This window comes from Zea mays, chromosome 2, assembly GCF_902167145.1.
Source record: "Zea mays cultivar B73 chromosome 2, Zm-B73-REFERENCE-NAM-5.0, whole genome shotgun sequence".
NCBI lineage: Eukaryota > Viridiplantae > Streptophyta > Magnoliopsida > Poales > Poaceae > Zea > Zea mays.
In genome coordinates this window covers 145,275,693-145,347,781 of record NC_050097.1, presented here as the reverse complement: position 1 = coordinate 145,347,781, position 72,089 = coordinate 145,275,693, and the positions used below count along the sequence as shown (strand labels likewise).

General features: G+C 43.4%; 1 protein-coding gene across 7 annotated transcripts; it reads left to right on the top strand.

Annotated features, from left to right (window-relative positions):
- Positions 1–27,778: 27,778 nt before the first annotated feature.
- Positions 27,779–66,492, top strand: LOC103647051 (uncharacterized). 7 transcript variants are annotated; one of them, XM_035965355.1, is made up of 18 exons: positions 27,779–27,902; positions 28,006–28,196; positions 29,353–29,507; positions 29,621–29,879; positions 29,996–30,221; positions 30,482–30,605; positions 39,158–39,364; positions 39,457–39,519; positions 43,569–43,694; positions 43,945–44,454; positions 44,701–44,762; positions 45,077–45,131; positions 45,380–45,416; positions 45,510–45,796; positions 53,261–53,377; positions 53,470–53,618; positions 65,915–65,986; positions 66,153–66,464. In XM_035965355.1, exons 3-18 carry the CDS (start codon positions 29,355–29,357, stop codon positions 66,217–66,219), a joined length of 2,514 nt encoding a protein of 837 aa, XP_035821248.1. In that variant the 5' UTR covers positions 27,779–27,902; positions 28,006–28,196; positions 29,353–29,354; the 3' UTR covers positions 66,220–66,464. The 7 variants fall into 7 exon arrangements, with proteins under 7 accessions (XP_035821248.1, XP_035821243.1, XP_035821245.1 ...); XM_035965350.1 differs by having other exon boundaries at positions 45,380–45,796; positions 66,153–66,470; XM_035965354.1 differs by lacking the exon at positions 27,779–27,902 and having other exon boundaries at positions 27,919–28,196.
- The last annotated feature ends 5,597 nt before the right edge of the window (positions 66,493–72,089 follow it).

The window sequence follows — 72,089 nt, the reverse complement described above, 5'->3', positions numbered from 1 at the left end:
TGGGTATTAAACTTTTTTGTTTATTAGTTGCTAGGAAAGTTGGGCTTATGTTTCTTTTGCCAAATTTTGTTCATTTTTCCTCCATTTTAGCCACATTTTGGATCTAGGGTTTCACCATGTGTTAGAGATAAAGTAGTTAGGTTGCCTAATCGATCCAACCGCCTATGCTTCATCCTTCCCGACAAAAACTGTGTAGCTCGCGCGCAGCCCAACTTTTATTGGAAGGCCAGATTTCACAAAATACAAGGGGAGGTTTTGATCTTTATTTTTTGGAAGAAGGTCGCTAAGAAAGGTTGTTCATGCTTCTTTTGCCAATTTTCTTTATCCATGATATATTTAGTTGTTACGAAATATTGGTATATGTTTCTCTTGCCAATTTGTGTGCCTTGTGTGTTTTATGTTACTTTTTTTACAGGTGGTGATGGAGAGGATATCCTGGATGTATAACTTATCAAGGCTAGATCCATCATACATATCTGAGGTCCATAAGTTTATTGTTGTCGCTACGAACCATGCTTGGAGAACAAAGACAAAGCACATATATTGTCCATGCATGGACTGCAAAAATGTTGTTGTATTTGATGACACAGAACAAATCATATCTCATCTGGTATGCCGAGGATTTGTGAAGGATTACATAATTTGGACAAAGCATGGAGAGGGTAGCTCTTCGCCTTATACAGCTGGAAACCCTGCGAACATCAACAACAACTTTCAGTTCGTTCACGAGACACAACAACCTCTTCCACAGAGCGAACATGTAGTGCCAAATGTTACTGATCATGGTTACGCCGGAGGAAATGAACGTGAAAGAACCCATGTTCTGCCAAATGTTATGGACGAGGAAGATGCAGAGTTGTTAGAGGCAATGTTGCGTCGTCATACAGATCCATCGATGTTCTTCATGAAAGGTATGGAGTCCCTGAAGAAGGCAGCAGAAGAGCCTTTGTACGACGAGTCTAAGGGCTATACCAAAGAGTTCACGACGCTCCGGTCTGTGTTAAAGTTGTTGATGTTAAAAGCTAGATATGGTCTGTCTGATGCTGGCTTCGATGCGTTCTTGAGTATTGTCGCAGACATGCTTCCAAAGGAGAACAAAGTGCCTGCTAACACGTACTATGCAAAGAAACTAATCAGTCCACTCACTATGGGCGTGGAGAAGATCCACGCGTGTAGAAATCACTGTATCCTTTATCGAGGTGATGATTATAAAGACTTGGAGAGTTGCCCAAAGTGTGGTGCAAGTAGGTACAAGACGAATAAAGACTATCGAGAGGAAGAGTGTGTTGCATCTGTGTCTAAAGGGAAGAAGCGAAAGAAAGCCAAAAAGAAGACATCAAAATCCACGAGCAAAGAAAAAGAAGAAGTAGACTATTATGCGCTCAAAAAGATTCATGCTTTGGTGATGTGGTACCTCCCCGTCGTCGATCGATTGAGGTGTTTGTTTGCTAACCCTGAGGATGCCAAACTTATGAGCTGGCATGCTTCTGATGAGCACAAAAACGATGGGAAGCTTCGACATCCAGCCGATGGGAAGCGGTGGCAAGATTTCAATGAGAACCACCGAGACTTTGCCGATGAACCAAGAAATGTTAGGTTCGCACTGAGTACTGATGGAATGAATCCATTTGCTGAAAGGAGCAGCAAGCATAGCACATGGCCAATGATCCTCACCATATACAACCTTCCTTCATGGTTGATGCAGAAACGGAAGTACATTTTGCTAACCATGCTTATTTCTGGACCTACACAACCTGGAGTTGATATGGATGTATTTTTAGAGCCCTTAATGGAGGATATGAAAATATTGTGGGTAACGGGTGTTCAAATGTTGGATGAGTATCGTAAAGATTCATTCACGCTGAGAGCAATTATTTTTGTTACGATCAACGATTACCCTGCACTCTTCACATTATCAGGCCAGTTTAAGGGAAAGGTTGGCTGCACAGTATGCATTGATGAAACTGCTTACGTGTCCCTTACTGCATCTAAGAAGATAGTGTACATGAGGCACAGACGCTTTTTATTGGAAGGACACAGGTACCGCATGCGAAAGATGGATAAGTACTTTGACAATAATGGTGAACTATATTCTACTGCTCCATCGGGTAACAATAAAGGTCATAGAGTTTTTTAAATAGTCAGGAATATCAAGTTTATTTTCGGGAAGAAGACAAAAGACAGAAAAACAAGGAAGGATGTCAAACCAGCTCCGGGGGCTATATTCAAGAAAAAGTCTATTTTCTTCGAGTACTTGCCTTACTGGAAAGAGTTAGATGTGCGGCATGCGATCGATGGTATGCACGTTCAGAAGAACGTGTTTGAAAGCATAATTGGCACCTTGCTAGACATAAAGGGCAAAACAAAAGAAGGGCTCAATTCACACATGGACTTGGTAAATTTAGGCATAAAAAAGGAACTACATCCTGTTCTTCAAGAAAATGGGAAGTATCATCTCCCAGCAGCAAGCTACAATCTCAATGTAGATGAGAAACATGCGATGTGTGTTTGGCTTAAGAATTTGAAAGTCCCATCCGGATTCTGCTCTAGCATACGAAGTATTGTGTCAATGAAAGACCTGATAGTCACCAACTACAACTCACATGATTGTCATATCATGCTGACTACATTCCTGTCTATTGCCATCAGGGCTATAAATCATTTGTTTTTTAAGATGGCAATCACACGGTTGTGCTACTTTTTCAACAGAATTTCACAAAAGGTAATTGACCGTGATGAGTTGGCATCTCTTCAGGAATTCGCAGTGGAGACAATATCACAGTTTGAGATGTGTTTCCCTCCATCGTTCTTTGATATTATGGTGCACCTTGTGGTGCACTTGGTGCCACAAATAGAGGCATTGGGTCCTATGTACTTGCATGAAATGTGGACATACGAGCGTTTCATGTCAATACTGAATGGCTATGTATCAACCTGTGCTCGTCCCGAGGCATCCATGATAGAGGGGTACTGTACCGAAGAGGCCATTGAGTCCGGAGGTCCATTCTGCAATAGTATCCTAAAAGACCAGGTTGCAATAGGTCTGCCTCCGTCACGACACGAGGTAGATTGTATGGAAGCGGGAGCATGGGACGGAAATCTTTCATCCCACCAGATTACAATACAGTACTTGAGGCACATCACAGCATCCTACATCAGCTAGCGATAATAGAGCCATTTATCCAACAACACATCAATGAGCTTCACGAGCAAAATCCTGGGCATACGGCTGATTGGGTAATGAAGCAACATAAGCAGCGGTTCAACACATGGCTAATGGTGAAGGACATTCCACGTGGATAAACAATAGAAGAAAAAACCATCAAGGGGTTGGCATCTGGACCATCACGCCAGGTCACAACATGGCAAACCTATGACATTAGTGGATTCACATTTTGTACAAAGTCCAAAGACAAAAAGAGCATGTCACAAAACAGTGGTGTTCGATGCGAGGCCATAGATGATGAAACTGGTGAGATTATTACATATTTTGGCTTTATTGAGGACATATGGGAACTAGACTATTGTACATTTCAGATCTCGGTTTTCCGATGTCAATGGGTTGAAGACAAACATGTCACGGTAGACAACTATGGGGTTAGAGTTCTTGATCTAAGTAAGGTAGGTTACAAAGATGACCCATGGATCCTTGCTAATCGTGTTGCACAGGTCTTCTATGCTGAATAGATCATTTCTAACAATGAGAAGAAAAGCACCGACAAACCGAAGCATGTAGTTTTTCCTGGAAAACAACAAGCTATAGGAGTTGATGGTGTATCTGATTTAGAGGATTTTAACTAGTTCAACGACATGTCTCTTTTCATAGACCATCCAACCAAGATAAGGAACATTGAGCGAAGCATCCCACGCAATTCGATGCCCTGGGTACGCCACGATGGACAAGGCAGAACAATAGCTCCCTAGATTATATAGTTGTCATGTAATTGATTATTGTTAGGACATGTCATGTAATTGATTATTGTTAGCGACAAACCGAAGCATGTAATTTTACATGACTTTCTAGTGACTTTCTAGAGAGGAGAGAGGGAGAGGGAGAGAGAGCTATTGTTGCCAATGCGCTCGGAGCAGGTCCAGCACTTACCGTCCGTGCGGATGCAGCACTTTGCACATCCAGAATGCCCGTTCTTGCACTGATTTTACACAGAGCAGAGCATCATGCTGGAGCCTACCGATCAATATGTACTGTATATATACATGCATGGTAATCTGACTTGCCATGAAAACTTCGGACTGGAAGGGTAGGCAGCAGATGTCGCACTCCAGCGCGTCCTTCTCCACGGATAGTGTCACAGTCGCCTCTTCCTCATCCTCCACCACCACCTTGGCTTTCTTTGGAGTGCCGTCGTCAGAGGAATCCGTGGTCTTTTTCCCGGTCATGGTTTATCACCTAGAACGCGAGGTAAAATAAAAGCAGGGAGGACTATTCGACTAATATATACATATCAGGCAGTAAGAAACAAGCATCTTCAAAGAACATGTTGTGAAAGAACTTGGAAAGATGTTTACCAGATCTGATACTTGTGAAAGAACTTCACACCAATGGTGATGAGAGACGCGAAGCCAGGAGACGACGTAGTATTTAAACTTGCAAGAACGGGCATTCTAGTGACTTTCTAGAGAGGAGAGAGAGAGGAGAGAGAGAGGGAGAGAGAGGAGAGAGAGATAGGAGAAAGAGAGAAGAGAGAAAGGAGAGAGAGGAGAGAGAGAGGAGAGAGAGAGAGAGAGGAGAGAGAGGTAGAGATAGAAGAGGGAGAGAGAGGGAAGAGAGAGGTAGGAGAGAGGAGAGAGAGAGGAGAGAGAAAGAGGAGAGAGAGAGATAGAGGAGAGAGAGGAGAGAGAGAGGATAGAGAGAGAGAGGAGAGAGAGATAGAGGAGAGAGAGGAGAGAGAGAGGAGAGAGAGAGGATAGAGAGAGAGGAGATAGAGAGAGGAGAGAGAGGAGCTAGGGAGAGGAGAGAGAGGAGAGAGAGAGAGGAGAGAGAGGAGAGAGAGAGGAGAGAGAGAGAGAGGAGAGAGAGAGGAGAGAGAGGGAGAGATAGAGGAGGGAGAGAGAAGAGGGAGAGGGGAGAGAGAGAGGAGAGAGAGAGAGGAGAGAGAGAGAGGGGAGAGAGAGAGGAGAGAGAGAGAGGAGGGAGAGAGAGAAGTAATATATAAATATATATATTATGTATACTAAATATATATTTATATATTTAATATGTATAAAAATTTATATACTTAATGTATGAATATACAATAAAAAATAATATACTAAAAACATTACTACCGGCGGTTCACAACGAAAACCGCCAGTATAAATGGCCTCCACAGTCCGTGGATGGCATTTCTACTGGCGGTTCTCGATTACAACCGCCAGTAGAAATGGCCTCCATAGTCTGTGGATGGCATTTCTACTGGCGGTTCTCTATGACAACCGCCAGTAGAAATCATTTCTACCGGCGGTTGTCATAGAGAACCGCCAGTAGAAATATCTCCTATATAAAGGAGCGCGCGCGGGGCCGAAAAATTCGCTAAGTCATTGGCGCCCTATCTTTCCATCTTCCCGCCGTCAGGCTGCCAAAATTTCGCCTGGCGATTTTCTCCGTCGTGTGCTGCCGTCGTCCCCGCGCCGTAGGTAAGTTCTCTCTCTCTCTCTCCCTTTCTTCGACTATGATCGCTCGGGCATGCACGCGCCGCCGCCGCGCGTAAACCCTAAGCCTAGGAAGAGTGAGAGAGTGAGAGGGAAGAGAGGGAGAGAGTTTAGGTTGTAAACCCCCTGCGCGCGTCTCTGCAGAGAGTGAGAGAGAGGGAGAGAAGAGAGAGGAGGGAGAGGGAAGAGAGAGGAGAGGAGAGAGGGAAAGGGAAAAGAGAGAGGAAAGAGAGTGGAGGGAGGGAGAGAGAGAAGAGAGAGGAGGGAGAGGGAGTGTATATATAGGAAAGAGAGTGGAGGGAGAGAGAGAGAGAGGAGAGAGAGGGAAAGGGAAGAGAGAGGAAAGAGAGGGAGAGGGAGGGAGGGAAGAGAGAGGAAAGGGAGGGAGATGGAGAGGAGAGAGGGAAAGGGAAGAGAGAGGAAAGAGAGTGGAGGGAGGGAGAGAGAGAAGAGAGAGGAGGGAGAGGGAGTGTATATATAGGAAAGAGAGTGGAGGGAGAGAGAGAGAGGAGAGAGAGGGAAAGGGAAGAGAGAGGAAAGAGAGGGAGAGGGAGGGAGGGAAGAGAGAGGAAAGGGAGGGAGATGGAGAGAGAGAGGAGAGAGCAACGGAAAGCATGTTTTTTCCATTGTATTCCATTGTAAACAACGTATTCTATTGTATTCTATTGTAAACAACGTATTCCATTGTATTCCATTGTAAACAACGTATTCCATTGTAAAATGTAGACTAGATTCACTAGTATAAAATGTTTTTTGGCTTCCACTCTCTAGTAAACAATGTATTCCATTGTAGTACTATTAGCTAGTGAAATTAGAAGACGACACACTTGCGTTGCTTCGATTAAGAGCAACTCATCAGAACCCCACTTGACCAGAGCGAGTTCTCATCACCTCTCTATACGTTCTATACGACTCCTCCATCTCTCTCTCTCTCTACGTCCTATACGACTCCTCCTCTCTCCCTCTCTCCCTCTCTATACGTTCTATACGACTCTCCATCTCTCCCTCTCTCTCCCTCTCTATACGTCCTATACGACTCCTCCTCTCTCCCTCTCTCTCTCTCTATACGTTCTATACGACTCCCTCTCTCCCTCTCTCCCTCTCTATACATCCTATACGACTCCTCCTCTCTCCCTCTCTCTCTCTCTATACGTTCTATACGACTCTCCATCTCCCTCTCTCTCCCTCTCTATATGTCCTATACGACTCCTCCTCTCTCCCTCTCTCTCTATACGTTCTATACGACTCTCCATCTCCTTCTCTCCCTCTCTCCCTCTCTATACGTCCTATACGACTCCTCCTCTCTCCCTCTCTCTCTCTCTATACGTTCTATACGACTCTCCATCTCTCTCTCTACGTCCTATACGACTCTCCCTCTCTATACGTAACTCGATAATATTCGTATCACAATATTAGGGGTTAGGGCTTAGGGTTAGTGTTAGTGGTTAAGGGTTAGGGTATTTGTTAATATGAATTTAATTATTGCTTATGTTAATATGTAGCTCAAGAAGAATCCAGCAGTGAAGGATATGAAACGCCTAGCGACCCTTTTCCTACCACTAGGATAGATAGGGCCGCTGCGCGTGAGTTGCAACGTGACCCTACTTATGATCCACAAGAACATGAGGTAAATTACACATCCTTAATTTCGTGTGTGTACCTAATTAATTAGCTGATTTCACAATGTCTATTACACATGTATCATTTCTTGTGCATTTTATTACATGAATAGGAGGTCTTGTCTCAATTTCGTGCGATGCTCGAAAAAGCTGCGGCACGATACCAAGACGCACCGGAACCGACCCAAAACGCACCGGAACCGATCCAAGGCGCACTGGAACCGACCCAAGGCGCACCGGAATCGACCGAGACAACCACCGAGAGGTCAAGGAAAATGAAGCAGAGCGATCGGAACAGAGGTGACAGGGGGCTAAACAAGTTTCCTGACAAGACATATAAAATCACAGACGTGAGCCCGAATGGTCAGCCCCTAGCTCCAGAAGAGGCACTGCCTAAGTTCCGGAATGCACTTGGGTTCTTAGTTAGAGATAATCTTGACATCACAATCCGACAATGGAGAGATGTATCAGATGATGTCAAGAATCAAATGTGGAATAAGCTAATAACGAGGTTCGTTTTGCCTGGTGGTTCAGAAGAACTCGTGAAAAAATACACGATGAAGCAGTTTGCAATCAATTTCCAAAACTGGAGGTCTGAGATGAATACAAAGTTTGCAAAGAAAGGCCTAGACCCGACAAAAAAATATAAAATCTCAGCAGGTCAGTGGGCAGTATTTCTAGAGCAGAGGAGCAGCCCTGATTTCATATCGCTAAGTGATGCAAATTCAGAACTGTCTAAGAAGAACAAATACCGCCACCACCTTGGCACAGGTGGTTACAAGCGTCAGGTTCCTAAATGGAGACAAGAAGACGCCGAGAAGAAGGCTGCAGGGTTGCCGACGCTGTCCGAGCAACTTGGTGAAAGGACAACTAATTGGATTCGTGCTAGAAAACCAAGGAAAACTGAGTCTGGTGTATCTTTTGATGATCCCACTGTCGAAGAAGCGGCAAAAAACATATATGCAATTGCAGCTAAGCAGAGTGAAGGAACATTTAAGCCGCAAAGGGAGAAAGACATTCTAACGGTTGGTCTCGGTAACCCTGAGCATCCTGGTCGTGTATGAGGAATCTCATCTAAGGAAGGATGGAAGGAAGGATTCGGACCACAATGGGAAGGTCTATACAAGAAACGTGATCGATACAAGGAAGAGATGGCGAATTATTTTAAGGAGGAGGTCAAGAAAGAGTTCAAAGGCCTGATGTCTGAAATGCTATCGAATCCTCCTCCAGAATTGATGCAGCAATTGGTGATGGCGAGTGCGATGTCTGTTCAACAGATGACCACTCCACAGATGCAAATAATTCCAGCAGCTCAAACGTCGGCTGCAACCGAGGGTACGACCATCCCAAGCTCTATCGCGTCAACGGGAAATAAGGTCCGCTATCCAGTTGATGACATCACAAGGCCTGTGTCATGCACACTAGTTATAAGATATGATATTAACAATCAGCGTACAAAGAAAGTAGCCACAGGCCTTGCGACCCCAGGATGCAAGTTCCATGGAAACGACATTCCAGAAGAATATTGCAGGGTAGAAGTGACGACAGTCGTCCAAGGATACGAGGACGACATGCTAGACATCCCTGGGCCCGAAGGTATCGAGACACTTGGACAAGCTATCAAGAATTTTATCCTTTGGCCTCGAAGGGATGTCGAATTGGTTGATTGGTCGAATTCGTCGCAGGCCCAACTGTCTCCGCCTTCTCAAATTGTTGTTCCTATTGTACATCCATCATCACCTCCTCAAACTTCACATGCTGCTCCTCATCCTCTTTCTGACCCTCCTTCTCCTCATCCTCATGGTGGCCCACCGTCTCCGCCACATACATTGCCCTTCAGGGATCCACCTTCTCCACATCCATCTCCACGACCATCAAAGAAATCTAAAGTTTCTATACCAAAATTAGTGTCCCTGTTCGATAAGAAAAAGAAGAGTAAATCCACTGCTGGCACTGTTCGTTTTTTTAAAGGGATTGGACGGAGCCTCACGTCAGACACTGTTGATTTGGCCGATCTCGAGGAGTCCGCAAAAAAGGCTGAGGCAATGGCCGCAAAGATAAAGAAGCCAACTAAGGCAGATTATAAAAACGTGCCTAAAAAATATGTGCCGAGCAGACCACTACTCACTTTTGAGAAACTAAGGAAGGTCCCGACTAATATTAAAAGGTTGCATGATTGGTACATGCGGGCATCTTCAGTTGGCATCGACACCATCAGTGTTAATATACCAGCCCATGCTTTTATTGGTTCAAATCAAAAAGCTGTTGTTACATTCGAGGACATGTGGTTAATGATGAACCTTCAGAGACTCGACGTGCAACTTGTAACCATATTTGCATTATAAGTGTCACTCATACTCCACATATATGTGTTATTATTAGTGAGTTGTATAAATTTTCAATATCTGACATGCACGTGTGCGTTGCAGAATGCAACATGATCAGCAGGAGATCCTTTATGGTACCAATCCCAATGCTAGTGCCAGTAAAAGGGTTGGGTATCTCAACCCAATAAAGATATGCGAGGATAACCACACTTTTAGAATCGGAAAAGGCAACGAAGCATTACAGGGGCTAACAGACGAAGAAATTAAGGTGCGTATCTAGGATCTGAAGAAGGATTTTGAAGCAAGATACGCCACCTACATAGGACACGCAATACTTCAATTTCAAGACAGGGAATCCATAGTGGCCCCGTACAACTTTAAGTAAGTGTGATTTTGCATAAATAAAATTAATAATTTCAATACACATGTATCACAAGTTTGATTCGTACAGGGACCACTGGATATGCTTCTTCATTTATCCTAAGGTTGGAAAGGTGCTGGTGCTCGACTCCTTGCACACCGAGCCTTCGACCTATTCAAAATTCCTCAGCATCTTAGAGTTGTAAGCCTTTTCTATGCATGCATACTTATATCGATGAGAATTGTAGAATAACATGGTGATTCTATTTGAGATCACAGGGCATTTAGGTTTTATAAGCTACATGGTGGAAAGTACGACACGACCAAAAAAGGCGTGCCACTAGACATCCATTATAACTGGCCAGTAAGTATGTGAATTTATGAATACATATCATACATGTACGTACATAGGACAATGTTGCAACTAAATAACCAATCTCCCATTATGTAGTGCCACAAGCAACCACCCGGATCGGTCCTATGTGGGTTCTACGTGTGCGAGTTCATGAGAATGAACGGACGATACATCACGAACCCTGACAAGGTATTATTAGTAATAGTCACGTATGTATTTGTGTCATTAAAGATGCAAATGTGTTAGTATTGAGTATAAATAGATGATGTTTATAAACTTCCTTTACAACAATTTCAACAAGGAAGCCCGGAGAACTTGACTGAAGGTGCATTGTATGGCATAGTTGAGGACCTGTGCACATTCATATTGAAAGAGGTCATTCCCGCAGAAGGGAAATATCACGATGCTTCCGGAATTAGCTTTGCCAGAGTTTAGAATACTAACAGAAATTAGTAGACTATCTCTTAGCCGAGATAGTTATTAGAGCTTAAGTGAAAACTTTGATGTATATAATGTGTGATGCATACATGGTTGTAAACAAGACTTTGATGTATATAAATGTATGATAGAATTTAATTCCATGTTGCTTTTAATATCAATACTACATGTTTATCAATATTAATATATATATATATATGTTTGTGTGTGTAAATATATAAATTTCAGTACGAAAATTTTAAAAAAAGGCGGGAAACCTTTCCCCTGGCGGCTAAATAAAACAAACCGCCAGTGGAAATAGCATTTCCACTGGCGGTTTTATTAAGAAAACCGCCAGTGGAAATGGCGATTTCCACTAGCCCCTAGCACTGACGGCACTGAAAAACGCCAGTGAAAACGTCTCTAGAACCGCCACTATAGAGGCTCTGTGTACTAGTGAGGGTCTTGACCAGGAAGAGGGAGGCATTGCCCTGGCGGCTGAGCTAGGCACCAACGGCCAAGATCAGGACGAGTGCGTAACGTTTCGGGTACGATTCCGTGTCTTTAGATGCAATCTGGGCGGTCCCAGTTGGATCTCAGTTCATAAATATCTATTTGTCGAACTCTAATCTGGCGGTCACTGCGGCATGCTGGTTCATTTGAATCGGGGTCTAATATGTGCCGCTTATTTTGGATCCAGTGATCAGAAGAGAATGTGTGTAAGCCGCCGAGGCAAACTTCATAAAGAGCCACATTTTCATCAGATTCAACCCGTCGTCCTATCAAGTAGAAAGAAAATTAAACATAGGTCCTGAAACTTATGCAGAGCACCCTGAGTTTATTTAAAATAGAATTCACAGTTCATCTAGCTCAGGTATTTATAAAATTAAATATAGAAAATGCTTTTTTTATAAAAATAAATCTAGAAATCTTAGAAAAATTATATCTTCTCCATTTTAACTCTGATTTTAGTGATTCTTGAACCTACGGATTCATCTCGACACGTAGAATATTATTACATAGTTTGTTTATTTGTTTTGGTGTAATGTTATTTTTAATTATTATTTGTCTATCTGTTTATACGTCTACGATTAGATGAGCGAGTATATGTGGATCTGCATATCAAGACTTTTGAAGACCCTTATCAGCAGGTTATCGCAAGTAAAAGGCAAGTTGTGTCCTTGATCACATTATTTGACCTAATAATATTTATGATTTTGTTAATCACCGCTGCACAGTTTGGTTAAATTGTTGGGCAACCTAATAGGTTGCCTAATCTTGTTTATCCTACACCTTCCATACAAATGAATTATTGGGTAGTCTTGCTATTGTTCTACCTGGTTTTAGGATGAATTATGATCATGCCTTATTGCTATTGTTGGCTTTTTTATATGCATGATAAGATCATTTTGTTAATTGGAACATTGAGCGACAACTTGAGATAACAGTGCTACCACAAGTATGAAATGGGACGCTCTTGTCCAAGTAATTAGGAAAGCTAGTGTGAGATAATCCTTTCCCCAAAAGGGGCAAGCAGGTAGTGAAACACGCAAGCATAATGTTGTGTGTAATTACTGTGATGGGGTTAGAGACCGTAGAAAAAGGCATATGCTTCTTTTTGGCTAAAACGGTAGTGGGTTTTCTCATGATAGTGGAACTTTGTAAATGCCTCGTAGTGGATCCCTATCTATTCACCTTGGAAGTGTCTAAAGATCTAGCTAACCCAGGCTAGAAGGGAAACACAACTTGTGGGTAAAGATGTGCAACCTCTATAGAGTGTACAACTGGTATATCAGTCGTACTCACAGTCATGAGTGGCTCGAACCCTCACATGAGTAAATTATGGAAATAATTTAACATGTCATGCATTGCATTGTGGGATATTTCATCTATGATTTCTTATTTAATTGGGATGGTATTTACTTATACTTAGTACTTACTAATAAAATTTTGATCAACTTAATTAAAATCAATGCTCAGCCTTAGTCATATCCATGGTAAGCCTTACACTACATTTTTTCCCACACTTGCTGAGCGGTGACCGTATGGGAGCTCACCCTTGCTATAATTACACCAGATCAAGAATAGACACCGACGGAGGAGAATCATGAAGATGAATCCAGAGAGGTCTAGGTCTTCATCTCCCAATCAACTAGGGTTGTGGAGGATTGTTGTTATCATATGGTGTAATTTATTTAGTTATTTTGTGTGGAAATTGTATTAAGTAATAAAGATTGTGACATTGATTTCTGTACACTGTCATCATATGTGTGATTCTTGATCCTAGCACACATATGAGATACATCTGGATTTGTCCTTAAATCCGGGTGAGACATGTGGCACAGGAAAATGTGGTGCGGTCACGTGGAGCACAGACGACGTGTCCACATGCGACGTCAAATAGGGCAATCAGAGAGGAACATCAACACAATCGTCAACGAAGAGGGAATAAAGGTCAGAAGGTGGGGAGGAGTCAACAAGAGGGAAAACGTCCTCATCAAAGACGACATGATGAGAGGTATTAATGCGGGGGGTGAGAAGATTAAGGCATCAGTACCCCTTATGATTATGGGAGTAACCAAGGAAAAGATAATGATAAGATCGAGGGGCAAGTTTGTGAGGAGCGGTGGCAGAGGTGTTGGGATAATAGGCACACCCAAAGACCCGAAGGTGATCATAGGAGGGGGTGGTGCTGAAGAGGGTGAAGAATGGGGTGGGATGGGAAACCGTCTTGGAGGGAAGGCAATTGATGAGGTAGGTGGCAGTGTTGAGGGCCTCAACCCAGTAGTGGGTAGGAAGAGAAGCCTAAAAGAGGAAGCAAGATAACATGTTGGTGATGGTGCGAATCACACGCTCGGCTCGTCCATTTTGAGGGGAGGTGTGAGGGCACGACATCCGTAGCTGAACACCATGGGAGAGAAATAAGGTGCAAGATTTAGAGTTATCAAACTCCCTCCCATTATCACACTAAACAACTCGGATGGTGCAACCGAACTGAGTTGACACCCACGCGAAGAAGTGAGAAAGCCCGGTGAAGGTGTCAAACTTACGGTGGAGGGGAAAGGTCCAAAGAAAATGAGAGAAAAAATCTATAATGACCAGATAGTACTAACAACTGGTTATGCTGAGAACAGCGGGTGTCTAAAGGTCATAATGGATGAGGTCAAAGGGGCGAGTAGCACGGGACATGGAAGAAGAGAAGGGTAAGCGAGTGTGACGCCCGAGCTGACAGGCATGACCAAGTAAGGTAGCATTACTGCTAGGACAAGGGATGGCCGAGGTGACTGAGAGTCTAAAGAGGATGTCGTGTCTGGGTGGCCGAGACAATGGTGCCAAGTGGAGGCAAGGGCGCAGGGTGTGGTAACTTGGGCGGAGGAAGGTGAGGCAGGAAGCGAAGATGATATAAGGCCAAGATTGTTTCCATAGGAGTCAGGCCAGAGTCCTTTGTAGACCAAGATTGTTTCCAAAGGAGTCAGGCCAGAGTCCTTTGTAGGCCAAGATTGTTTCCACAAGAGTCAGACCGGAGTCCCTACGATGGCCTATGGAAACTAAAAACCATCTGCGTGGAGATTTTTTCCATTATGAAACATGGCACGCTCGGCTTCATCGAAACGGAGGTTTTGGGAGGGATTCGACAATTTGGAAACCCACACGATGCATAGACGCTGCTATGGACTCAAAATCTCTCTTAGGCGCCTTGAACAACCATTAATCCTCCGCCATCAAAATCAGTTTGTGCTGGTGTAGCCGCCGCCCGTGAGTCCCCCCCTTAACTCTTATTCGTTCCCATTCTCTACAGTAGATGCTTCCGATTGTGAGATCTCCTCGATTGTAGTCTAGATCCCAGGCTTGGAGTACTAGTTGTTGTTACCATCTCTCCCCATTCCCCATTTCTGGCAATGGAGCACGACCGGCTGACTGGACTGCATTCTCACCATCTCCTACATGGATGCATCGGGTCTAGACATCAACGTCGAGGTGGACGAGACGTCCCCCTAGATATGTCTCTTTGTGTTGGTTGTGATAGGCACTTGTAAGATTTGTTCTTGATTCTACCATCAAGAGAGTTTAACCATATATGTACATTCATGCATGTACCAGTGCCAGGCATAGGCTTGTCTTCCATATCCTCAGTTACATTGGGACAAATGGATAGTAACAAGGTAAGATGTGATTGCTCTATGTTTGTAGTGAAGCCAAATTTGTATTGAACGTGATTTCATTTAGTTGAGCTCTATTGTGTAGGACAATGAGATTGTACAAGAAAAATCTATGTTTGATTGGGATTCTATGGTTCTCGGTGGTTTTTGGGAGAAGGAAGGGAGATGTGATGTTCCTAGTGAGATGCAGATGTATTCTCAACTTGGACTTATTGAAGAGGACGAGGCTAAGAAAAATAGAAGAGATGAAGACTTAAGAGGTGGTACAAGTAATTTGGATCAATCAGACCCTATTGATTTGGGAGACCACAATATAGACCAACCATGTGAAGACTACCTACCGGACGAGAAGAGAGGTATGTATGATAAAATAAATCCCTCAACGCAACCAGACAGTTTGCATCCCAACATGAAGGAATTTTGAATTGCTATGAGGCAGTATGCCATAAAGCATGAGTTTGAGCTTGGAATCGATGTTACTTCGACAACTCGATACGTTGGCTATTGCAAAGGTGGTGATTGCCCTTGGAGGATTTATGCACGGGAGGAAAAGAAAGTATTACCGACCATCATGGTATGTTATTTCCTCTTTTGCAACCAATCATTTTGTAAATTTTGTTTGTTGGTTACTAAATCATGAACCAACAATTTGCAGGTTGTTGTACTGCATGACATGCATACTTGCACATCTAGTGGAAGGAGGTAGACGACAACACCAAATAGTGGATGGGTAGCATTTCACGCTATTCCACTACTTATGAAGAAACCCCAAAAGGGTGCTAAGGAGTTGCAAGAAACACTACAAGGAGTTCATAATGTCACTATTGGGTACGTGGTATGTTATTTCCTCTTTTGCAACCAATCATTTTGTAAATTTTGTTTGCTGGTTACTAAATCATGAACCAACAATTTGCAGATTGTTGTACTGCATGACATGCATACTTGCACATCTAGTGGAAGGAGGAAGACGACAACACCAAGTAGTGGATGGGTAGCATTTCACGCTATTCCACTACTTATGAAGAAACCCCAAATGGGTGCTAATGAGTTGCAAGAAACACTACAAGGAGTTCATAATGTCACTATTGGGTATGACACTGTTTGGAAGGGGAAGAAGAAGGCATTGAAAGAGTTGTTTGGTAGCTAGGAGGAGAGTTTCAAGCTACTTTTTTCTTAGAGGGAGGCAGTACTTGTTAAGGCACCTCATAGTATTGTCGAGATTGATGTTGTTTTAGAGGATGGGAATTACTATTTCAACCGTTTTTGTACCCTTGGACCATGCATCTTAGGTTTTAGGGATGGCTGTAGACCATACCTAAGTGTTGAACTAGGAACTGGGAATCTCTGTTTGTTTCACACTACCCGAACAGATTAATTGTGCTAGGAATTTCTCGAAACTCATCCATAATTTGAAACAAGCACATAGTCGTTCAAACAAACACAAACAACACACTACCAAGCACAGTCTGCACAAACGAACACATAAAAACACTGGTAGAGTCTAGACATTACAAGTGCATAGCCGACAAACAAGCACAGTCTGCACAAACAAGCACAGTCTGCACATTACACAGTACTTATGACCGATTGCAATTGTCTTAACAAAATCTTACAACTAAATACCGAAACAGAAATACATGTCCATAGACGACTCAAACATTACTATCATAAATCTCTTCGTAATTGTAACCCATAATACGATAATGCTCAGCCAAGGAGACGACCACTTTATTATCCTGCCACTTCTGGTCCTCAAACGTCATTTCGCACAACTCCGGATCTTCTGAGATGTATCCTTTCAATAGGTCATCAACGTCATTAGGGTGCTCATCAACATCCAAAGGGGATAAAAGGTCCCAACTAGGATACCTATTATCCAAATCTTGTTGGCAAACAATAGAAGTCTTCTCGAGCATATTGCAGACATGGTCTAGATGGCCAACAACCTTTCCTATCTTGCCCCCTGAACTTATGGGATACTAGAACATATAGAATTAATAGTATGCAATAGTGTTGATTGCCTCCTCCATCTATTGAATAACGTATCACAGAGAATTCTTGATGCTAACATGATACTTGAAATCAACATTGTCCTGTACAAAATAGATTGTTATGGTAAACAAAAATAAGGAAACACTAGCAACACATTATAGATAAAGGGACACATTATACAACACATTATGCATTGCTAATCGATGAACAAACCCAGACACTAGATGTTGGGTGTCTGCTTCATCGCCGAAGGTCCTTTAAGAAGAAACACCTTTGGAAGATCAGCACATAAACAAATACAACGTGAAGGTACACGCCGAAGCTACCATCCAGGGAGCTTCGGCATAAGCGACATGCCTTGAGACGAAGGGCTGCACCGACTTAAAGAGGAAAAGACCAATCGGTCCATGATAATTTGTGTCATGATTGTAACTAGTTGTCGAGGACATAAATGTAATTTTGACCAGGCTGCATCCCGTGCCTATAAATAGGTGAACAGTACCCCGTACTAATCACGCTGGCTTGTATTCGCTCGTGTGTGACACTTGGACTTTTGCCTTCTGTCAAGCCGAAGGTACAAATGTAATTCAATATTGTTCTTATTCATCTATGATGATATAATAAAGATATATTAATGATGTCATATGATTATTCATGTTATTTCTCATGTTTCATATGCTTCTTCTTTCATTGATGTATATTGTGATGATGAAGGTACGTCCTTCATGACCTTCGTCCGAAGATCTTTATATCCCAAGGGAAATAATGCTTCGAAGGACGAAGGGCATTAACCATTAACCTCTTTTTGTGTTGCCTTGTTCTTAATTTATGGCATTTGAGAACAAGTCCCCAACATTGGCGCCCACCTCCGGTGAACTCACTTCCACTTTTGAGCTGATGGCTTCGTTCAGCAACCAAGTCATAGCACCTTCGGCTACGAAGCTGGTGCTCCCGATAACAGACGGTTCAAGTTCAGAGCCGGCTAACAAGAAGCAGAAGAAGGAAGCGCGGAGAAGGGTGCAACATGTTGGGGTGCAGGGACCCTTCATCAAGTCCAAATGGTCCCACATCCCAATCACCCTCTCTCAGGAGGATCTTCAGCTCAAAGATTACCCTCACAGTGATGCTATGGTCATATCTTGTGTCATCAAGGGATTTCTGGTCCATAATGTTCTGGTTGATACAGGTAGTGCAGCGGATATCATATTTGCTAAGGCCTTCAGACAGATGCAAGAGCCAGAAGACAAGATTCATGATGCTACACACCCTCTTTGTGGCTTCGGAGGAAGGCAGATTGTAGCACTCGGTAAAATCACAATGCTAGTGACCTTCGACTTCGTCCACAACACAAGGACTGAATAGGTTGTCTTTGACATTGTTGACATGGAGTAACCCTATAATGCAATCATTGGTCGAGGGACACTTAATGCCTTCGAAGCAATACTTCATCCAGCATATTTATGCATGAAGATACCTTCGGAACAAGGGCCCATTGTTGTCCATGGAAGTCAAGAAGCTGTCAGAAGGGCCGAAGGAAACTGGACAGATTCAAAGGCAATTCATAATATAGATGGAGTCGAAGCCTATCAGCAGTATAAATACAAAGGAGAGAAGGTTGCTTCGGCGGATCAGCCGAAGCCTATGCTCCTATGTGAAGACATAGCAGAACAAAGGGTACTGCTAGGGTCTCAGCTATCTGAAGAGCAAGAGAAGACTTTGCTAAGATTTTTATTCAACAACAAAGATGTCTTTGCTTGGTCAGCCAATGATCTCTGTGGTGTCAACAGAGATGTCATTGAACATTCACTCAATGTGGATCCATCTTTTAGGCCAAGAAAACAAAGGCTTCGAAAGATGTCTGAAGACAAAGCTGAAGGTGCTCGGAACGAAGTGAAGAGACTTCTTAGTGCTGGTGTCATCAGAGAGGTGAAATACCCAGAATGGCTAGCCAACACTGTTATGGTGAAGAAGGCCAATGGTAAATGGAGAATGTGCATTGATTTCACAGATCTCAACAAGGCTTGTCCAAAGGATGAGTTTCCATTGCCAAGAATAGACTCTCTAGTAGATGCAGCAGCTTCTTCAGAGCTCATGAGTCTGTTGGATTGTTAATCAGGCTATCATCAAATTTGGATGAAGAAGGAAGACGAGCTGAAGACTAGCTTCATAATCCCTAGTGGTACCTATTGCTATCTTTGGATGCCTGAGGGGCTTAAAATGCTGGAGGAAGCTTCAGTAGAATGACCGCCAAGGTCCTTCATTCTCAAATAGGCAGGAATGTACTGACCTATGTTGATGATATCATAGTGAAAAGCACGAAGCAAGAAAACCACATTGCTGATTTGCAAGAGAAATTTGCCAATTTCATGCAAGCCGGCCTGAAGTTAAATCCAGAAAAGTGTGTTTTTGTGGTGAAGAAGGGCAAGTTCCATGGCTGTTTAGTATCAACGAAAGGAATTGAAGCCAACCCAAGCAAGATCGAAGCTATCCTTCGGATGGAGCCGCCAAGCACAAAGAAGGGAGCCCAATTGCTGGTAGGAAGACTAGCATCATTGAATAGATTCATATCCAGATCAGCAGAAAGAAATCTGCCATTCTTTGAAATACTGAAGTCAACCGAAGTTTTTCAATGGGGTCCGGCTCAGCAAAAAGCTTTCGAAGAGTTGAAGCAATACTTGATCGATCTAACGACACTAACTCCACCTTCGTCAGGGGCTCCATTACTCTTATATGTGGCAGCTTCGCACTCTGTAGTTAGTGCAGCTCTTATACAGGAGAAGCTAGATGGCCAAATCAAAAAGCAGGCTCCAGTGTACTTCATCTCCGAAGTTTTAAGTTTATTAAAGAAAAATTATACAGAATTGGAGAAGGTGTTGTATGCTGTGTTAATGGCCTCCAGGAAGCTTCGACATTATTTTCAAGCATATCACATAATTGTTCCTTCGTCACAGCCTTTGAAAGACATAATGAGGAACAGAGAAGCTACTGGAAGGATTGGAAAATGGGCTACGGAGCTTAACGAATTTAGTATTGACTATGTGCATAGATGCTCAATTCAGTCCTAGGCGTTAGCAGACTTCATCGCTGATTGGACGCCAGGGGCTTAGGAAGAAGAAACAAATAAAGACACCAAAGCTTGGACAGTGTTCTGCGATGGTTCCTGGGGAACCTTCGGTGCAGGAACGGCTGTTGTCCTAGTTGCCCCTTCTAAAGTCAGAACATGTTATGCAGCAAAGCTTGACTTCAGTTGTACAAATAATATTACTGAATACGAAGCACTTCTCTTGGGGCTTCAGAAGTTAAGGGCAATGGGAATAAGAAGGGACATCCTCAAAACTGACTCTCAAGTCATTTCTGGTCATATTGACAAAAGTAGCAAGGCCAGAGACCCAAAGCTTGAAAAATATTTAGACACAGTTCGAAGGCTCGAAGCTTCTTTCGAAGGATTTTCTGTCAAGAATATTCCAAGAGGGGAAAATGAGCATGCTGATTTGTTAGCCAAGTCAGCGGCACAGGGGCTCCCACTACCTTCGGAAGTATTTTTTGAGACAATAAAAGCATCTTCGGTTGAACTTATGGAGAGAGCAGTGCTTGCAATTTCCCCAGTACATAGTGAAGATTGGAGGACTGAAATTATATCTTTCCTCCAAGATAATTGTCTCTCGAATGACGAAGCTTATAATAAGAGAATGGAAACAAGGACAAGACCGTATGTGATAATACAAGGGGAATTATATAAACATGGAGTCTGTTCTCCACTCCTCAAGTGTTTATCCAGAGCTGAAGGTATTGAATTAATGAAGGAGATACATGCAGGTCTGTGTGGATCTCATATTGGGTCTAGGCCCTTGCTGGGAAAAGTGTTTAGACAAGGATTTTACTGGCCGAAGGCAGCTTCGGATGCAGCAGAGCTAGTTCAAAAATGTGAAAATTGTCAAAAATGTGCAAGAGACCAGAAGCAACTTTCATCTCTCACCCAGCTAATACAACCTACTTGGTCATTGCAAAGATGAGGCTTGGATTTGTTAGGCCCACTTCCACCAGCGCAAGGTAATTTGAAATATGTTGTGGTGGCTGTAGAATATTTTTCTAAGTGGATTGAAGCAAAGCCTTTGGCTACAATAACTTCGGTTACAGTCCAGAAATTCATCTGGCAAAATATTGTTTGTCGCTTTGGCGTGCCGAAGGCTATAACTTTGGACAATGGAACACAGTTTGATGCTGAAACATTCAAGGATTTCTGTGACCAAATTGGCAGAAAGATTCATTTTGCATCAGTTAGGCATCTGGAGTCAAACGGGCTGGTAGAAAGAGCAAATGGCATTATAATGACGGGATTAATGAAGCTAATCTTTAATCAGCCCAGAGGAAAGTGGCCGATGAGTTGATTAAAGTAGTGTGGAGCCACAATACAACCACATCAAGATCAACAGGTTTTACACCTTTCAAACTATTATTTGGTGACAAAGCTATAACACCAGAAGAAGCTAAAGCAGGGTCAATAAGAACAGCAGCTTCGGCAGAAGACGAAGCTGATTATCACGTAGCAAAAGATACTATGGAAGGGACCAGACTTCAGGCTGTGGAGAACATCAATAAATACCAAGCCGAAACAATAAAATGGCATGACAGAAAAGTTTAGTTGAAAAATATTAAGCCAGGGCATTTGGTGCTTCGGAGAGTGGCCAATCCAGACACAGTAGGCAAATTGCAGCTGAAGTGGGAAGACCTTTTCTGGTGGTATCTTCGTCGAGGCCCGGTTCTTACAGATTGAAGGATATGGACGGCAATGACATACCCAGATCTTGGAATGCGGATGAGCTTCGGCGATATTATGTGTAATTTGATGTAATCTTTTTTTTCATTTTTTTCTATGGCACCCTTTTCCTTTCCAAAGGGGGAGAAAGGTTTTTAATGGGGCCATAGCTTGTAAATTTTCCTTTCTTATTTAGCTCCATGTGAGCCAAATCCCCCAAAAAAATGTAAAATGTAAAATCTAAGCATACACCATCGAGTGCAGAGAGAAAAAAAGAGGAAAAGCAGGGAGAAGCTCAAAAGTCGTCCCCAAGGGGATGCAGAGCATGACGAAGCTACAAAAATTCGTTCCTAAGGGAGCACAGCGTAAGTTTTTTTGCTCAAAAGTCGTTCCTAAGGGAATGCAGAGCCAAATGCCACTAAAATATAAGGCGAAGAAGTTCAAAAGTCGTTCCTAAGGGGATGCAGAACTTATACCGCCGAAATAGAAGGCGAAGAAGTTCAAAAGACGTTCCTAACGGGATGCAGAACTTATACCACCGAAATAGAAGGTGAAGAAGCTCAAAAGACGTTCCTAAGGGGATGCAGAGCTTAAGACTCAAAAGACGTTCCTAAGGGGATGCAGAGTTTGGGTGTGGCTTCGTGTGCATGTGTTTGGACATTCATTTGCACATTACATCACATCATTCATTGCATTCATACACATTCATTTAGACATTCGTAGGATCATCATCATCATCATAACATAGAGTACAAACAGATCCTTCGGCTTTGATGACAAGGCTTCGATGAGTATAAAGAAGCAAAGATATGCTTCGTTGTGGACGAAAAGAAGGGAAGGTGTTTTTCGCCTTCGGCTTAAGAGATACAAGTTTCGTCCGCATCAAAACAATTCACACACGGATGAAAAGGTAAAAATATATTACAAGGTATGGACAAATTTACAGAGTAATGTTTGATTCCTAAATTACAATATCTTTTACAAAGATAATTCAAATGTCTCTAAAGCTTTGTGCAGCAGCTTCATCAGTCTCCGTCAAGCTTCGGATTATTGACCTTCGGCATCGTCATCCTGTACACAACAAAGTAGTATAAGGTAAAAAGTAATCTCAGGAGAAGGTAAGCAACAGGTACAAGTTTAATACCAACTTAAGATGACTTCGAGCTTCGTCACTAGCTAAGTCCCGCCCACCCTTCGTCCAAATTTGTGTTATAAACCTATTTCCAATGCTTCGGGCTAGGCTGGGGATATCAGTCAAGTCCGCTGGTGATAGGCTGAAGTTCGGCCTGTTTACAATCTTTCCGTGCGTGCAACCAGCCTTCATAAAAGCTACAGCTGTGCCGCGAGAAGCTAGCAGGGCACAGAAGTCACCATGCCTAGCTATAACTTCGTCAAGCACCTCAACTTCGCTCTCAATATGTTCGAAGGTGCTTGGCAGCTCTTCAACCGAAGGTTCAAATTTGTCAGAGCTAGCTCCCATTGAGTTGAAAACCTATTTCAGCCATTGCACGCACCGGATGCCGAAGTTCAAGCATCTGTCCTGAAGCTCTTTTAAGGATTTTTGCAGATTCAAACTTTTCTCAACTTCGGCTTCAAGCTTTGCATCAAAATTCTTCTTTTCTTGCTCAAAGCTTTCTGATTTTTGGAGAAGTTCATCATTTAATTTAGCAACTTCGGCTTGGGCTTCCGCCAATGAACCCTCCATTGTCTGAAGGAGAAAGTCTTTCTTTTCTAGAGAGGCTTCTTGATCTTTGATTTTCTTTTCCAAGCCCTCAATTATAATCTCATTCTTTTTATCTTCAATATCTTGCTGCATCCTCAGCGCTTTGCTTAATAGCATACTCTGTACAAAATAGCCTTCATCAGAAATTTTTTGTTTCGTAACCAAAAAATAAAAGATGAGGAAAAAAACTTTACCTTAATGTTGGAATAGAATAAGCTACCGACGATATGCTGTCATTGGTAGCTGCTGATGTCAGCTTCAAGCTTCGGAAAACCAACACTCTTCGATAGAGTGCTGATAATCTTTGCCCCAGTGCGATCTCGAATACATCCTAAGGCTTCTTCGTTAATTCCGCCGAAGAGCATGGCTCCTGGCTGGTAGCCACAGGATATATCATACTCCTGCAGCTCCTCCTTCTCAGCCTTGAACAATTCTTGACCAATTATATTTTGAAAGTTGAAGCCTTTTTCTTCTGAAATATCTTCGACAATTTCCTTCCCTTTCTCAGGCACTGCGGCCAGGACTTCTTCTGCAGCCGCAGCAGTCTCCTCCGCAGCCAAATCCAAGAGCACTTTATCAATAGCAGATAATGTACTCTCCAGATTGGTAGCTTCAGCGGTCACAACTTCGGTAGAAGCAGCAATTTCGGCAGTTGGTGTCATTTTTGATGCTGAGGCCGGCGGTGGCGTTTCCTCAATGGCTTGTATAATGGTAACAATTCTTCGCTTTTTTGGCCCAACCGCCTTTTTCGCTGCCGAAGGCTCATCCTTCTTCTGTAAAAGCTTCGTCAGATGCGGTCCCAGAGGACTTAGCAGCTCGATAGGTAAGGATTCAGTCATTACCTTTAAAATTTCTTCTACTTCGGCAGCAGAAGGCGTCGAAGGAGCTCCCTCTTCTATCTCAGCCATCTTCGGCTCTGGAGTTGCAGTTTTTCTCTTCTTCGATGTCGTCACCTTCGGCTCAGGACTAGATTTTCTCTTTTTCAAAGTTTTTTCGTCCTCTTTAACCATCCTAGCAGCCTGTCTGCTCAGAACACTGACTACTCTCTTCCTTTTTGCCCCTTCGGCACCTTTGTTGAGACGCTCGTAGTTAGGGTATTCGAAATTCAGAGCGTCCATTACTCGGTTCAACCTTCGTTTTGGTCGGGTACTGAAGGATGCAGTCATCAATTGATCTTCTTTTTTGGTGTAATTTCCCAACACTTCACTGCATACTGTCTCAATCATTTCCAGCCACTCTTGGCAAGGATCCTTGAACTGTTTCTCAAATTTAAACCGATAGGGCAATCAAACAAGTTCATTCCTCTTCCTTGTTCCTTTCAGCTTCGGCATGCTCCATTCACTCAACGTTGGAGACACCCTGTTGGCCAGATATTCTTGCACAAGATCCCTGGTGCTGATATGTTCAGCCACCACTCTGAATTCTGCCACGACCAGCTGGCATGGTGACCCTGGCTTCATATTGCACAAGGGTCTGGTCATCCCGAAGCTTAAACTTAGTGGGCTCATGACCATCGTTTTCAACTTCTCCCTCTTCTTCTCATTGGCCTTGATATAGAACCACTCACTCTTCCAGCCAGTTGGCCACTTGGTGCGATAGCTGAGGACCGAAGCCTTCGTATCCTTGTGATACGCGAAGTTATAACAGCCAAAATTTTCTTGTAGCCCGTCTTCTCTGGCCTTCGTTTGGTAATGTAGCTCATGCACTCGGCAAAAAGCTTCAGCATTTGGGTCCATCCCTTGGCTTCAAAGCGCCCAGATGAAAATGCTGAGCCTAACGATGGCTTAGGGGTCAGCTGATGAAGAAAGATTTCATAATTATCCAAAACTTCTCCAATCATCTCGTTCAGCGAAAACCGTAATCCCGCTCTGAAAAAGCTTTTGAAAATTACCACTTCATCATCTTTCGGTGTCGGAGTGGTTTCTTCCCCGGCAAAACGAATAAGCTTCTTCTCAGCTTCTCCTAAGTAGCCCAGCTTCATCATCATGGGCATATCAGCTTCAGACACAGTAGATTTTTCAAAATCCAAGTGGCTGGGTTTTGACAGGATCAGAATGCTATAATCCTCTTATTCTTCATCAGTGTTTTCTTCCTCAACATCTTGTTCAGCTTCGGCAGCAGGTGCACCTTCTTCAATGGCTCCCTCCATCACAACTAGGCCCGATTGTCTCATGACTTCGGAGATTGGAGCTGTCTCAGTGGCTTCAGTCTCCTCCCCTTCACGGGTCACCCTCGCAGTCGAGCGCACTTTGGCCATCTGATGATGAATTTTTTGCAGTTTTTACGAAGCTGATGTTTTTACAGTTTTTTGACGAAGCTCCCTCTTTTGACGAAGCTAATTCAAGATGATGGTTTGCTCGAGAATGCAGTGAAAAAGCTTCGGCTATGGTTAAATTTTTCAACAGCACAACAGTGCAATGACAATGAATGTTGTGGTAACTTCATACCTACCCGTCTGTTTATATAGTGCTACAGGTGGGAGGTGAATCGCCAAGTTGCCCGCACCCGCTGAACGGTGGACCACTCGGCGCTTGGGAGGTGAATCGCCACATCGTGCGAACCCGCCGCATGGTGGGCCACCTCGCGCTCGGAATATTTTAATCATTTCTCGGCAACGAGCTCAGGGAAGGTGTTTTTCGGACCTTCGGCATTCCGAAGCCTTAGAGATTTTTCACGGATCAAGCTCGTTACGAAAAACGATCTAGCACCGCGAAGGGCTACTGTTGGGGTCTGCTTCGTCGCTGAAGGTCCTTTAAGAAGAAACACCTTCGGAAGATCAGCACATAAACAAATACAACGCGAAGGTACACGCCGAAGCTACCATCCAGGGAGCTTCGGCATAAGCGACATGCCTTGAGACGAAGGGCTGCACCGACTTAAAGAGGAAAAGACCAATCGGTCCATGATAATTTGTGTCATGATTGTAACTAGTTGTCAAGGACATAAATGTAATTTTGACCGGGCTGCGTCCCGTGCCTATAAATAGGTGAACAGTACCCCCGTACTGTTCACGATGGCTTGTATTCGCTCGTGCGTCATGCTTGGACTTTTGCCTTCTGTCAAGCCGAAGGTACAAATGTAATTCAATATTGTTCTTATTCATCTATGATGATATAATAAAGATATATTAATGATGTCATATGATTATTCATGTTATTTCGCATGTTTCATATGCTACTTCTTTCATTGATGTATACTATGATGATTAAGGTACGTCCTTCATGACCTTCGTCCGAAGATCGTTATATCCAAAGGGAAATAATGCTTCGAAGGACGAATGACATTAACCATTAACCTCTTTTTGTGTTGCCTTGTTCTTAATTTATAGCATTTGAGAACAAGTCTCCAACACTAGACAAACAATAGCTACATCCCTTCCCATTTCTTCACACAACATACATTTACATAATTATGCATTACTAATTGGTTAACAAACCCTAAACTAGCTACCTCCCTTTTCAAATTCTTCTACTGCATGTAGCACCCTATAGGCCTTAATCACCCATTGGGGATCTCCAAGAAAATAAACGGTATCGAGAAATATTAGCATAAACAAAGGTTGAGTTCTTCAATGATTCAACGACTCCTTCAACCTTGTCGCGGCAATGGCTACATACTGCACAGCAGCGATCGTCTCCTTCTCCGCAATGATGGCCACGGAACGAGCCTCAGCTGCAGCTACGACTGCTGCACGAGCTCGGCTATAACTTCAACAAGAGGAGTACACTCCATTCCGAAGGTTCTCTGACTAGGATTCCTGCAGAAGAGGAATACTCAGGATGAAGGAGGAGTTGTAAGGGTAGAGAAATGTGACGACTAGGTGACGGCGTGACCTCCAACTGCTTAATAGCTGTCCGAGGCGCCGAAGAGCTAATTTGAGTCTATAGTAGCGTTGTGTGGGTTTTCAAATTGTCAAATTTCTCCCTGTCTCTATGATCGGTCAAAGCCGAGCGTACCGTGTTTAGGCCCTGTTTGGGAGAGTTTCACTTCAAGAATTTCAATTTCGTTCGAATTTCTTCAACCCAAACAGGTCTAACTCCACGAGCTTTAGTTTTAAAAAAATTGAAACTAGAGGCCCGTTTCATGAAATTCATGAAGCTCCTTAGAGGGTGCTTCAAAAACACTGTTTTTATATCTACTCATGAAGCTGTACGAAAATTACCCACCATGCCACTGGTTTCGCAACATACAACTTCCGTTCTCTCTGGCGACAACCCACTAATCATCAAGGGTAATCAAGGAAACCCACACAAATCAATTGTACTATAGAAGTTGGAGTCCATATACAAACCAAACGCTCCTAGAACTCACCTTAACAATTTGCTGGAGCTGTTTTATGGTGAAACTTGAAAACCAAAGCTGAAGTTTTTGAAGCAAAGCTCTCTCAAACAGGCCCTTAATAATGTCAAAAATCTCATCTGCGTGGGCTTGTCAACGCGGAAAAGCCGGTGGACCTCGTCCGCGTGGAGTCTCATCTGCTTGGGCTTGTCAACGCGGAAAAGCCGGTGGACCTCGTCCGCGTGGAGAAAAAAAAAACAGAGAATGTAAGTTGAACGGGTCAGTCAACTCTTATATAGTCTCAATCTTCACAAAAGAATATTAATTAATTAGTGCCAAGAAGAGTTATTCTTCCGACTGCCCCGTCAGATCTGCGTAAACTCCTCTGTGTCAGTCATCTGCACCCCACTTCATCAGCATTATCCGCGGCTCCGGCCTCCGGGCTTGGTTCATCTCTTTAGCTAGCGGGAGGCCATTCGCAGTTGGAGCTTCTTCCATAGATCTGGTTGGTCACTGCTCCAAGAAGGTCTCGGCCAGCCGGCGGAAGGCCCCTCTTCCAGGTTAGTACTAATATATAACACCGTACCCAATCAAATTGTTTGGTAAAGTTTAATGTTTTTATTGATTTTGGCTGCGTTGTATGATTGTATCTTAACTAGAATGCTGAGCATCTCCAAGAGATTAGTCAAATGGCTCAGCAAACCAAATTTTGGCTACTCAATAGCAAAATAACTCTCTAACAGACTAGCCATCTAAGTTGTCAAGTTATCCGGCTCTTCAAATTGGCTCCCTCTCTAGCTAAATTTGGCTAGCCGCTGACTAGCCAAACTAAATAGGGAGTCTGTTGGGGTAAGATGCTACATATAGAATGTAATCTTTATAAAGATGTAAATAGAGTGTTATATAGAGCGTCGAAAATGGAGTGTCTCTTGGAGATGCTCTAACAGTGGTTTTCTCGAAAAAATTGACCGAACATTGCAAGCTCAAGTTTAACCACCCCGATTCTTGCTCTGGCCCCTTCCTAATCTCAAGGTTATGACACGCTAATATGTTTAGAGCAAATTCGTCTTCGCTGCTGGATGTTTATTTTCCCTTTTTCTTTCGGCTGATTGAACTTCCTAGTAGTTTGTCAAGCTAAAAAATAACTTAAGGCCTGCACGGTTTTATATAAACAAGTGCTGAATTTCATCCACTGTAAAGTAATTGCTTCAATTAAGAACACCTATAATCTGTCGAAAGTAGGGCTTGAATAATTAGGCACGTTTACATGTTTCCTTTGAGCATAGATGTTGAACTGACCTGTCTTGGTAGAGTGTGGAAGCAGGCAGTACGCACAGTATTAGTATGCCATGATTAATTTTCATACAGAAACAACACGAGTAAACATGTAACCTTTCAAATTATTGTAAGGTTTGCACTAGTTTATGTGATACTCCCATATAGTCTACACGATATAAGGTCTAATATGGAGCAGACTAACATCAATCTTGACTTCTGCTACTGTGTGCAATAATACATATAACATTGCAATTGATCTACAGACATGGTGCATTAATCTTTTTAGTTCTGTTTAGTCTTATCTATTTTTCTTTGGGAGGGACTATAAGTAATATGCTGTTCTAGTTAATACAAAAAAACATAGAATACTGCACCCTTTAGAAAACCTGTACTGTACACAATCCACTCTATATGTTATTATTCTTTTTTTTTTTGCAGAAATGGACGATCAGGAGAATGAAGATCAAGCCCTTGAGCACATATTAACTGATGCTAATGCAGAGCCAGTCATGCTATCATATGCATTCTTAAAAAGTATTACAAATGATTTCTCATGTGTAATCGGTAGGGGTGGGTTTGGAGTGGTTTATAAGGTATAAACATTTCTTTTCTTGTAGTGTTGCTAAAGTTAAAAACTTCACATATTTGATCTGATAGAACAAAGTGATGGTGAAAATATCACTGTGATATTGTGTATGCTAAACAGGGTTATCTTCATAATGGGAAAACTGTAGCTGTGAAGCAGCTTTCCAAAACAGATGACTTTTCAGAAAAGCAGTTTCATGATGAGCTTATGTGTTTGATAAGGGTTAAACACAGGAATATAGTGAGATTTTTAGGCTACTGCTCTGATACACAACAAAAAATGGCAGATTTCAATGGAAGATTTGTTTTGGCAGATATCCGACGAAGGTTCCTCTGCTTTGAGTTTGTACCTAACAAAAGCCTTCTCCATTATCTCAAAGGTGTGAATCTTACAATATCTACCTGTATTAGTTTTTTTCCATGCATACTGCAATTAACTACCAAGGAAGCTTGTAGTATTCTTGTTTAAGTACTATAGTTGTACATAATTTCACAGAACAATCTACTGGACGTGATTGGAAAACACGCTATCAATTGATTGAGGGAATCTGTCAGGGTTTGTGGTATCTTCATCATGAAGAACACATTAATCATTTGGATCTGAAACCTGAAAATATTTTACTGGATGATGACATGGTCCCAAAAATATCAGACTTTGGGTTATCAAGACGGTTCAGTGGAGAACTGAATGTTATCATCACTGAAAATATCTGCGGGACATTGTAAGTCAATCTTCTCAAGAACTTTGTTTTTGTTCTTCTCAAGTGCTTCCAAATCCAACTTATTTTTTAATTACTATTCTAGGACCTTGGATCAACATTATATTCTCATGGTAAAGTGGTGGTGTTGGTTACATATATTGATTCAAGGACTAGATTTATAATAATTAAAAAAAAGAAGTTTCATTCAAGTCCTTGAAAAAATAGTCAAACAAAAATTTCTTTTTCCTGACATGGTGCTATAAACTATCATATTTTGACAGGGGATATATTGCCCCGGAATATTTGAGCAAAGGGGAAATATCATTCAAGGCCGACATTTTTAGTCTGGGAATCATAATCAAAAAAATATTAATGGGAAGTAATGATTTATCTGATTTTGAAAAGGTATGGACAAAATTGACCATCTTTTTCCTCTTCTGTGTAATTCCGGCTCCATTTGGATGAGCGGAGCATTTCAGCTTCAGTTTGTAATCATAAGAATCGGTTCCAAACACATTTGTAGTAAAGTGAACTGTTCCGGTTTCTCCTCGAAACGATTCTCCTTTTCTTCAGTAGCACTCGAAATGGCCCTATCTTGGTTTCAAGTGATTCTGTTCTCTCTATTATTATACAAACTATATTTGTTTCAGCAATAATCTTTTTAGTACAACAAGCTAAAATGGGTTGTATTTAAGTTGTTCTTCGTCCACAATAAGTCTAAAGCTTTTTGAAGCTTATTTTTATTTATATGATTTTTATGAAAAATATATATTCCTATGAACCAGGATTCTGCCTACTAGGCAAACAATTTCATAAAGTGATTCCGATTCACCATCAGAAACGTTTCCTGAGAGATCTGTATTTAAAACATTTTTTACGAGAATCTGGATCCCTACTAAACACACCCAAATTACCCTGCTATAATGCAGAGGAAACTAGAGCAGCACTATTTACTTACCCATCCTGATTTTTGGGAACTAGTTCACAACCAAGAGATACATGAGTGAGTTTAAAACCCATGGGTGGTGGCAGCCTTAGATACTAGAGTATAATAGTACCATGAATCTGGAATAAGAACTATTTGGGCTTTACATGAGCAACTAGAGTGGATAATTACAGTGTATCTGTTCAGTTTTGTAAAGAACCTGGCAGTTGTTGGTGGTTAACATGCATGTATGGACCTCAGGATGATCAGGAGAAGCTACTGTTCTTGCAGGAGCTGAGAGCCATTAGAGAGGCTTGCACTGGGCCTTGGTTACTAGTTGGGGATTTCAATCTCATTTTACAAGCATCAGATAAGAATAACTCTAATCTTAACCGGGCTATGATGCATCGCTTTAGATGCCTAATTGAGGATGTAGCTCTCAAGGAGATCCCCCTGCATGGACGCCGTTTCACTTGGTCCAATCAGCAAACTGATCCAGTGTTGGTTAAATTGGACAGATTTTTTTGCTCAGTTAGTTGGGAACTGCTTTTTCCTAATGTCCTGCTGCAGAGCTCGGCCTCCTAGGACTCGGATCATTGCCCCCTGCTGTTGGGCCTTCGGGATAATTCATCAGGAAGAAGATTCCATTTTGAGGCCTTTTGGCCTAGATTAGAGGGTTTTCAAGATACAATTCAGAGTGCTTGGGGCTCAGTTTTATATGACACATGCCCTTTTCAAACATTTTATCTGAAATTGAAGAAGACACCCCAGAGGCTAGTTGCCTGGAGTGATAAGCAGGTGGGACATGTAAGGTCCCAGTTGGCATTGGCTAAAGAAATACTTCACAGACTAGAAATTGAGCAGGATGAAAGACCCTTAACGCCAACAGAATTTTGGCTGAAGAAGAAGCTAAAAAGCATTCATTACTACTATCATCTTTGAAACGAACAATGGCCCGGTTGAGATCAAGAATATCTTGGCTCAAGGAGGGGGATGCAAATTCAAAGCTCTTCCACTTGCATGCTAGACATCGGAAAATAAAGAACTTCGTGGCAAGCTTGGTGGTTGACAACTATATTCTTTCTAGTCATATTGATAAGGCTGCAGCGGTGGATCAGTTCTTCTCTAATCTGATTGGAACTAATATGGATAGGGATTGGACTATTGATTTAGATGCTCTTGGTTTACCTTCTCATGACCTGTCTGAACTGGATGCTCCCTTTTCTGAGGAAGAGGTGTGGGATACCATCGATGGCTTATCACATGATAAGGCTCCTGGGCCAGATGGTTTTACAGAGTTTGTTGGCAAATCATTAAAGAGGACCTCATGGCAAATGTGTCGGCTGTTTGGAGCAGGAAGTTCAACAATTTTGGCAGACTTAAGGAGGGAGTTGACCAGGTTAAGGATTTTAGGCCCATTAGTCTTGTGCATAGTGTCGCAAAACTCATCACCAAACTCCTTGCAAATCGGCTTGCTAGAAGACTCCATGAGATGGTCTCTCCTAATCAAAGTGCTTTCATTAAGGGTCGTTTCATACAAGACAATTTTATGCTGGTGCAGCAAACCTCGAGGCTCCTTCATCAACAAAAAAAGGCTAGCCTTCTTTTCAAGTTAGATATCACAAAAGCCTTTGATTTAGTTTCTTGACCCTTCCTTATTGATGTCATGGAACACTTCGGTTTTGGCCAAATATGGAGGGATATTATTTGTGGATTGCTTTCCTCTTCATCTACACAAGTGTTGCTAAATGGCTTCCCAGGGAACGGTACCAAGCATCGGAGAGGGCTTACATAGGGAGATCCTCTTTCTCCCATGCTTTTTATACTTGCTATGGATGTCCTGGGCTTCTTATTTTCTCAAGTAGAAGACACAGGACTATTGCAGCCACTGTCGAGACCATCCAGACTCCATCGGATCTCCATGTATGCGGACGACGTGGTGCTGTTCCTTCATCCTTCTGCAGCTAACATTTCGATCACAATGGATATCCTGCGCCTATTTGGTGAAGCTTCGGGTCTACACAATAATGAGAATAAATCAAATGTTTATCCTATTCAATGCTCAGAGGATGACATTATGGTGGTGCAAAACCTGCTGCCCTGTGAGATATCTTCTTTCCCTTGCTGCTATCTTGGTCTCCCTCTGTCTCTTTACAAGCTTACTAAAGAGCAAGTGCAGCCAATTGTGGACAGAATTGCAGGACAACTGCTGACTTGAAAGCTGACTTATTAACAAGGGCAAGCAGAAGAATTCTGTCCTCACAGGCATGATCATTTACCTAGCTATGGCTATTGATCTCCCTGCTTGGGCCTTGGATGCCATTGATAAAATCAGAAAGGGTTTCCTGTGGCGTGGACGCAAAGAAGCAAAGGGGGGGCATTGCCTTCTGTCCTGGGGAAGAGTGTGCCGGCCCCTTAAGCTGGGAGGTTTGGGTATTTCCAGCTTACATGAGATGAGCTAGGCGCTTCGTATGAGATGGCTTTGGTTGCATAAAACCGATCTAATACGTCCTTGGGCTAACATGCCGATCCAAGTTCCCTATAAAGCTAGGGCTTTCTTCTCCACTGTTCTGATCTCGGAGGTGGGAAACAGGGCTAATACCTTGTTTTGGACAGATAAGTGGCTTTCGGGGAAAAAATCAGCGGTATTTCTCCTAGATTATTCCAAACCATACCAAGGAGGATTGCTAAACAGAGAACATCCCAAGAGGCCTTACTGAATAGAAGATGGATCTCAGACATCAAGGGAGCCTTATATGTTGGAGTATTAGTGGAATATATTCAGCTGTGGGATCTCCTATCTGAAGTAGTGCTGCAGCAAGAAATAGAAGACAAACATGTGTTCAACATAGTTTCAGATGGTATCTATTCAGCCAAATCTGCATATAAGGGTCTTTTTGCAGGCTCAACTTCTTTTGGCCACTACTGTAGGGTGTGGAAAACCTGGGCCCCACCTAAGTGCAGATTTTTCCTATGGCTTGCAGCTCACAAGAGGTGCTGGACTGCTGACAGGCTTGTTAAAGAAGGTCTTGACCACCCATCCAAGTGCCCTTTACGCGACCAAGAAGCTGAAACCTTGGACCATCTTTTAGTATCTTGTGTTTTCTCAAGGGATTTCTTGTTCAAGCTGTTGAGACAATTGGGTCTGCAAACTCTCGCCCCACAGCCAGGTTTGCCCTCCATGTTATGGTGGGAAGAAGCTTCTAGGTCTGTCAATGGAACTATCAAGAAGGGGCTAAGTTCTCTCATTGCTTTGGGGGCTTGGATCATCTCGAATCATAGAAACAAATGTATCTTTGACGGTTGGACCCCCAATGTTTCTCTAGCTCTTAGTTTAGCTAGGGAAGAGAGATTGATGTGGGAAATGGCTGGGGCAAAAAGCCTCTCCTACTTGGCGGCCTCCTTCCCTGATGCTTAGTTCAGTGTAGTATAGTTTCCTAGATGGATCTTTTTTGGTTTCTGAGTTTTCGACCTCCGTAAGGAAGTCCTTGTATCTGGTCTTCTTTAGACCTTTTTTCCCTCTTAATATAATGGCGCGCAGTTCTCCTGTGCTTTTCGAGAAAAAAATGTAGAATAGCTTCTATTGACACAAGTATGATCCTACAACGCAAGGACCTAGAACGTTTGGGACTGCAAAGGGATTACGACAGCCAAAATCTACCAAACCGTCCTAGCTGATTTGTCTGAATTTTGCACAAGAACACCCGAGAATGATAACTAATAATAGGCGAGTATATATCAAAAAAAATATGTCTTCTTTATGTGCATAACCTTTGTTAAGGCCCATATTATTAGCGTATATGTATTCCACCAAGTCTTGGAGACTTGTTATCTAATCATTCTCTTATTCCAAGGTCAGTAACATGGTAATAGAGCAAAGTTAGGATTAGGATTTACTATTTTTTTGGCCGTCGGTCTCTACTATCACTAGGTTGCAGAAGATCCATGCCCTTCGTGTGTGTCGGTCGTCTGCCTCCATCGTGGCTCCTCTGTTCTTCATGCTACATGTTGGGGGTATGCTTCGTAGCCGAAGATCCTGAAGAAAGAAACACCTTCGGCAGATCCTCTCAAAAGCAGTGCCGAAGCTATCACCCATAAAGCTTCGGCATAGTGACATGTCTCAAGACGAAGGAGTGAACCGACTTAAAGATGAAATGACCACTAGACCCATGATAGTTTGTGTCATGATTGTAATCGATTGTAAAGGGCATAAATGTAATTTCACATAGGTTGCGCCCTGTGCCTATAAATAGATGAACAGTACCCCGTACTGTTCACGCAATCTTGTAATCACTTGCACGCGACACTTGGATTATTGCCTTCTGTCAACACAAAGGTATAAATGTGATTAAATGTTATGTTCTAATATTTAAGTTTGTATAATGAAATATATGAATAAGTTTATGTGTTTTGTTATATTATTCCTTCATGTTTTATATTTTATATTTCATCTTTCAATATTTCACAACTCTAGTCACGAAGGTATGACCTTCGTGATTTTTGCTCATGACCTTCGTCCGAAGTTCATTATACCCTTGGGAAGATAATGCTTCGATGGACGAAGAGCATTAACATTTAACATTTTATGTTGTCTTGTTCTTAATTCGAAGCATTTGAGAACAAGTCACCAACACTACGCATTGCAGCTTGTTGCGTATCGACCTATCATCATCCTTTGTTCTCATCCTGTCATCATCGCACGTCATCGATGCTGCCTGCTCGCGTCCACGTGTCACTCGTCGGAAGAGTCAGTGTGTCGTCTTTTGGGAGTGTCCTTCGGTCTGTTCGCCTTGTCTTCATGGGTGTTGCCAGTGCGGCTCATCTGTGCCCCTTCACCCAAGTGTTGCCTCTGATTCCTTTTATCTCGATGAATTCGATTCAATCTGCTGTGCCCCTGCCTATATTCAATCTCATGCCCTGTTGTTCTTCCCACATCACTAGCGATGGTGGGGAGAGGGTCGTCAGCTGGATCAAACACTGTTTGAGCTCTTCGAAGGCTTTTTGCTGAGCTGGTCTCCATTGGAATACTTCTGCTGATTTTAGCACTTCGAAGAAAGGCAAGTTTCATTCTGCGGATTTTGAAATAAATCTGTTTAAGGAAGGCTTCCTGCTAACCTTTGAGCTCCCTTCCTTGACTTCGGCGGTTCCATCCGAAGTATGGCCTCTATCTTGTGTGGATTTGCTTCAATCCCTTTTAATGATACAAGGCAACTAAAGAATTTGTCCTTCTTCATTCCGAATACACAATTTTCAGGGTTGAGCTTTAGGCTCACCCTTCGAAAGTTGGTGAAGGTCTCTTGAAGATCTGAGATATGACTTTACTGCTTCGTGCTTCTGATAATGATGTCATCAACATAAGTTAAAACATCTCTGTCAAGTTGTGTGCTCAACACCTTGGCTGTCATCCTGCTGAAGCTTCCGCCAAAATTTTTGAGCCTCTAAGGCATCCAAAGATAGCAATAGGTGCCACTAGGGGTTATGAAGCTGGTCTTTGGTTTATCCTCCTTCATCCAAATCTGGTGATAGCCTAAGTAGCAATCCAGTAAGCTCATAAGTTCCGAAGTAGCGGCTACATATACTAGGGAATCAATCTGTGGCAACGGGAACTCATCCTTCAGGCATGCTTTGTTGAGGTCTGTGAAATCTATACACATCTTCCACTTGCTATTTGATTTCTTGACCATGACTATGTTGGCAAGCCATTCTGGATATGCAACTTCTCTTATGTCGTTAGCACTGAGTAGCCTTTTGACTTCGGTCTTTGCACCTTCGACCTTGTATTCAGACATTTTATGAAGCTTTTGCTTTCTTGGTCTACTGCATGGACCAACATTCAGAGCATGCTCTATGATACTTCTATCAACCCTACATAAGTCATTTGTTGACCAGGCAAAGACATGCTTGTTATAAAACAGGAATATTTTGACGTCTGATTCTTGCTCCGAAGACAGCTGGGAGCCAAAGAAAACCCTTTGATCAGCCACATCTTCGCAGAGCGGAATCGGCTTCGGCTGATCTATCAAAGATGCTTTTTCTTTGATTTTCTTCTGTGACGTTTGAGCTTGCGCTTCGGCTTCATCAGTATTGTGGACATTTTTGGGCTCTTGTAAGGTCCCTTCTGCCCTTCTTGTGGCCTCTTGACTTTCATACACTGATATGACTCTTTGATTGCTTGGTATCTTCATGCAGAGATAAACTGAGTGCAAAATTGCTTCGAAGATATTAAGTGTTCCTCTTTCAATAATTGCATTGTATGGGATCTTCGTATCGACTATCTCAAACACAACTTCTTCCGTTTTTGTGTTGTTGACATAGCCGAAGGTGATGGACATGGCTAGTTTTCCAAGGGCCAACACCTGCTACCCTCTGAAGCCACAGAGAGGATAAGTTGAATCTTGAATTTTATCTTCTGCCTCCTGCATCTGCTTGAAGGCTTTTACAAAATATGATATCTACTGCACTGCCTGTGTCAACCAAGACATTGTGGACTACAAAGCCCTTTATGATACATGAGATCACCATAGCATCTCTGTGTGGGTAATCTTCAAGACGAAGGTTCCCTTGGGAGAATGTGATGGGAATATGAGACCACTTTGTTTTGATGTAGGGTCCTTGGACACCCATATGTTGCACCCTTCTTTGGGCTTCTTTCCTCTGCCTTTTGTTTGGGTTCAAAGCTCGAGCCCCCAGTGATAGGGAGCGCATGCTTCTCCGAGTTTGATGACGAAGCTTGATGGCTTACTATGCTCTTCGTCGTGAAATCACCGGAGGTGGGCGTCAATGTTGGTCACTCATTTTTAATCCCTAAAGGTTATAAAAAACAAGGCAACACAAGTTATTATATCAAAAGCTTCTCCCTTCAATTAACTCTTTTTCGAAGGTTAATTCAAGAGAGAAGATAAAGACATAATTGCAAGGTAGTGAAAACAATATGTAAATCGAGAAGAGTAAGTTATGTCACTCATCTGGATATCTACACTCATGTTCATTTCATTCCTTTACAAAATATCAAATGGTTACAAGTGTACCTTTGTCTTCACACAAGCGAGAGATCGAAGGTATCTTCGTAGGCTGAGCGACAGAACGACTCAATGCTTCGGGCTCAAAAGCGTAATTTATGCATGGCACTGTTACTCTATTTATAGTCGTGGAATACAACTTCGGATGAAATTACAAATATGTCTCCGAGTCCTATATATAGATACTACAAACTTTATAAGGGCAACGTTGTACTTTTCCATCTACATATCTTGCGGAACAAGTCTTCCACGACCTTTATCTTCGTCTTTGCTTCGTCGGCCACAGCTCACCCGAAGCTACCTCCTTCGGCATTGACTGGCTTAGCACTTCACGAACTTGAAACTTCTTAGCTTCGCTCCTGGTGTTAGCTTCAACCTGGTGACAAAGGTGAAGACTTTTACCTGAAACTTGCTTTTCATGACGAAGTCGGTAACTTGTAGACCTTCGGCGACGAAGGCTCTCCACCACCCCCAATAATGGCTGAATGATATTAAAGGGGCACTAACAGTTGGGGACCTTGCCGATTTTCTCACTCTTTGGGATATTCTAATTGCAATTATTAAGGAATATATAGGCGAGTATATATCATGTTATACAACTACACAATAGTAAATTCATTTCCCTAAGATAACGTATTTGTTAAATATTACTATTCTAAGCATCCTAAAGGCTGGAGTTACATTTTAAATCAGAGGAAGTTTGTATACTACAGTTATTTCCATGATAGAGTAATTATTATTTGTAATTCTTTCCTATTTTCCTACCTCATGAAATGCCTTTTTTATTGTATATGATATATATTATGGGTACCATCATTATATATCAATATTAGTGTTCGTCCATGTGAAACAGAGACAATGCAGTATATCCAGTTTTGAGTTCGATTCTGCATGAAGCAGATTGCATTAATCAAAGCTGATATATATACTAATTGACTTTGATATCTAGGATTCAATCTACACTTATGTTATGGAATTTTTATTTTCTAAGTTTGAGTTTTAATCTCGTGCAGTGGCATGAATCACAAGATGTACACTGCCCACAATTGAACAGATGCATTCAAATATCACAACTCTGTCTGGAAGACGATCAACATAAAAGACCGACTATAGGTTGCATCATTGACATGCTGAATGACATGAAAACAACGACGACTGAGACAATAGTATCTCCAGGTTTCGGCCACTCAAGAAATAACTCAGGGTCTTCTGAAGAATATGTATATCTGCAATGAGTGCTTGATTGAAACTTCCTCTCTAAGAGGTCGTACAATATCCGAATTAATCATGTAATTTATCCATTTTATTATAGGAGAGCTGTGACTCGTCACACTTGCCTGGGATTCACCATGGAGAAGTCCACTCTGCTACTGAGGTAGGACTACTATCAATATTCTTGTATGCAGAGCAAGACTTCAAGTAAGTCTTTTTTTTCTCGAATACGCAGGAGAGCTGCGTATCATTATATTAAGTAGAAAAAGATGGGGTGAGGTGATAAAGAACCTCATACAACTCAACACACCACCCAACAAAAGAAAAAGAGCAGGAGCACCAGTGCACTAAGCATACTAGAGACCAACTCCTCAAATAGTATGCCGAGGTAAAAGGATATCAGATAATCCGCGAGCCCCAGCCCTACACCAGAGATGAGACTCAGCCATGACCCAATTTATGACCTTGCTAGCCCTAGGCTGCTCTCCGTTGAAGACACATTGATTGCGATGAATCCAAATGGCCCAAGCTCCTAAAATGATAAGGGAGTTCAGCCCCTTGCGCAGCTTCTTATCGGAGGGGCTAATAAGGGTCATGCTTACATTCTCCCACCAATCATCAAAAGAAGAAGAATCGAGACTGGGAGAGAGGTTCAAGTAAGTCATACGAAGACTATTAAGTTCAAGAGTAGAAAGACAGTACCTACAATTTTATAGTCAAAACTTTTTTCATTTAAGCTCAATTATGATTTTAGATGCTCACATAGGCGTTTTAAGTTAGATTTTGAAATTTAAAATCTTCAAACAAGTTTGCATGTTGACATAGTCTATGTCAAAGTTTTCTCTTTCGACGTGTTATGCAAATATATATATATTTTCGAATACGCGGGAGAGCTGCACATCAATATATTAAGAGAGGAAAAAAACGGGAATAGATCCCCAGTATAGCACTCACACACCCCACCTAGGATTACATAGTAGAGTGTTCACCGGATACAAAGGAGAAAACAACGACCTAGAACTGTTTTACACAAACAGCTCCCCAACCTGGAGGGAGGACAGGGCTTTCGCTCCTGTTAAGGACCAATACAAAGGCTCCTCCCTGCCCAGCTGGAGGGCAACAACTTTTTTAATCTGAGATAGATGGTCTACAGTCCCAAATATTCATTTTATGTTCTTAGATTCAAAATTTTGAGTTATCAAATGCCTTGGGATGCTAATATTTTAAGTTTCAAATATCTTTTCTTCTTAATATAATGATACGCCACTCTCCTGCGTGTTTGAGATAAAAAAGAAATGTATGGTCATGTATTTTTTAAAATCGTGAGACTTATGACCCGCGATGCATGAACCGTGTAGTGGGCTTCCCCTAGGATTAATAAAAAGTTGTGATATTCTATCATTTCTGTTTTTTTCTTTCAAAAATCACTTGTAGACTATTTAGCATACACAGGCAAATAAAGTATATTCTCTTCATCACTAGAGGACCCGTCACACATTGATTTGTGATGGGCCATCTTGATATTTTTCTCGAACCACACAGCAGAGTTGCATGTCAATTCATTAAGAAAGAAAAGGGGTAACCACCCAAGGGTAAACCAGTACAACACACACACTTACAAAACCAAAATAAACACAAAACTACGACCCTTAGGAGCTGGCTCTCAGGACAAAATCCTGGAGGGGTGTTGCTCCAGCCATATACCACAAATGCCCTTCAGTGGCCACACACTGAATCACATTTAGAGTATCCGGACTAACTCTCTCAAAGACACAGAAATTCCTATTTCTCCACAGCTCCCAGGAGACTAGTATCACCAAGGAGTTAAATCCCTTTAACACCTCCTTAGGCAAAGATGCAGTTGGCTATGTTGATGTTGACTCGGCGAAGAGGCTTAGTTTGGAAGAGTGGGTGGTGACTGGTGAAGTTGTTGCTTGACTCATCACTTGAACTTGAGCTTATGCCTTCACACTCAACTATTGCTCAATCGCGAACAAAGCCTCTTTCTTCCTCCTTTGCTCTTCTAGCCTTCTCTTGACCAACATGCAACATGAGTTGAGTACCTCATCTTCCAAAGCACTCGCACATGGTATGCAATCTCCTTGACCTGGCTTTAACTTCTCTTGAGCACTCATCCTCAATTGAGGAGCTTGAGGTTTGTTCTTCATCATCGCTCTCTTCACTTGAGCTTGGTTCTTGTTGCCTTGGCTAGTTCTGGCGTTTATAATTGTTTGTGGTGGCCAAACTCTTGATGTTTGGTGTTAGTGAAGAAGAGTTCTTGATGCTCATTTGAAGGCCATACACGATGATCTTGTTGATAACTTGATTCAGCATCATCTCGTCAAGTCTCTTCTCATGAAAAATGGAGATGGTCATATTATACTATGGCTTCTAAAAGAGCTCCATTGTACGCATCATCAATAATGTCTTTCACACCTAAAGCATTTATTTCATTGAAAAAAGCATTTGAATGTGAGAACATATCATATGCATTCTTGTGCTTTTATTGTTTAAAGCTTTTGAGCTTCTTAATGAGAGCATGATATTTTAAATTTTCTACATCCTTTATGCCTCCATGGTTCACAATGATAGCGTTTTGAAGTTCGTGTGCATTGGTTCAAGTAAAGACATAGTTGTAACTTGTAAGCGTCCGAGAGAAGCCATACTCTCGGATGCTAGCAAAATGATCTTCGGGACTCCGTTAGCATAAGAGAAACCCACAATGGACATGGCTTGGTGCTAATCTAGTGTCCCTGAGTCATGCATCTTGGAAGTCAAGCCCCATGCCAGCCAGTACCTAGGGCCCTACAATTCAGGGGCTTTACACAAGAGCCTCCCACATTCCCTAAGACACTCCCGATACAATGTGCGCCCCTGATCAGGTTAGTTTCATAGTGTCGAGTTGTTGATATGAGGCTCTTACCCCTCACATTTATTGCAAGAGGTGATGTTGCGGTCAAAATATGTCACTATAGTCACGCCTGAAGTTGCAGGCGTACTAGCGAACACTATGTAGTGCATGCGGCTATCAACTATGATGGACTCGACGAAGTGAGGCATTACTTTAGCAATGCCTGTAGCCACTGGTGTACCCGCGAGCACTATATTGTGTGTGCAGCTATAAAGGCTACCAACTATGCTAGACTTGATGACATGGAGTATAACTGTAGTCACGCTCGAGGCCGTAGGCGTACCGCGAGCACTATGCAGTGCATGCGATTATGATGTCTGCCAACTACGTCATACTCAATGGTCTGAGCTCTCGTACCTGCCACTATGACACATCACACTCGCCACTGTGGTACACCGAAGTCGTGCACCATATACAACATAACAACTACGACGAGATTTGAGTAGTTGGATCTCTACTGTCTGAGTAGGGATGTAACTCTTATATTCCTTGTGCTATAAAATGAAAATGTTGAGCAATGTAGAAAGTAGACATAGTTGCCACCTACGTTTAGATCTTGGCACCTAAATTCAGTCTCTAGGTTTTCAGTTTCACTCACTAGCACAGTTATCATCTGAGTTTGTAAGCTCTGTCCACGCTTGCATCTATATATCCACCATAGAGGATGTAGGGTACTACACTCAGTTGGCTAGAACCTCTCTACCATGAAAGTGGATATCCGAATTTTCGGACAAATTTAATATTATAAAATAGATATGTTGAAAATTGATGCTGATATTTTCTTATGTTTTTAAGCACATTATTATAAATAAGAAAAAAATTCTGCATAAAATTTTTATGCATTATTTGCTCCCTACGACAAAAAGGTGAATAAATATCCGAATTTTATATCTATCATTTGAGAAGATATATGATCAGATAAATTTTAGGTTTAACATTTATGAATCTTTACAAGCTCAATGCTAAAAACAAGAATACAAATTTGTACAGTAGATTCTATATTCTATTTATTCGCAATCAAAGAAAAATGACTAAAAAATTGATATCTGAATAAGTATCCGTTTCCGACCGTTTTTGTCCCAACTCTCTACATCGTGTGTGTGCATAGTACAATGAAGTTGATCCTGATGACATTTTTGGCTAGAACCGCCTCTACAAGCAGTAAACTTATGAGCAAAATATTCTATCTTTCAGAAATAAAAAAAAGGAAAAGTAATTGCCCCTCAAATTATGGAACTGGGGGGAGTAGATGACCTTACGTTCCAGGACTCTGTTTCCTCATTGTCATCATTTATCTGTAGGCAAGTACATGTGTCTCCGAGTTGCTGGAGCAGGTGCAGTCGCTGGGTGTTTCTACAGTGCCATCATCCCAGCTGCATCGAATAACCAGTATACCCAAAGGCTTTGGCGAAACAAACACTCATCATGTGAGTTAATAATTCTTAGATCTTGTTTGGATACTATTGTATTCACATCAATAAACATATGTTGAGGTGAATTAGGGTGTATAAATTAGTTTAAATGATTATACCCTAATCCACTCCAATACATAGATTAAATACGAGGATATCCCAACAAACCATTGTGTGTATACCTCTAACGGTGTTGTGGTTGCTTTGGAGTCGCAGATATTGCGTGTGTACCTCTGATGGTGTTTTGGTTGCTTTGGAATCACAGATACGCTCCCCTGGGTCGACCTCTGAGAGTAGCAAGCTACTGGACGTATACCCACTGGAGCTCCGGTTCCCATTGGAGCCAAACAAGTGCACTGAATGCCCAGTGACCCTGACAAACAGGACAGACTGTTACGTTGGTGTCTGGATTACACCGGCGAAACCTCACACTTGCCATGGCTTTTATTTTTCGTACCTGTGGTGGCAGTTTCCAAGCTCATCCTTTTTCCAGATCATGGACCCGCATTCCACATTGGTCGTAACCTTGGTAATGGACCCGCTGCAGCTGGGACTGGGACTGCAAGACACTGAGGACAAATTTCAGGTGTTGATGATTGTCATGGAATCACAGAAGGATCTCGAAAATTTGAACCCGTCGATTAGTAGCAGCACGGACAATGATATGTTGAGGCGAGTCGAGGAGTTGGGGGGCGAGGTCCACCGGGCAATCCTGAGGGCTGTCAGCTGTGATCCAGCAAGCTGCAAGCCAGAAGTGGTCCACAGTGTTCCAATGGTGTGTGTTGCTCCCTTCCATCTGCAGTACTTGTCCACAGAACACACCAAGAAGTTAGTAATTCCTTTCTAAAATAAATCAATTCATACAAGCTACTAAACTCTTAATATCCAAATAATCAAATTACATATATATGTATGTATATGTATATGTATAGTAGTTATCATAACTCAGAGTGACCATAGAATTTGACTGTGGTCACTTGCTTTTAGAGCGCGACGGATGATTATTATTTGGTTTTATCAGGTCATTTCAGCAAAAACTTTAGAGAATGTCTTATCCATCGACGTGGACCTCGATATGTGTTGGTTAGTATGTACTCCATTTGTTCTAAATTATACATCACTTTAGTGTTATTATCATATATAAGTCAAAATTGTTGTATACTATGTAACTTTGCCTAAAAATATACATTAGCATCTATAAGTTTAAATAAACTAGCTATTATGAAGATATAGTTCATTAAGAATTAAATGAAACTAATTTTATGCTCCAGACATAGTTCATGAATTTTTGTATAAACTGAAATCTTGGACCATATAGATGTTAATCTTGCACACATGGTTTATCTGGATTTCCTTTTTTATTATTTAACTGCACTATATACATTAATACATCACAGGATCCTGGCTAGTCATCGCGCAGGTTATGTTTCCATTTGGAACTACAACACACAGGTATAAAACTACATGTCTTGATATCTACAATTTTACGTGGAACTGTGAAGTATGCATGTATTTCCTCCATTCTAAATCATAAGACCATATTATTTTCACTGTGTATCTTGACACATTATATATCTAAATATATAATAAAATTATATGTATAAAATAAAATGTCCTAGTATAACTAGAATAATGAAGGGAGTATGTTTTACTTTATAGGTCGTTAAATGTACTTTGTTGATTAATTCATTGTTTGTCAGGGAAGGGTGACTGCATTGAAGGTCACCAAGGAAGCAGGCATGCTACACTCGCTCACACGTACTCGTAGTGCCACCACATCGTGTGTTTATTCGGCCAAATTTATCACTAGAAAGAAATTGTTCGCAACAGGGGACGGCTATGGGTATATCTGCATCTATGCATACACAATGGACAAAGTGAAGAAATTTGAAGCTTATCATGGCAAACCTGTCAGCTTGTTGGCTGTTCACTCAACCTACCCGTTCTTGCTTTCGTCGTCGTCTTGTGACCGCTCAATCAAGCTTTGGGCCTGGGACCAGCAATGGGCGTGCACTCGAACATTCGACGCTCACACGAGCGGAGTGCAGCATGTCAGGTTCAACCCAGCTGATGTCAACACTTTTGTTAGTGTTTCCTGTGGTGGCGCCTGTGTAAAGGTTAATTTCTTTTCCTCTTTATTATTTCTAAATCACTGATCTATCAGTTCGTTTTTTTCTGAGGATATAATCATATCTTCTCCCATTTTCTGTTCTGATTTTAACCTAATACTCATGTGCTGTAGTTTCTATCCAGTGTTGATAATCACTAGTTATTACTTGCTCCATATACTTCTATATCCATATTCAAAGTTTCTCCTTTATATTATCCCTTATTATGTATTACAAGACAGTTTAATAAGACAGCCTTCCAAATTACACTTTAATCACTTATTTATTTTATATCATATTGTCTGTGCTAATAAACTATGATAATTGATACTACATCTAGTTTAAATCCAACCGAATCAAAACTGGATCAAATGATCCATAATCTTCCAAATTAAACTTTAATCATTATTTTATTGTAGATCGTATTGTCTATATATACTAATAAACTTATGATAATTGATACTACATTTAGCTTAAATCCAACCGAATCAAAACTTGTATTATAATAATTTTAAAGTTTTAGCCTAATTATTAGTCAATGATCCTGCATCTTGTCTCATATTTTTTCTCGGATATTACAACCTGATACGTCGTGCCAAATATTGATATCTGTCATATACATATAAAAAATTGACTTGGAGTATTTAAATTTGAATACGGAACAAATATTAAATGTTCTAAAAATATACTGCGTAGTTCTAAAAAAACGTAGCGTTTTGACCATTTTTCGAGATGGAAGGATATCGAGAAATAGCTGTCCCGTTTTCATCTCTACCCTTCTTTCAATAAATTATAACCCATATATATTGTGACACTTTATTCAGAATTTATAAATTTCTCTAAATAGCAGCTAACCGAATTCCTTATCAAGGAGTATAGATTTAATTTAAAATGCATTATTGTATTGTTACGTAATTTAACGAAACACTTCCTTGCTGAACTATTGTCTTGCATGTAAATCTAGTATGAATTGTGGCACACAGTATGAACGTTACTTTGAGCCAATTTTTAATACATTAATTGTGGTAGAATAGGATACTTTATGGTATTTTTTAATTTTTATATACAGATTTTTTTCGTGAACGCGCAGGAGAGCTGCACATCATTAAATTAAGAGAAGAAAACAGTCCAAAATAGACCAAAGTACAATGCCAAAATAGGCAAAACACAAGACCACCAATTCCTGCTGCGCACAGAACTGTAGCCTCCTTCTGCGCATGAAAACAGTAGTACGCAAAAGAAGAAGAACAACAAAAAGTGCCAGCAGACCACACACACAACTGCTCTTCACTAATCACCCAAAAGAACCCTTGATCTAAAAATTGCAGCACCAGGACCCAAAGCCTCAAGATGTCTAGCACCGGCAAGCTTCCAGCACTCAAACTCATCCAAAAAAACTGTTTTCATTCCATGAATGGAAGGTCTGACACCATAAAAAACCGCCTTATTACGATGAAGCCATAAACACCAAGCCCCCAAGATGATGATACTGTTAAAGCCTCTTCTTTTGGATTTGTGCACTTGCTTACACACCTTCTCCCACCAGTCAGCAAAAGCGGACTCATTAGAGGCAGGGGAAAGATTAGCCAGCCCCAACGAAGAAAGAATGTAGTACCAAAATTGCCGCGCAAAAATGCAAGTGCAAAGGAGGTGTTGGATATTCTCCGGCTCTTGATCACATAAAGGACAAACCTCAGGATAATCCAACCCTCTTTTCTGCAGTCTATCAGCTATCCAACATTTATTCCTTATTGCCAACCAAAGAAAAAATTTGCATTTGGGTGGAGCCCAAGTCTTCCATAACCTCTTCCATGGTTCGAAAGTAATCGAACCCATGAAGAAAGCCTTATAACACGACTTCGAAGAGAACTGACCAGAGGAAGAATGAATCCACACATGTCTATCAGCCTCCTGAGTGAGCACCACTCCCCTTAATGTATCCCAAAGGTTTAGATATTGCTGCAGTCCAGGCAAATTAAGAGGGGTCTCATGTCGCTGACCCACTGCTAGTTCTCAAGAGCTTGGGCCACCGTTCTAGAAGAAATAGCCCGTTTCCCAACATTAGCCACAACAGCAGGGGCAAAATCTTGGATACGAGACCCATCCAACCACTGATCTGTCCAAAATAAAGTATTATACCCATTACAACTAGGGTAACAATTGAAGAAGTAAAGAATCTCTTGACATGTTGCTGAATAGGAAATTCCAAACCAGACCACGACTTGTTAGGATCTGTTTTTTCTAACCATAACCATTTAGTTTGCAGCGCCCAACTTTGGTAGAAATCCCAAGCCCACCTAGATTTAAAGGCCTTGTAACAATGTCCCACGAAACAAGGCAATTGCCACCATTTACCTCCTTTCTTCCTTTCCAAATAAATCCTCTCCGAATCTTGTCTATAGAATTAATCACCCACTTGGGGATTTTCATGGCAATGAGAAGATAAATCGGGATGGCTGAAAGCACAAAGCGCACCATAGCTGTCCTGCCAGCAAGACTAAGCAACCGAGCGTTCCAATTAGGAAGTCAGTCCGCAACTTTCTCGACCCAAACCATGAGATCAGATTTTCTGAGCTTCTTATCTGAAATCGGCAGCCCCAAATAAGTGCAAGGAAAAGAGGAAGAAGTGCACTGAAGAATATTGCAGCCCATCTGTACCGCCTGATCATTACACCTGATTGGGATAACGAAGCTTTTTTGCAAATTAGATACCAATCCCGTGGCTGAACCAAAGCAATCCAATATTGTTTTGACACATTGAAAGTCCTCAAACGGTTGAACAAAAAGGACCACATCATCAGCATAAATGGACAGTCTGCTTCGGGTATTAGCACCCTCCAAGCTATGCAACAACCCCCTATTTTCAGCCAGATTAAACAGACTATTGAGAACATCCATAACCAAGACGGACAACATCGGAGAGAGAGGATCACCCTGGCGAAGCCCTCTCCGGTGCCTAATAGGAATACCAGGAGACCCATTTAAAAGCACTTGCATAGAGGAAGAGGCCAGAATATTGGAGATCATATTTCGCCACACAAGACCAAACCCAAGATGTGAAAGCACTTCAATCAAGAAGGCCCAAGAGACCGAATCAAATGCTTTGGAGATATCCAACTTCAAGAGCAAACTAGAGACTCTCTTCTTGTGGAGAGATTTAATTGAATGCTGCACCAACATGAAGTTGTCATGAATCGATCTGCCTCTCACAAAGGCACTCTGATTAGTTGCCACCAACTCCTGTAGGTAAGGTCCCAATCTATTAGCAAGCATTTTGGTGACCAACTTAGCAAAACTATGAATTAAGCTAATTGGTCTAAAATCTCTTGCAGACAAGGCATCAACTTTCTTAGGGAGAAGAGCTAAATAAGCTGAATTCAGCATCCCCAACTTGTGAGTATTTCCCTGATGGAGTGAATTAATGGCTGCCAACAAATCTGACTTAATAATATGCCAACAACATCTGTAGAATTTTCCAGTGGCCTTATCAGATGGGAGAGCCCCAATAGTGTCGCGAACCTCCTTCTCAGAGAAAGGGGCCTCCAGGGAACTCAAGTCAATAGCGTCTCTGTGGCAAGCAGCCAGATTAAGAGAATACGGTCTCTAGATATTAGAACCCAAAGAATTGGAGAAAAAATCATCCAAAACCTCCTGCATTTGTTCATGGCTGGTGACTGTCCTCCCTTCATTCTCCAAATGGGAAATAAAATTTCTCTTCTTGCGGAGGCGAGCCTGTAAGTGAAATTTTTTTGTGTTGCCATCTCCATCACTAAAGTAGTGCAACCGGGAACGCAAACGGGCAACTGTCCTCTCCAAAGAAGCAAGGACAAGGCAGTGCTGTTTCAATTTCTGCAGCAGCCATAGTTCATCTGAAGACAACAACCTGCTGTCTGGCGCCATCTCCAACCTGTGCAGCACCTCACGAGCCAGCCCCGGCTGAGAATTGACATTTCCAACCGCACTATGCCCCCAAGAATGCAACCTTCGTGCCAATCTTTTAAGCTTCATCGACACCCTCTCCAGAGGGCAAGAAGACTGAAACGGCTGATCCCAGGAAGCAGCAACCTCTTCCAAAAAATCCGGGAGTTTAGGCCAAAAGTTCTCAAAATGAAACCTACGCCTCCCTCTAAGATCCGCATTGAGCTTAAGGATTAGAGGACAGTGGTCAGAAACTTCAGAGGCACTGCTATAAAGAAAACAATCAGGGAAAGCCTCCTCCCAGCAGGTAGTGCAAAAAACATGGTCCAACTTAACAAGGGTGGGAACCGCCCTCTGATTTGACCAAGTAAATCTTCTACCATTCAAAGGAATCTCCTTCAGATCCAAGGAGCCAATAAGACCTCTGAAATTGCCCAATAAAGACCTATTAATGTTAGAATTATTCTTGTCTTCTGACTTGTACATTTGATTAAAATCACCAGCAACTATCCACGGACCCACACATGTATTCCTGATATCTCTTAATTCTTGAAGGCAGATTTCAAACTGTCTTGATGAGGTCCATACACCCCCGCGAACCACCAAAGAGGACCATTTTCACTTTGCAACTGAACCGAAACAGAATTGTCCTTGATTACTGAGGTAGCTGAGACAAAGGAACCATCACGCCAAGCGACTAAAATACCTCCTCTGGACCCATGGGCAGGACTAAATACAAAATTACTGAACCCGGACCCAAGAATAGAAAGAATGTTGAAGTCTGAGATAGAGTCCAATTTGGTTTCCTGAAGACAAACAACAGCAGGTTTGAGGCTTACAACCACAGACTTAATAGAGTCTCTCTTAGCACGACTGTTGAGGCCCCTGACATTCCAAACCCAAAAACAACCAGGCTCCATGGAAAAACTAAAAGCAAGCAATCAACACGGGGTCAGAACCTGCTCAGGCCTGCACCACATGGGGCACCTCCCAGCCAAACAGAGCCGCCAGGGCAGCAATATGATCACCGGACAGGGCAGCATCAAACAAACTAGCATACTTCCTAGCATCTTGGAAAGAAATATTTTCCTGCTCATCACAAAAGCCCAAAAGTCTGCACACTTTAGCAGCAGAGTCAGAACGCAACTTAGGGGGAAACTTCGCAACCCTCCTGCTACGTCGTGGCTTGAAATTGCTTGGCATCAACTTTCTGCGCTTAACAATAAGAGGAGTAGGCAACAGTTGAGCCGTCGGCAAAACGAGATAGTTTCTGAATTCCTGCAATTGGGGTGACAGCACCAATTCCTCAACCACCAGTGTCTTCTTCCTTCTGGAGTAGGCCTTGAAACACAGCGGCTTGGTACTTAACTAGCAACTCAGCGAAAGCCCCGGCCTCCCATGCAGATTTATGAAAGAACTAGAGGATTCCACAATATTAACATCAGCACCCCACACGTCTGCAGAGCACAAATTGGAATCAACAGCAGCCAGGGCACTCGGGAGAATTACAGCTTCAACTGGTTCAGCAGACCCAGGCGCCGTCAACTCTACAACCACAGCACAAGGATTTTTTGGTTCAGCAGACCCATCCATGGCATTTGGGAGAATTGCAGCATCAACTGGTAGCAGACCCAGGCGCCATCAACTCTTCAACCGAAGCACATGGGAAAATTACAACGTCAATTGGAGCAGCAGACCCAGGCACTGTCAACTCATCAGCCGACACAACTGGGAGTGTTGCGTCATCAACTGGCCCAGCAACCGACAAAGAAGAGGTTCGCGGCCCAAGCCGCGAATGCACCGAGGGCCGAGCCGAAGAAACCGAATGATCATGCCCAAGAAGTCGTCGCCTCTGTTGAAACTGATCCATGTCATCTTCGTCGTCGACAACTGGAGGCAATACCTCAGACATGTCCACTCTCGGCCAATCACCAGGAGGAATAACCTTCACAGAAATGGGATAAACCAAGGTGCGAGGGACAATGGTTGCATCTTCCCCAACAACAAGAGGTTCCTGAACATGAAGATCTAATACCGCTGGCAGGCCATCCGGAGAGAAACACCACGCTCTGAGCTTGAGAACAGACATATCCACACTGTCCACTGAATCTGGGTGAAGTCCCTGAACCATGCACAGACCATCCAATAGGAGCTCAGCGGTTCCAACCCCCAGAGGTGAGCAGGGACCCCTTCCACCTCGATATCCTTGAGCAATGGCAGGCTGCCCCCGCCAGAGGCCAAGGCTCGACGAGACCAACGCCTAAGGTGCAGCCGGACGGGGGGAACGAAAAGCGACTGCCCACCAATGAAGGCACGTGAAGCCATATCCTCCGAGGGGAAGAAGACGAGGAAAGAGTTCGATGCAACATGCCGGAGGTGGAGCGCGTCAGCTTCAAGCGAAACCCTTGAGGCGAGCTGCTCCAACACCACCGCGACACAATCAGAGCTCCCCGGGCCAAGAACAGAGACAATCAGCACCCGACAAAGGTCAGCCTCGGCCTGATCAACCTTCCTGGAGCGTCGAAGGAACCTCACAAGACGAGCAGGCCCCCCAGGCGAAGAATCAGACGCCACCTGACCAGAAACAACACGATCAACTTGCATGTCCCCAGCAACCTTCCTCCTCCTCTGACCCTGACGAGTGCGCTTCTTCAGCCCACCAGAAAGACCCGCCTCCATGGCACCGGGAGGGGTCGCAACCGAAGAGGACTCCCTGGAGACCGGGCGCCACACCTGAGCACGTCCAGGAAGAGAAGCGCCCCCCCTAACGACCGGGCACCACACCCGAGCAAGTCGAGGGGGGCACAGTGACGACCGCCGGGAGGGGCACGAGAGCACCCGGTGACCAGACCCCCGGCAGGAGAAGCAGCGAACCAAGCTCCAGCATGCAGCGACACGATGGGAAGAAGAGAAGCAATTGAAACACTTCCCGCGCAAGTCGACCGGGACTGGCCTTGACGGGGGCTTCGAAATTACAGCAGCACCACGTCGAGCCCGGCGACCTTCCACTCTTATCCAGCCATCGCCACCAGTCACACCGGCGGCGCCACCAGTAGCGGGATGCTCTGCAGCCAGCAACGCCTCCTTGAAGGAACGCCGGGTTGCACCACGCACCAGAGCAGCAGCCGAAGAATGGCCGCCCTCGTCACTCCAGCGCTGGGCCTTTGTACGCCCGCCAGGACCGGAGAAAGGAGAAACAGGAGCAGCGACCGACGCCGGGGAGGAAAGTGCGGTGGCCACCAGCCTTGGAATAAGAACCGGCGTGGGGCTGGTAGAGGAGGAGGCAGGGGCGTCGGCCAAGGCAGGAAGGCGAAAGGATGGAGGAGGGAGTCAAGGAGGCGGGAGGGGAAGCGTCATCTCGGTCCTCGGTCCTCGGTCCTCAGCAATACTATACAGATTTAAGAGATCTTAGTTTGTTTTTAATAATGGTAGAGATGCAATTTAGATGAACAATTTAGGTTGCTTTAGATATCTTTATAATGGCAATGGTTGGTAATTTGGTGTAAATTTAAATATCAATTGTTTTGGTTAAAAGATCTTATTTATTACTCGCAGGTCTGGGAGATTCATTCTTCCACCCCTATCACCACATTGTTTGGTCCGAACAACGTTGATTATTTCACTGATGCTGATCGCCAGTTCCTTCTCAACATTTGGTCCCAGAAGGCAACAGTATGTCATCCGTCTCCATTATGAAGAATTAAAATGACTGAAACTGGACAGTAACTAGCCTAGTACCTTCTGTCTCTTTTTTGTCAAATCAGATATTGGATCTACAGACACAAAAAACTGTCCACAGGCTCCTTGTTCACCAGCGGGAGATGCGTGATGTTGCTTGCCACCCCACACTTCCAATATTGGCTACCAGATTAGATGATGGGACTGTTTGTTTGTGGGACGCCACTACCTACAGGTATTTCATATGCTCGTGCCTATTTTCTCGGTCTCATAAAAATATCATTCTCGCTTTCCAACAAGTTAATTTTTTAATTATAATATATATAAGATATTTATAATATTTATGGTGTATAATTAGTATTGTTAGATGAATCGCTAAAATATTTTCATTAAAAAATTGGAGATATAAATGTTGCTAATATTTTTTTAGAAACTAATTAAACCTAAGACAATTTGAACAACATGAATCCCATAGCGAAACTCTTTTGGGGACGGAGAGAGTAGTTACGACATACTTGATCATATTTAAAGTTTTACTACTTCAGATCCATGGATCACCGCTAGAATCAGGGATGGAACGACTCCGTTCTACTTGGCTCCTCAACCAAACACAACATTAATGTAGTGCACATTACTTCAGTAAACTTCAGTAGCCTCCAACAAAGCTCCGATGACCTTCGCCTCTTTCTTCAACTTGCTCGAGTAAATCTGGTGGCATCAGTTCGGCGCCCACAAGAGAGCTTTTATGAGTCTAAAAACCTCCACCAATAGCTTATCGGAAACCATTTTTTGCATGTGTGCTAGCTCTAAATGTGTTCCTTTAAACACCAACACCTTTAGCACCGAGTTAGCATTTTCAAAAATATTTTTAGAAGTATTTTTCACTTGCCTCCTCATCACGTCACTAGATCTAATTCACATGTATTGTTAGTCTAAACCTAGTGACATATATATCCATAATTACTTTAGAGTTCATCTCGTAATAGTATGGCAGTCTATCATAAATTTGATTGTGCACTTTATTGCACCTTTGCTGGCAAGAGTAAAACCTAGTCGATAATCCTTTGTCTTGGCCCTTTGCTTCCATCTTCATCCATCTCTTATCTCCATGTTGAGCATATGCACGATGGTCGTGATTAACTCCACCATCTCCTGACCTTGCTAAACTCCTTAAAGTGGAGCTAGCTTTATTACCATGTTACTAGGTATAATGCACATGCATTATTAGTCAACACCTAGTGGCACTAGATAACCACAATTACATTAGAGTTCCCCTCTTAATCTTTCATGTGCCTCTGGCTCAACTATGTCATTGACTCTAGTCAGCATCGCCTTCATCACCCATCTATTCTTTATCTTTCATGTGCCCAATGTGAGCCATGAATGGTCCAACCTAGGCCTCTTACTCCTTCAATACAAGCGTTCTTGTCTGCCCATCATTGCTCTTGGTCCATTGCGCACGGGCCCTTCATTAACCTTCTCCATCACCTGTCGACCACCTCGGTGTCTAGAGACTTGTTTCACAACACATTAAATTTAACACAACATGACACATTCAATTAGCCGTTAGCATAGTCAAGCAAATATGAAATATAGTCTCAACCAAAAAAAGGAAAAAGAAACATCTAAACTCTTGTGTTAGTTATTCATCACAAGGGGACAAGAACCTTAAGGCAAACCCCATGGGGATAGCCTCGTTGCCATCCATAGTCTTAGCAATCTTCATAGCTGGAAGGCCATTAACAATCAATAAATTTAGGCTCTAATTTTAGCTTCCACTCCAATTGATTTATTGAATGTATACTCAAAAGTGCAGTGGCCTGTTTATGGGGTTTTATGTGTTAGTGACATCCAAATTAGAAACTAGCAATTTTGTTGAGCGTTCTTACAGTTTCTAGTCCATTTGAAAGATTTAAAGGATAGCTTCTACTAAATGGCACCCCTCAATTCGTAGTTCAAAAGGCGTCCAATCTCAAGTGGCTTAAATTTCTTGAGCCAAAGCACTTCTCAACTTGGTATCTCAATCTCCCACTTGATGAGTGCATTGACCACCGCTAAAGCACATCATAGAAGGTCCGAAAGCAATAGAAGGAACTCAGTCAAGTTCCCAAAAGGCAAGTAGAAGCAAACACAAGGCCACTTCACATGAGGAAAGATGATAAAAGCTCGAAGTAAGAACTCTCAACTCTTAGTTTCTCAAAGAAAGGGCGAGGCTAAACACAACCAAAGAGTCAAATAAGAGGGGCAAGAGCTTCATGCAAACCCAAAAGCATTCAAATCTATTTCAAAGGTTCTTGTCAACTTGGTTTCACATTCTCCCCCTTGATGGTTGGATCGACAACATCCATGCACAAAGAAATGGTTTGAGACATAAAACTCGAAAACCTCATCCATGTGATAGAAAGCCATGTAAAAAACTAAGATGAAAGTCACTTGGGATGGGAAGAACCATAAGAGTCAAGAAGCGCACAACAGTAAAAGCAGGTCATAGTACATTACTTATTTCCGATGTCTTAGGGTCTATGCTCGACAACAAGGGTCTGTCAGTTCAAAAAGGTCGGAAATAAGGTTATCTCTGATGGCAGTCGTCGAAGATAAGCACAAACCATCAGTTATTACAAAGAAATCATGCCCCTACATCTATAGGAAAGGATAGGTTATGCTACCGAAATTACGCTTGAACCCATGCCTTGTCATAAATATGAGATCTGTCGGTCACTCCGAGGCTGTCCAATAAAGAGACAATTTTAGCCCAACACACTTCACATGTGTCTATGCCGTTCCGAAACGGGTGACAGATATGTTCCGTTTGTTAACACTACTGTAGATGTGTATTACATAATAAAATTTACTTTCCAATGTTAAATAAACCACTAATAATTTTTTTACTAAATAACATTATTTCATGTGAAAATAATATCAAATAACATTATTTCTGATGGCTTAATAAATACCCTCAAAAATTACAAATTTAGCTGAAAAACCTAGAAAAATGCCTGAAACAATAATTACTTAATGTTTTCTGAAAAATGATTTAATATTTATGTTACATATACTTTGGAATGACTTAAAGTTACATATAATTACATAAATGTTGTTTGTAGGCTAGAATGACTTAATATTTTATGGAATGACTGAACCAATAACATAAGAAATGTCTGAGAAACCCCAGAAAAAATGGCTGGAACAATAATAACTTAATGTTTTCTGAAAAATGACTTTATATTTATGTTACCTAGACTTTGGAATGACTTAAATGTTGTCTGGACGCTATAATGACTTAATATTTTCTGGAATGACTGAACAAGTAACATAAGAAATGTATGAGGAAACACAAAAAAATGGCTTAAACCATAATAACTTAATGTTTTCAAAAAAATCTACTTAATATTTACTAGAATGATTTAATCTTGATTGGAATGACTTGATGTGGCTAAGAAATGAGTTGTGCGGGCGCGCCCGCCGGTTGGTCCTGGTAATGAACCGTTGGGTTCATCATTCTAGGTGATAAATAGAGTATATATATATATATATATATATATATATATATATATATATATATATATATATATATATATATATATATATATATATATATATATATATATATATATATGTGTGTGTGTGTGTGTGTGTGTGTGTGTGTGTGTGTGTGTGTGCGTGTGTGTGGGCGCGCGCCTGCATAGACATGTCACATTCTTCTCTATGCAATGAGTGGTAACTAACAAAGTTCTTATCTGATCACTACCGGAATCCAAGGCTTTGCCGAGTGTTGCAATCTTTGCCGAGTGCCTTTTGTCGGGCACTCGGCAAAGACGGCTTTGCCGAGTGCCGCACTCGGTAAAGCTAGGCTCTCGGCAACGAGGCTCTTTACCGAGTGCCGGACACTCGGCATAGGTAGACACTCGGCACAGCCTGGTTTGCCGAGTGTTAAACACTCGGCAAAGTGGGCTCTCGGCAAAGGGCCGTCAACGGCCGTCCCAAAGCTGACGGCCGTCAGTCTTTGCCGAGAGCCAGCGGCTGGCACTCGGCAAAGATGATTCTTTGCCGAGTGCCACACAGTAGGCACTCGGCAAAGACTTCTTTGCCGAGTGTCATCCCTAGACACTCGGCAAAGTATATTTTTATTTTTTTGATTTTGTCTCCCAAACTTTTTGTGGTATGTTCCTACACTATGTAGACCTACATGTATCATTTGTGGACAATTATAACAGAGATTCAATCGTTAGTAGATTTAGTTCGTTTATTTGAATTTCTTCGGAAAATTCAAATTTGAACTGCAGGTCACTCGAAACTTGGAAAACCGTGCATGAAAAAATGATATTCATGGTACTTAGCATAAGTTACGACCGATTTCAGAAGCGTACCGGAAACTTCGAGCAACATGCTCACTAAACATGGCCGTGAACTTGGCATCCACGTGTTTAAAAATTGTATAAAACACAAACAAAGTCAGAAAATCATGAAACTTGTCCCCGTGTCATGATATCATATGTATAGGTTGTGATAAAAATTTTAGAGTATTTGGAGAAAGTTGTGAGACACTATGTGTAGAAACCTAAGAGATCCACATTGAAACTCTATGATTTCATGTGTAGTCCTCTTAGGTTTCTACACATAGTGTCTCACAACTTTCTCCAAATACTCTAAAATTTTTATCACAGTCTATACATATGATATCATGACACGGGGACAAGTTTCATGATTTTCTGACTTTGTTTGTGTTTTATACAATTTTTAAACACGTGGATGCCAAGTTCACGGCCATGTTTAGTGAGCATGTTGCTCGAAGTTTCCGGTACGCTTCTGAAATCGGTCGTAACTTATGCTAAGTACCATGAATATCATTTTTTCATGCACGGTTTTCCAAGTTTCGAGTGACCTGCAGTTCAAATTTGAATTTTCCGAAGAAATTCAAATAAACGAACTAAATCTACTAACGATTGAATCTCTGTTATAATTGTCCACAAATGATACATGTAGGTCTACATAGTGTAGGAACATACCACAAAAAGTTTGGGAGACAAAATCAAAAAAATAAAAATATACTTTGCCGAGTGTCTAGGGATGACACTCGGCAAAGAAGTCTTTGCCGAGTGCCTACTGTGTGGCACTCGGCAAAGAATAAAGAACAAAGCTTTGCCGAGTGCTGCACAAATAGCACTCGGCACAAAAGCCTTTGCCGAGTGCCCGTGATCCGGCACTCGGCAAAGTTTATTTTAAAATTTTAAAAAAATCTTTGCCGAGTGCCGGATCGCGGGCACTCGGCAAAGAATTTTAATTAACCGGCCGCCCGGCCGGCTTTCTTCTTCCTTCTCCTTTCCTTCTCCTTTCTCTTCTCCCTCTGCCTCACCGCCGCCACGCCCGCCGCCTCTCCCGGCCGCTCGCCCGCCGCCTCTCCACGCCGCCCTCGCCCGGCCGCCCTCGCCGCCCTCTCCACGCCGCCCTCGCCGCCCTCGCCCGCCGCCCTCTCCACGCCGCCCTCTCCACGCCGCCCTCTCCCCGCCGCCTCTCCACGCCGCCCTCGCCCGCCGCCTCTCCCCGCGCCCACGCCGGCAAGCCACCGGCGCCTCTCACCGCGCCCACGCCGGCACGCCGCCCTCGCCCGCCCGCTCGCCGCGCCCGGCACGCCAACGCCGGCGAGCCGACCGCCGCCCGCCCCCGACGCGACCGGCAAGTCGTCACCGTCCGCCCGCCCACGCGCCCGGCACGCCGCCGCCGGCCGATCGTCGCCAAACCGTAAAGGTTTAATAAATTTATTAAATTTATGTATGTTTATTGTTATATTATTGTTATATTGTCATATGTATGTTTATTGTTATATTATGTGTTTATTGAATTTAGTATGTGTGTTTATTAAATTTATAATACATGTTTATTTAATTTAGAGAGTTTCTACTCTGTGTGTCAATTAGATATATTTTGTGGATGTCGGCCATCGTGCCGATAGTTTTATTTGCAGGTTTTGTAAACATCCCCGTACAGGGGAGGTGCTGCCAAATTTTTTACATGTTATATTAAACTATAGTCGGTTATATATGTTATAGGATGGAGGACCGTGAGTGGATGTACACGGGCCGTAGAGGAAGGAACGATGTCACCACTGAATGGATTAGAAAGACCGATGATTTCGTGGAACGGGCATATGGCGAAGCTGCTAAAGGAGCGAGTCTAGTTCCATGCCCGTGCAGCAAATGTGACAACCGGAAAAGAAAACCAAAGAAGACCATGGTAGAACATATTTGGAAGAATGGATTTACGTCGGGCTATACTCGGTGGATATTTCATGGTGAAGCCCATCGTACGAGAGAGGAGGTGCTGAGACAACGTGTCGAGGATTATGACGCGGATGCGGGGGTAGCGGATATGTTGAACGACTATCAGGAGGCACAGTACACGGGAGGATGTATGGATGAAGAGCCAGAGCCGACTGCAAAGGCGTTCTACGACATGTTCGACGCGGCACAGAAGCCCCTTCACGGCCAGACAAAGGTTTCTCAACTGGATGCCATTGGGCGTGTAATGGCGTTCAAGTCGCAGTACAGCATGAGTAGAGACGCATTCGATGGCTTGTTGACGGTTATTGGGAGTCTGCTTCCGGATGATCACGTTCTGCCAAAGAGCATGTACGAGGCACAGAAACTACTTCGTGCACTCAAGATGACGTATGAGCAGATTCATGCTTGTCCGAAGGGCTGCGTGCTATTTAGGAAAGAATACGCGGAGGCAAAGTACTGTCCCAAGTGTAATTCGTCTAGGTTTATGGAGGTAGACTCTGGTGATGGACAAAAGAGGCAGCTCGACATCCCCTTGACAATCCTACGACACCTTCCGTTCGTACCGAGGATCCAGCGTCTGTACATGACAGAGGAATCCGCGAAACAGATGACTTGGCACAAAAATGGAAAACGATACAATCCTGACAAGATGGTGCACGCATCAGATGGTGAAGCATGGAAACACTTTGATGACATTCACCGTGAGAAAGCCGAAGAGGCTCGTAATGTACGTGTTGCGTTGGCCACAGATGGGTTCAATCCCTATGGAATGAGCGCTGCCCCGTACACATGTTGGCCCGTGTTTGTTATCCCAATCAATCTCCCCCCTGGTGTGTGCTTTCAAAGGCAGAATATATTCGTGTCGTTGATAATTCCCGGACACCCGGGGAACAAAATGGGCGTGTACATGGAGCCTTTGATCGATGAATTGGTACGTGCCTGGGAGGAAGGGGTATGGACGTTTGACCGAGCTACGAAGACAAACTTCAGAATGCATGTTTGGTACCAGTACTCCATGCATGACTTACCGGCCTATGGGCTATTCTGTGCCTGGTGTGTTCACGGTAAGTTCCCATGCCCAGTTTGCAAGGAAGCTCTCAGGTTCATTTGGTTGAAAAAGGGTGGCAAATATTCTTCCTTCGATAAACATCGACAATTTCTTCCTGCTGACCATCCATTCCGCCTAGACATCAAGAACTTTACGAAAGGTGTCGTAGTGACAGACCGCCCACCTGCAGCGATGACTGGTGCCGAAATTCGTCAACAGATAGATGGGCTCGTGGCCAATACAGAAGGTGGTTTTGTGGGATATGGTGAGCAGCATATGTGGACACATAAGTCTGGCTTGACTCGGCTCCCCTATTATGACGACCTGCTCCTTCCACACAACATTGACGTGATGCACACTGAAAAAAATGTTGCCGAGGCACTGTGGGCAACAATTATGGACATTCCTGATAAGTCAAAGGATAATGTGAAGGCAAGAGTGGATCTGGCAGCGTTATGTGATAGACCAAAACTAGAGATGAAGCCGCCAAGTGGCGGAAAGACATGGAGAAGGCCTAAGGCCGATTTCGTCCTAAGCAGGGCCCAGAGGAAGGAAGTACTTCAGTGGATCAAGATGTTGATGTTCCCTGATGGGTATGCAGCTAACCTGAGTAGGGGGGTGAACTTATCTACTATGCGAGTCTTAGGGATGAAGAGTCATGACTTCCACATATGGATTGAACGGATTCTTCCTGCGATGGTTCGAGGCTATGTCCCTGAGCATGTCTGGCTAACGCTTTCAGAGTTGAGCTATTTCTTCCGTCAGCTTTGTGCAAAAGAGTTATCTCGGACCGTGGTTGCAGACTTGGAAAGATTGGCCCCCGTTTTACTGTGTAAGCTTGAGAAGATATTTCCACCCGGCTTCTTCAATCCAATGCAGCATTTGATTCTTCATCTCCCCTATGAGGCACGAATGGGGGGCCCCGTGCAGGGACGTTGGTGCTATCCAATCGAGAGATGTCTAAAGACTATTCGAAAGAAATGTAGAAATAAATGCAAAATCGAGGCTTCCATTGCAGAGGCATACATTCTAGAGGAGGTCTCAAACTTCACAACAACTTATTATGGTGACAAACTGCCGAGCGTGCATAATCCACCCCCTCGTTACAATGATGGCGACAATGAATCGAACCTTAGCATATTTCGAGGCCAACTCGGAAGCGCAAGTGGCTCGACCACCAAGACCCTGAATCATGACGAGTGGCGACATATCATGCTATACGTATTGACCAACCTTGAAGAGGTGACGCCATACATGGAACAATTTCTTCATGAATTCTGGCGTCGATCAAGGGACCCCACTCCACAGGAATATGACACTCTTCTTAGAAAGGGTGCGCGAAATGGGTTGCCCGATTTCATTTCCTGGTTCAAACGTAAGGTACGTGTTTAGTTTGTAAAAGAGATACGTCTTTGAACTCAATTTAGCATCTTTTAACTTGCGAATACTTGCAGGGCCAAAGAGATCCGTCTATGAGTGCCGAGTTGAGACAAGTAGCCAACGGCTTTGCTTATAGGGTCAAGAAATATTCTGGGTATGACGTCAATGGATACCGTTTTCGTACAACACACTACGACCAAAGTCGGCCCAATCGGAAAACAACGTGTTCTGGAGTCTTTACGCCAGGGCTTGACAATGTCGATTATTTTGGACGAATTGAAGAAATATATGAGCTCAATTTTTATGGTTCCAAACCTCTTACTCCAGTGATATTCAAATGTCACTGGTTTGACCCTCAAGTGACGAGACGGACACATTCTAATCTTGGGATAGTCGAAATTCGACAAGATTCCACCTTAGCAGGAGACGATGTCTATATCGTGGCCCAACAGGCCACACAAGTGTATTATCTCCCATATGCGTGTCAAACGAAAGAACATCTTAAGGGTTGGGATGTTGTGTATAAGGTATCGCCGCATGGGAGGTTACCTGTTCCTAACGATGAAGATTACAACTTAGACCCGGACACATATGATGGAGAGTTCTTCCAAGAAGATGGGCTAGAAGGGCGATTTGAGATAGACTTAACAGAAGCTATCGGAATGGACGTAGATATTGAAATGGTTGTTGATGAGGAGGATGATGAGGTGCAAAATGATAATGACTTAGTAATCCTTGAAGGCAATGATGAGGTTGCGTCTTCCGATGGTGTTGAGATTGAAATGCTTGATAGTGATGATGAGAGTTTTGATCCGGCTAACCCCGACACATATGAAGATTATTTTTAATCGATGTAATGCTATATGACTTTTTATTTCGCACCTGTTTTTAAATACATTTTTTATATGTGCTTATTTGTTTACTCTTAATTGCAGGTTGTTGGACAAATATGGTGGGCGGTTTCCTGAGGAGGAGGAGGGGGAGGAGGAGTAGGACGGCGGACGATGCAGAGCAGGCAGCGCAGCAGCAGGAGGCAGAGCAGGCAGCGCAGCAGCAGCCGGCGCCTCAGGACGACGACGACCAGCAGCACGACGACGACCAGCAGCAGGACGCCTCAGGTTCAGGCGGCTCTAGTTCGAGGAGCATCTACCTGCGAGGCCCCGCGAGTCTCCCGCCGCGTCCCATACTTCGGGACAGACGGCCGTTGATTCGGCCGGAAGGGGAGAGGTATGTAACTTTATGTTCTTCATTCTTGTTCATATTATGTGTTCAAAATCATAATATAAACTAATACTTTTTATTTATCACTTGGACAGGTCTTGGACGGTTTTGGATTATGCTGGGGGTCATCGTCGCCCCCCCAACAACATCCTCGGCCTGCTGTGCAGGGAACACTTCCCTGGACTTGTGGAGTACGCCGGAGTGACGGGCCCAGCCTTCACCTTCGACCACTACGCCGTCGCCCCCGATGCAGTAGACCGGGACGGCAGGGAATTCAATAACAAGGCGGAGCGGGTGAAGCAAGAGCTGTGGGTAAGTCTTAGTATAATATAAAATATGTCGCATTCGTTGCAAATTCTTGAAATAATGTATGGATACATCGTTTTTGTATGCAGGATTTCTTCAGATGCGATGCTGGATACGAGGCTAGGGCGGATGTGGTGGCCACCACGTGCTGTAAGAAGCTCGTCGTGGACATGCACTATGAGGCCCGCATCCAGGCCATCATCACCTACCACGGCTCCGTCCTTGGGGAGAAGGTGACCAAACCTCAAGCCCGAACCATGTCGTTGACCAGGGAGCAGTACATGCAGGTAAAGTCATGCATGTTTGGTACCAGTACTCCATGCATGAATTTTATTTTATCTTCTGATATGCACTTTATGTGTTTACTTTGCAGGTGATTCCACATTGGTGCGCCGCACATCCTCTCTGCTGGGAGCAGATGGTGGATAGGTGGTGTTCGGCTGAGTGGGACGAGGTGCACACAGCTAGCCGGGAACGGCGTTTGCAGATGCAAGGGCCCTCGCACCACCAAGGCAGCCGGAGCCTGGGCCAATATGCCGAAGCATGGGTACGCCACCTTTTTATTTCGATATATAGCACTAAGTTAGATATTATTTCTAACTATCTCGTTGGTTTTCGTTGCAGTCGGCGTCACATGGTGGCAGGCCTTGTTCCACCTTCTCGGCCTATGCTATGGCCCATAAGGGTAAGGCGACGTCCGACGTCACCTACAACCCGGATGACGGGCCCGAGGCCTACACCAACCCCGCCGTCTACAGCCGCCTCCATGACTACACCGCCATGGCGCAGGAGGTCCATGGCCCAGACTATGATCCGAGCACCGAGCCTATCGACCCCGATGTGCTCATGAGGGTCGGAGGAGGCAAGAGACATGGGCGGTACTGGATTGCCGACGGGGCAATCGACTCGTCCTCCACTCCCACTCTGTCTCAGGTGAGAGCAAGGAGCACTGGCTCGAGCCCAGCCATTCGACCTCGGCACGACAGCTCACAGCATCGCATTTCACAACTCGAGGTTAGTGCTTCTGTAACTCGTCCTTCCTTTAGTTATATACCTAGTCTTTGAGTTACTATAACGTTGGCTTGTAATATTACAGACCCAACTAGAAGAGATGGAGGCGAGGATAATGGCGGAGCGGGCGGCGGCTGATCAGAGGATGGCGGAGATGTTCCAGTACATGCAGAGCCTTGGCGCCGCACAGGGCATCGCTCCGCCACCTCCATTGTTCCCCCCAGTTGACCCTACTCTCTTCCACACTCCTGTGAGTACCAAAATTGTAGTTAGATGTTTGTAATGCATCTGGTATAACACATGCTATCTCTTCTTTGTGCAGGGCCAATCTGGGGCGGCATCCAACAACCCTCCGGAAGGGTTCAGCCCAACGCAACCCCGGCCAAACCGCCCACCTCCATGAGTCGTTGTTTTAGACTTCACAACTTATGTATAATACTTATGTTTCTGTTTAATACTTATGTGAGAGCTTGCGACGTTTGAGACTTATGTTTGTGTTGAACACTTATGTTTGTGATGGATATTTATGTTTGTGGTCACGGTTTTATGTTTGTGTTGGCTATTTATGTCTGTGATGATATCTGTGATGTATATATGTGATATATATGTGATATTTTCTGTTTGTGTGGATGGAAAACAAAAAACAAATAAAAAAGATACATACTGGTCACTTTGCCGAGTGTAACACTCGGCAAAGAGGCTCTTTGCCGAGTGTCTGGGTCATAACACTCGGCAATGAGCACAGACCTGGGCACCGGCTTAGGTTCTTTGCCGAGTGTTGTGTCGCTGGCACTCGGCAAAGAGGTCGGCTTTGCCGAGTGCCAGTTGGGACACTCGGCAAAGAGCCTGACATGGGGACCCTCCCTGGTGGGCTCTTTGCCGAGTGTCCCAAGTGGCACTCGGCAAACAAGGCGGCTTTGCCGAGTGCTGCCAGGAGGACACTCGGCAAAGATATCTTCGTTGCCGAGTGTCACCATTGACACTCGGCAAAACCGCCGTCTCCGTCAACCGGCGCCGTAACGGTCGCTTTTCTTTGCCGAGTGCACCTTGACACTCGGCAAAGATCTTTGCCGAGTGCCCGAAGAAAAGTACTCGGCAAAGAAGTCTTTGCCGATGTACTGTTTGCCGAGCCTTCTTTGCCGAGTGTTACACTCGGCAAAGCCTTTGCCGAGTGTTTTTAAGACTTCGCCGAGTGCTTCCGGCACTCGGCGAAGAGGTTGATTCCGGTAGTGGATGTTTCACAAAAATAGCTAAAGGTTATGTTCTAATTACACATAATATATACAGGCTTGAGAGAATCATTCGCCTTGAGTCCTCCATTCTACATACGGCGTTCAAAGACACAGCGGACTCAATATGGTATACAACTTTTGTTTTTTTTATGGTAGTGCATGTGCGACAGAACGTTAATTTTGGCTCAAGTATCTGTACATCTGTTTGACTTTAATTATAATATTAGTCCAAAGAAAAATACATCCAGTATTCTTTTCTTGACCTGACCGGTGCATCTTAACGTCGTACGCAGGCTCGTTGTTGCGTGTGAAGACGGGATGGAAATTCTGAAAATTAACATGCCAACATCAACGAAGTAAGCAATCAGCCTGCACCAGAGATCAGACCAAAGAGCAATATTAGAGTTAAAAATATTTGCACCGCATGGGGCAGGCCTAACGGTCGGTTCTAGAGCCTGACTGAACTATATGACTATATCTAGACAACTAATTGGCCCTCGAACAGCTTCTCTCCACTGTACGGGTGGATGGACACTTACACACACCAACCAAATGAAAGGATGCTGCATCGGGTAAAACTGGCGACGTTGTTTGTATGGCTTGGAGTATGCTTTGGGGCTAGTCTCTATGTAATTAATTGCATACCCTCTGTTTAATGTGCTTGTCTAATTACTCATTATATATACATGCGCTCCTAACCCAGTTGGGGTTAGAGTTTTCATTCTCCAACTTGGTACCAAAGTCTGGTTTCTCTCTCCTCCCTCCCTCCCTCCTCCCACAGCCGCCCCCTGCCCTAGCTTGTGCACCGCCTCTCCGCCTGGTTGCGTCGCTGACATTGACGCCGACACTGACGCCGGCCACCCTCGCCACCCTGTGTTGCCGCTCAGCGCTTGGAGGAGCACTCTCCGGCGGTGTGCTTTGACTCGCGGTCGTGCGGAAGCGGAGGGGCGGCGGCGCCGCACCCGCTGCCAAAGGGTTGCTGCATCTGCCTGAGCGACTTCCACGTCGCCTCTGAGGTGCGTCGCGTCCGTGGCTACCGCCACGTCTTCCACCGCGTCTGCCTTGACCGCTGGGTCACGCACGGCCATCGCACATCCTCGCTCTGCCGGGCGTCGCCCTCGATCAGATCCAGCGGCCCTGCACCTCCTACATCACCATGTCAGCCCTACTGCTTAGGCTCCTATGTGGCCAACCCTCTTCCTCCCGCATCAGGGCGTCGCCGGGCCTCCCCACCAAGCAACGCCGCCTCCCGTCGTGGCCCCTCCCTTGTCGCTCGGCACCCTAGTGGCAGCCACCTTCGCCTCTGCGTCCTCAACAAACTCCTCGTGCCGCAGCTCCCTCCACCTCTCTTCTCGCTGGGGCCGCACCTTGGCTCCACTTCCATGGCTGTGCCTTCGCTTCCCCCGCAAGTAGCCCCTGCGGCTCCCGAACTCCTGACCTCCCTTTCCCGCTACTCTATCACCGTACGTCGTCGCTCCCAACAATTCCTATGGTATCCCACCACCCTTGGTGCCTCCGACTTCATCCAGTTTCGGTGTTGTCGTTGTGCGTGTCCTCCTTCACGACGGCCACCTTGTCTAGGGTATTTTCCTGTCCTTTGATCAGGCCATTAACCCTGTTCTCCATGACTACGTCGAGCTCCACTCCTAGGCCGCCCATCACGTACCTGGACCCACTGTCTTCGTGGCAATCGAGCCTTAGTTGTCCCCCTCCCCTCCTAGTGGCCCTGTCGGAGCACCTCCCCTAGCCCTTTTCGCGCACCTCGTGGCCACACCACCCTCTCTCTCCCCCACCGACTAAGTGGTCGACTTTGGAGCCTCCTTCCACACCACTACCACCACTAGCTCGTTATTCCACCCTCATCCACCAGACCCCTCACATTCTCCCTCCATCATTGTGGGCAACGGTTCTGACGATTTTGGTGTTTGACGACCACCACAAACCTTATGCACTAACTACTTTGCCTAGTTGATCTTTTCCCAGGTGCATAAAATTCATATATACATATAAGGAAAATGACCCATGGGCCAATTCTATAAGTATGGGGCGAATAAGACTTGCACCAGCCTGCGGTGCACCGGACAGTGTCCAGTGCCTACGCTGGCGCATCCGACGAACATGCCGCTCTCGAGAAAACGGAGCGCTCCTCAGCTAAAATTCACCGGAGTGTCCGATGAGCCCTCGGCCAACGGTCATCTTCGATAATGGTCGACTGCCACCGTGACTGCCACCGTCAGAAACAGTCAGAAGTTCCGAAACAGCCAGCGACATCAGGTCGCACCGGATTGCCCGGTGTGCCACCGGACTGTCCGGTGCGCCACAAGGACAGGTGAATCCAACGATCGACTCCAACGGGCAACTGACGTGGTAGGCACCGCACACTGAACAGTGCCGTGTTCGGTGTGCACCGGATTGTCCGATGCGCCCGTCGATAGAAAGTTACAGCCAACGGCTAGAATTGTGGTTGGGGATATAAATACCCCCAACCACCACCATCCAAAGCATCCAAGCCTTCCACACTCCACATTTAATACAAGAGCAAAGAATTCATTCCAAGACACATTCAAAGCCTCCAATCCTCTCTAAGTCCCAAAATTAAGACATGTGATCAATAGTGATTAGTGACTTGAGAGAGAGTGATTTGTGTTTCATTTGTTGCTCTTGTTGCTTGGTTGTGCTTTCTTCATCTCTTTCTAAACTCTCTAAGTGATTTGTAAAGCTAGCAAGAGACACCTAAGTGTTTGGTGATCCTTGCAGGGTCTTTGTGACCCTTGAGATTAAGGAGAAGCACTCAACCGGTCTAGGTTATCGATTGAGAGAAGGAAATGGTTGAAAAAGACCCGGCTTTCATGGCCTCCTCAACGGGGAGTAGGTTCATTGAAACAGAACCTCGGAAAACAAATCGCCGTGTTCATTTGTGTTGATCATCACCATTCGATTTGTTTCTTCCCTCTCCCCTCTCTCTAAAAGTTCTCTTCTCACATTCCTTTTGAGTTAGCTCCCAAAGTTATCCGCATTGATTGAGCAACTGATAGCAAGAAGAACTCTCTTTCGCACTCCGTATTCATTATTATTTGTTTCTAATCCTAACCCCGGGTAAAGTGCGTGTTCAAAATTTATAATTTACAGGTTTCGCCTATTCACCCCCCTCTAGGCGACTTTCAATTGGTATCGTAGCCCGATACTTCATTAGAGTCTAACAACTCGAAGTGATGTCAGGAGAACACGCCAAAAGGGAGATGGTCATCGGGGAAAAGCCCAGATCTTGGAGGAAGAAAAATGAAGGCAAGACTCCATCAAAAGACGGCGGCGACAAGCACAAGGAGCATAAGGATGAATCCACTGGCTCCATCAACGCACACAAAAGGGCGACAAGAAGAAATAGAAGATGAAGAAGGTGGTCTACTATGAGACCGACTCTTCCACGCCCTCAACCTCCGGCACTGAGTCAACATCTTCAAAGGGCCAAGAGCGTAAGAAGTATAGTAAGATTCCTCTTCGCTATCCTCGTATTTCTAAACACGCTTCTTTACTTTCCATTCCCTTAGGAAAACCACCATACTTTGATGGTTAAGATTATTGTATGTGGAGAGATAAAATGAGGCACCATCTAACCTCACTCCACGAAAGTATTTGGGATATTATTGAGTTTGGAGCACAGGTACCACAAGTGGGCAACGAGGACTACGACCCCAATGAGGCCGCCCAAGTGAGGCACTTCAACTCCCAAGCCACCTCCATACTCCTCGCTTCCTTGTGTAGAGAGGAGTACAACAAGGTGCAAGGGTTGAAGAGTGCCAAAGAAATCTGGGACGTCCTCAAGATGGCGCATTAATGGGATGAAGTGACAAAGATCACCAAGCGGGAAACGATCAGCGGAGAACTCGGTCAATTCATCTTCAACAAAGGAAAATAGCCACAAGCAATGTACAACCGGCTCAAGACGATGGTGAACCAAGTCCGCAACCTCAGGAGCACCAAGTGGGATGACCATGAAATGGTCAAGGTTATTCTAAGATCTCTTATTTTTCGTAACCCCACTCAAGTGCAATTAATTCATGGAGATCTAGGTATAAGCAAATGTCTCTCGTGGAGGTGATTGGCAAGTTTGTGAGCTTTGAACTTATGATAAAAGACTCCAAACACATTGTCAACTTGGAGCAAGGCGCCACCTCCACACACGAGGTGCAACCCATTGCAGTCAAGGCAACAGAAGAAAAGAAGGAAGAGCCTACACCGATAAATAGGCTCCCAATTGATGCCTCCAACTTGACAACGAGGAGATGGCTCTTATTATTAAGAGGTTCCAGCAAATTCTAAAGTAATGGAAGGGGAAGGACTACAAACCCCGCTCCAAGAGGGTTTGCTACCGGTGTGGTAAGTCCGGTCACTATATTGCTAAATGTCCATATACAAGTGATAGTGATAGGGACGACGACAAGAAAAGGAAGAAGAAGATGGAAAAGAAGAAATACTACAACAAGAAGGGTGGCGAGGCGCACATAGGACGAGAATGGGACTCCGACGAGAGCTACACCGACTCCTCCTCCGACGAGGACGCTGCCAACATCGCCATCAACAAAGGTCTTCTCTTCCCCAACGTCGGCCATACATGTCTCATGGCCAAGGATAGCAAAAATAAGAAGGTACATTCTAGAGATACCCCCAAATATACTATTTCCGATGATGAGGGTAGCTCTAGTGAAAAGGATGATGATTTGTCTTCTCTTTTTGCAAACCTTACCATGGAACAAAAGAAGAAAATTAATGAATTGATAAAAACCATTAACGAGAAGGTTGAAATCTTGGAATGCTAAGAAGACTTGCTCATTAAGGAAAACAAAAAAATGTTAAGCTAAAAGATGCTTTTGCTCTTGAAGTTGAAAAATGCGAAAACTTGACTGAAGAGCTAAATACATGCAATGATTCAATTTCTTGTCTTAGAACTGAAAATGTTAGTTTAATTGCTAATATTGAGGAATTGAATGCTTGCAAATTTTCTACATCTACCATTGAGCATGTTACTATTTGCACTAGATGTAGAGATATTAATGTTGATGCTATGAATGATCACCTTGCTATGATTAAAGAACAAAATGATCACATAGTTAAATTAATGCTAAAGTTGCCGAGCATGAGCTTGAGAATGAAAATTTTAAATTTGCTCGTAGTATGCTTTATAATGGGAGATGCTCTTGCATTAAGGATGGGATTGGCTTCCAACCTAGGAGCCAAAGCAACATCAAACTTAATGCACATAGAAACAAGATTACTAACTTTGCTAAGGGCAAGGCTCCCATGGTTCAGGATAGAGAAGGTTATATTTTATATCCTGAAAACTACCTTGAGCATAAGATTAGAAGAATTCATGCTAAAAAATCTCATTCTGCTTCTCATCATGCTTATATTTACAGTAATGAGGCTTCTAGCTCTAGGCATTCAACTCATATTAAAATGTCTAAGAAAAAGATTGTTGATGCATCAAATGAACATAACATTTCATTTAAAACCTTTGATGCATCATTTGTTCTTACTAGCAAATCAGGCAAGGTAGTTGCTAAATATGTTGGGGCCAAACACAAGAGTCCAAAGACTAGTGTTTGGGTACCCAAGGTGTTTGTTTCTAATGTGAAAGGACCTAACACCGTTTGGGTACCTAAGGACAAGGCCTAAATTTGTGTTGTAGGTTTATGCTTCCGACGGAACAAGTTGGATAATCGACAGCGGGTGCACAAACCACATGACAGGGAAGAAAAGAATGTTCTCCTCATATGAGAAAAATGATGACCCCCAAAGAGCAATCACATTCGGGGATGGAAATTAAGGTTTGGTCAAAGGATTGGGTAAAATTGCTATATCTCCTGACCATTCCATTTCTAATGTTTTGCTTGTAGATTCTTTAGATTACAACTTGCTTTCTGTTTCTCAATTATATAAAATGAGCTACAACTATTTATTTACTAATTTTGGTGTTATCGTCTTTAGAAGAAGTGACGATTCAATAGCTTTTAAGGGAGTGTTAGATGGTCAGCTATACTTAGTTGATTTCAATGATAACAATGTTGAACTAGACACTTGCCTAATTGCTAAGACTAACATGGGCTGGCTCTGGCATCACCGACTTGCTCATGTTGGAATGAAGAATCTTCACAAGCTTCTAAAGGGGAACACATTTTAGGACTAACCAATGTTCATTTTGAGAAAGATAGGATTTGTAGTGCATGTCAAGC

Excerpts from the sequence above, each read along its gene's own strand:
- LOC103647051 (XM_035965350.1), top strand. The coding sequence starts at position 29,355 with ATGGACGATCAGGAGAATGAAGATCAAGCCCTTGAGCACATATTAACT. Across the intron at positions 43,695-43,944 it reads GCGAAACAAACACTCATCAT|ATACGCTCCCCTGGGTCGAC; the intron begins GTGAGTTAATAA and ends TTGGAATCACAG. Across the intron at positions 44,763-45,076 it reads GTGGACCTCGATATGTGTTG|GATCCTGGCTAGTCATCGCG; the intron begins GTTAGTATGTAC and ends AATACATCACAG.